The 69,481-nt window shown below is 43.6% G+C and overlaps 4 protein-coding genes across 6 annotated transcripts in view; all 4 read right to left on the reverse strand.

Moving 5' to 3' along the window:
• The window catches only part of usp21 (ubiquitin specific peptidase 21), a 4,737-nt gene extending 2,949 nt beyond the window's left edge, over positions 1–1,788 (reverse strand). Inside the window, exons 1-4 of the mRNA XM_080854659.1 lie at positions 1,693–1,788; positions 1,059–1,321; positions 525–578; positions 154–274 (exon numbers count right to left, since the gene is read on the reverse strand). Of these exons, the coding sequence (XP_080710785.1) occupies positions 154–274; positions 525–578; positions 1,059–1,193 (310 nt within the window). The 5' untranslated portion in view covers positions 1,194–1,321; positions 1,693–1,788. The remainder of the gene's footprint in view (positions 1–153; positions 275–524; positions 579–1,058; positions 1,322–1,692) is intronic.
• A 1,079-nt stretch (positions 1,789–2,867) lies between these two features.
• Positions 2,868–10,275, reverse strand: arhgef3l (Rho guanine nucleotide exchange factor (GEF) 3, like; the record flags this gene model as incomplete). The annotated part of the gene is made up of 13 exons (XM_080853484.1): positions 2,868–3,143; positions 3,387–3,579; positions 5,005–5,175; positions 5,886–6,143; positions 6,535–6,611; positions 6,700–6,796; positions 6,948–7,010; positions 7,502–7,663; positions 8,031–8,138; positions 8,249–8,296; positions 9,166–9,228; positions 9,968–10,025; positions 10,214–10,275. 13 exons carry the CDS (start codon positions 10,273–10,275, stop codon positions 2,908–2,910), a joined length of 1,596 nt encoding a protein of 531 aa, XP_080709610.1. The 3' UTR covers positions 2,868–2,907.
• A 2,597-nt stretch (positions 10,276–12,872) lies between these two features.
• On the reverse strand, positions 12,873–35,977 carry uba1 (ubiquitin-like modifier activating enzyme 1). Of its 3 annotated transcripts, none has more exons than XM_080853298.1 (26): positions 35,763–35,977; positions 29,912–30,028; positions 29,601–29,659; positions 28,518–28,686; positions 26,712–26,846; positions 26,321–26,427; positions 25,866–25,956; positions 25,323–25,455; positions 24,886–24,983; positions 24,547–24,693; positions 23,931–24,107; positions 23,615–23,722; positions 20,937–21,017; positions 20,473–20,625; positions 19,684–19,849; positions 19,297–19,493; positions 18,990–19,054; positions 17,554–17,749; positions 17,144–17,218; positions 16,686–16,876; positions 16,200–16,296; positions 15,877–15,969; positions 14,442–14,633; positions 13,535–13,636; positions 13,186–13,286; positions 12,873–13,027 (listed from the first exon to the last, which is right to left on the reverse strand). In XM_080853298.1, the coding sequence occupies exons 2-26, from the start codon at positions 30,026–30,028 to the stop codon at positions 12,892–12,894; spliced, it is 3,186 nt and encodes a 1,061-aa protein (XP_080709424.1). In that variant the 5' UTR covers positions 35,763–35,977; the 3' UTR covers positions 12,873–12,891. The 3 variants fall into 3 exon arrangements, with proteins under 3 accessions (XP_080709424.1, XP_080709425.1, XP_080709423.1); XM_080853299.1 differs by lacking the exon at positions 35,763–35,977 and adding an exon at positions 33,234–33,467 and having other exon boundaries at positions 16,200–16,288; positions 16,687–16,876; XM_080853297.1 differs by lacking the exon at positions 35,763–35,977 and adding an exon at positions 33,234–33,467.
• Positions 35,978–38,277: 2,300 nt separating this feature from the next.
• Positions 38,278–47,643, reverse strand: camkvl (CaM kinase-like vesicle-associated, like; the record flags this gene model as incomplete). Its single annotated transcript, XM_080853760.1, has 10 exons — positions 47,540–47,643; positions 46,977–47,108; positions 46,683–46,757; positions 45,619–45,757; positions 42,294–42,414; positions 41,843–41,918; positions 41,441–41,577; positions 41,210–41,288; positions 40,942–41,029; positions 38,278–39,693 (listed from the first exon to the last, which is right to left on the reverse strand). Exons 1-10 carry the CDS (start codon positions 47,632–47,634, stop codon positions 38,278–38,280), a joined length of 2,358 nt encoding a protein of 785 aa, XP_080709886.1. The 5' UTR covers positions 47,635–47,643.
• Positions 47,644–69,481: the final 21,838 nt, after the last annotated feature.

Genomic DNA, 69,481 nt, shown 5'->3' on the forward strand with positions numbered 1-69,481 from the left:
GCACTAAACTCACTCTGTATTGTCAAAAGCGTAAATTAGTTGTGTTTAAAACAGATCTGTTTCAGTGCAATGAAGTTGGAACTTTCGGACAATTTGCAACGAGTGGAGCACTTTCTCTGTAGTCGCTGATCTACAGAGAGAGTGGGGACATACCATTCATGAGGACAGGCTCTTGCTTGCTTGAGTGCCTGTCCTGGAGATAGGACTTGGTGAGGCAGTAGTCTCGGAGACCGTGTGTGTGAGACAGACACTGAACCACTGCATTTAGAAAACACTTGACAAAAATGACAAAGAGAGAGAGAGAAAACTGATTTTAGGCAAAACATTTAGTGTCATGGACAAGCACAATAATAATTTGAATGACACTGATAGGTTGATTAATTTCAATTACGTCTTCAATTAACATATTTAATTTATTGATTCAAAGCACCAACAGATGAACATGATCTATCTGTTAAGAATTGGTGTCACATACTTTACATATAGTTTATAAACAAGACTTATTGTAAAAAGAAGAGACATACTGTGTTTCCCACGTTGCGCAACCCAACTTGCCCACTTCCCAGTGGGATTTCTGTCTACATGGAATGATTTAGAAACAGGAGGACAGAATTAGGGTTTTGGACAGTACATCTAACAAGTCTCCTTTCCCTTTTAATTCCCTATGTTCTGTCTTTGAACCTGTGAGTCCTCTGATCTATCCCTGAGTGCAGAGTTGTAGGTCCATTTTTAGCCCTCTGATCCCATTAAAGCAGACGCAGAGGACACTCAACACAGGTCAAGACAGACACACCTTTATCCAGCTGGGGGAGGGGTCTGAAGAGATTACAGGTGTCAACACACGTGTATGTGCAGATTGCGTGTATGTCCGTACGTATATGTGTATGTATGTTTATATGTGCAATGTACAATTTTCTGTTTTACACATGCACATTAGCTTCACTTCTGGATTAATTTGAGTTTCTCCCCATGTATCTAGCTTAAGTCATGAAAACCATGCAGTCAGACTACAGGGTATCTTAAGCGTTATGTCGCTAGCCCGCCCTCTGAGCACTCACCTTCTTGTCGGCCACCAGCAGCAGGCCCATGAGCGAGGTGTAGAGGACCGACTGCGAGATGTCCGTGCTTTCAGACTGGAGCCCGTTGTTGGCCACCAGCGAGCGGCGCAGGGCCTCGCACGAGTTCTCCGTCATGCCTCTGACATCGGTCCCTCGCCCAGCAGATACTCTCAAACTCGCACACACACCCGTCCCTGGCTAAGAGCTGTCAACGAATGTTAAATGCAGGGATTTTGCTCCTGTGGCCCGGGGTCGCTCAGGGGCTGAACATAATGAAACAGGCCATACAGTAAGAAGGCATCAAGATGACTTACACTGAGACGTCTACATTTAGATAATGTGTTACATTCTCATTTGAGTAAAATGTCTGTCTAGTCACGTTTTTTTTTAATCGTACTTCAGATTCAGACACTTAAAATGTGTGGACTAAATGAGACCTAAAATATCATTTCTATATCATTTCAGAATATGTTTCAATCCTTAATCACAATTCCACAGAATTAAGTCTGAAAATTGACAATTGGACTGCATGTCAAATTGTTCTCCAATATAATCATGTCGACATTCCTTATTTCAAATTGGAGTTCTTTATCCAACCAACCCATTTTTCTGCACTGCACCAACACAGACTTACCTTCAAGTTTCCTAGTGAAATATTCCAATTATATCCCATCCGACGTGGACTAGTCCATCCGAGCAGGCCACCACACAAGCCACCTTTCACTTCCCCACTGCTCTCCTCTCTCCTGTCACTCTACCTGCTGCTCAGTGTATCGTCCCTTCGCCTGCGAGAGTTCTGACAAATGTGAGACCTAAATAGCCTCTAATCTTTTCTCCCTCTAAACTTAGACCACACAGTTCCCACTCCTGTCATGGTTTCACTACCTATTATGTAATTTACAACATGGAGTGTGTTTGTTAGGTTTTCTTTGCAACTTTAATTGAATTTCTATATCAAATGCAACTTCACAAAACATTTTTGACCAATTAATATCTACCTTACTATAATTAGAAATGTATCGAGCCAAGCTAGCCACAGATCCATTTGAATTCCAAGTCTTTTTTTGGCTACAGACAACTTGGCAACAGTCATCACCGTTTACCGATAGGAGAAAAACTATGTATGGTCACTTAGAGTGACTTCTGCCTTGGTCTGGGTCTGCGTCTGTGTCTGCGTCTCTGTCTGTCTGTCTGTCTGTCTGTCTGTCTGTCTGTCTGCCTGTCTGCCTGTCTGCCTGCCTGTCTGCCTGTCTGCCTGTCTGCCTGTCTGCCTGTCTGCCTGCCTGTCTGCCTGTCTGGGTACAGCTGTAAACTGCATCCGTAAAAAATCTAAACAGATTTATTCATTAGTGATAATTAATAAGGGATTATAAAATAATTTCTCAATTGTGGATTTATTCATACTGTTACATAGATAGTCATACTAAGTATGTTGTATGACAGATGTGGAACTGAAGACAGCAATTATGTCAGTTTATTTATTTTATAAAATGTTGTAAAGAGTATTTAGATTGTATGCATTTAATATGTAAGCAATTTAGATACCATTTTCAAATATTACAATGCTCCGGTGGGTAAAATATCACACAACCTCTACACAACCATTCACATACAATTACATTCATCATCTGATGTATCATAGGGTTCTGAAAACTACCTCTTATCTCAACTCCTCCAGTACGCTACATCCAGCATGATTCATTCTTCTGCTGAGGGACATCCGGGGAAAGTTCATACAGTTTTTGAAAAGTGGCCCAGGTTTCTGGTGGGGTAAAATGATCACTGCATGTACAAGAAAATGTTCCGTGTGAATCACTTTATGTTCAGTAACAAGCTTGCATATATGGATCTATTGACCAATCATCTCCACGTCTGAGTTCAGGTTCAGTTCAGCTATGTGACACAGGTCAGGGTTCGGGGAGAAGCGAGGCGATTGGCTGGTGTGAGCCACGCTGTCCCGTGATCGGACCATTGCCTGGCGGAGACATGAGGTCCACTGCTGCTTGTTGAAAGAGTCGTTGGCCTGGAGGCTGTGGGACTGTGCCTTAGAGCGCCCTCTGCTGCTCACTCTGAAACAGTTCTTCACTGAGGGATGGCAACAAGAGAAAGGAGGAGAGTGAAGTTTCTGCAAACTGTTTTAATACGACATTTCATGTCATTCAGAGCTTATATGTTGTTATTCAGATATTTTTATTAGAAATGTTGTTGGCTTCGACCAGAATGTTGTTGGCTTCAATCAGAGTATTACTCCATTACCGGTAGTTTAGTTTTAAGATGCCAAGTTATATTATGGTTTTCTTTGCCCTACCATGCCAATTCTATCTTTACCTTTGTCATTCCCAGTGAAGGCCCCACGGAATGATCCGGAACTCCCAGCATCTCCGTCCGGGATGTCTTCAAACACGAGATGCTCTGCGGGGAGGGGTTGGCGGTAGACCTGAAACTGGGCCATGCCCTCTCTGTCTGACACCACAGGTCTGGTCAGCACCAGCACCAGCTCAAACAGGAAAACATACAGCTTCTGGAAACATGAATTATGAATTATTACATACGCAATATTTAAAAAAATTTGAACATCATAATATGATCAGTGCTCTTGGAACTACATTTGCTTCTGTGTATATGAATAGAGGTTGTTCTTTTCAGCATAGTAAAGTACACTCACTGGCCACTTGTTTTGTTAGGTACACCTTGCTCCTACCTCCTTTGGCCTAAGAGCTTTGGCACAGATTCAACAAGGTTCTAGAAGCACTTCTCAGACACTTTGGGCCATACAGAGATGATAGCACCACACAGTTGTTGCAGATTTGTGGGCAGCAACTTCATGATGCAAATGTCCCGTCCCACCCCATCCCAAGGGTGCTATATTTGATTGACAGCTGGTGACTTGAGGAGGCCATTTGAGTACAATGAACTTTGAGCTTTGTGACATGGCACGTTATGCTGCTGAAAGTAGCCATTAGAAGATGGGTACACTGTGGTCATAAAGGGATGGGCATGGTAGCCAACAACTCAATACTTAAATAATACTCAATTAGTACGCTCAAATTGTGCCAATAAAATATACCATAACACATCCACCAGCAGCCTGAATTGTTGATACAGGCAGGATGGATCCATGCTTTTGCGTTGTTTACGCCAAATTCTGATCCTACCATCTGAATGCCGCAGCAGAAATCGAGATTTATCAGACTAGGCAATGTTTTTTCCAATCTTCTATTGTCTAATTTTGGGTGAGCCCGTGCCCACTGTAGCCTCAGTTTCCGGTTCTCCACTGACAGGAGTGGCACCTGGTGTGGTTTTCGGCTGCTGTAGCCCATCTACTTCAAGGTCCAATGTGCTGTGCGTTTAGAGATACTTTTATGCATACCTTGGCTGTAACAAGTGGTTGTTTGAGTTACTGTTATCCCTTTACCAGCTCCAACCAGGCTGACTATTGTTCTCTGGCCTCTGCCATCAACAAGGTAATTTTCGGTCCAGAGAACCGCTACTCACTGCATGTTTTTTTCTCTTTGGGACGATGCTCTGTAAACCCTAGAGACAGTTGTGCATGAAAATCCCAGGAGATCAGCAGTTTGTGAAATACTCATACTAGCCGTCTGGCACCAACAAACATGCCACGTTTAGTCACTTAAAGCACCTCTCTGAAGTTTGGTTTGAACTTGACTGTGTCAACATGTCTAAATGCATTGAGTTTCTGTTATGTGATTGTCTGATTAGATATTTGCCTTAAAGAGTAGTTGAACAGGTGTACCAAATGAAGTGGCCGGTAAGCATATGCTGGATAACAAGAGCTTCCCACGGATGTAACCGTGTCCCATTGTTTACCATGTCAGGGTTCTTTTCAGTGCCCAAACTTGTGTTCTCTATCTACTGATTAACTGCATAGGGAACTCAGTTCCGAACTGAGATTCGTCTGCAGTGTAAGTGGAGTAGCGGGAGTCACCTGTCCCTTCGTGCTCTTGAGCTCGCCGTGGCAGTAGATGAAATTGGAGCGCATGATCTCCGGCACTCTCTGGATGTCCTCCGGGTAATTCAGGCTCATCCTGTAGAACTGGCACTCGGCCTGGCCAGTCTTGCGGTCCACTTGGGACAAAATGGTCTGAATCAAGTCAATCTGAGAGCGGAGGTGGAGGAAGGAAGACAGAGGAGGTGAGAGATGAGTAGGTGTTGAGGTGAGATGGAGACATGACCCGCAATAGTTCCGCGCTCAGCCCAAGTGATGCGTGCTGCAGCGGAAATAGTGGCTCAGTCAGGCACACAAACAGGCACACGCACACGCACACACACACGCACACGCACACGCACACGCACACGCACACGCACGCACCATGGATAGTGAAAAGGACTGCATTTACAAATGCTCTTGTGTTCTGTTATTTTGCTGTTTCTTGTGTTTGATGTTTCTTGTGTTTGCCATTTCTATAGCTAACTTCATGTGATAAGGCCATTTTAGAACTGGACTGGACTGTGCAACAATTACACAATTACAGCATGCATTGTTTTGTATGAAAGGGGCTATACAAATAAAGTTAATTATTATTATTATTATTAATAATAATAATAATAGTATTAATATTAATATTATGCTGTTATTTGCCTGTGTTTGTGCAGGTCAACTAATTGTTAACAATGTCATTGGTTCAATACCCTGAGAGCACATGTACCAATGAATTTTTTTTTCTATACTAGAAGTCACTTTGGACTTAGTCCTCAGGGTCTGCTAAATGCATTCAGAGTTCACTGCTTGTTAGTTAACGTAGATCTCTGGTACAACACAACGGTTTGTCTTTGTGACAGCCATAATGGTAGTTGGTCAGCACTCACAGCGTCAGGCAGGGCGTCCTCGTCGGGGTGGTCTTTGGGCGTGCATTTCTTGATCTCCTTGAGGAGCAGTGGGTACTTGACCAGGCGACTGCGTGGCAGGTCCAGGAAGTTCCAGAGGTCCAGCTTCCTGCTGAAAGTGGACTCCTGACACAGCTGCAGAAACTGGTCCACACGCCGGTCCTGCTTCTTCTGGTCCAGCAACGACTTTGCCGCCACCTGGTTGCAGCAGTAGGTGATGTAGGCCTCCAGGCAAGGGAACTGAAGAGAGGAACAGACCAAGATGGCGTCAAGATCACAGGCACTTACTATTCATCTGGCTCACAGGATGGTGAGAAACTGTTGCAAAAAATTGTCCTAATGACACTTTTTGAACGGTATAAAAATACTCAAAAAATCCATGATTTTGGTACCTGTCTACCCTTAAACAGGCCACTTCATTACACTTGAGATAGCTTATTGGAAGTGCAAGTAAAAATAACCTGTAACACTGACTCATATATGTTTGCTGTGAAGTAGGTACAAGAAAAATGACTGTCTTGGCAGCATGCTCTGGTACACACACACACACACACACACACACACACACACACACACACACACACACACACACACACACACAATTCCACTTCTCCACCTCGTTAACACTCACCCACTGCAGCAGGGTGGGCCCCACCGCCTCCACCGTCTTCTCCGCTCCCCTCAGCCGCTCCAGGCGAGTCAGGCAATCTGCAAATGAAATGAACCCACAGGCTGACTGTCACTGCTGCCCACTAGAGGGAGCCCTGGAGTATGCTGCTCTGCAGTGACTCGGTACCTTCATGAAGAGGTATGAGGGAGTCGAGCGTCCCAAATATCTGGCCCAACTCGCTCTCTGTCAGGATGTCCAGCTTCAGCATGGGCTCGTAATAAACCTGTAGTCGGTGAGGGCAAGGTTACTGTTATCTTTATCCCTCAGGGATGGAGATAGAATAGTAATATCATGGCATAGCTAGCAGTTAAGCATTGATGCTTTGCTGAATACATTTGTGTTTATGTAATTTTAGTAGGTAGATGATCACATACCTTTTTGACCAACTTCAGGTCCTCTATGAGCTGTCTCTCCCCCTGTGTGAGTTCATGGATGATCTGCAAATTGAACCACGACGCTTAGAACTGAGGGACATCACCACACCCAATTGTGGTGAAAATAAACAGGAATAAATTACTACAACTGCTCTATAGTTATGCTGAAGTAATGGCTGTTCACAGAGAAGGCTGTAGCTATGGGGAAACCCGAAATAGAGAACAAGGCCAGCTCACTTCCTGTTTCATAACCATGGCAGCAGAGCTCAACAGCTGTTCTACGGAGAAGCCAGTCCAAAGAGGCATTCAGAAGTCTGACCACCTTTAACCAACGCCCCAGTTTTAGACCACTGCATCTATTCGTAGCTATGGGTCTCCAGCCAATAGAACAATGTTCCTGTGTACAGCTCCTCCGGGGCTCCCTCCGTATGGCTCTAGCAAGTTCCGTTGCAGCATTCTGAGCTTCCTCCACCAGTTATCACATCTGAGCCCTACAGTGGCCCCTCTCACCTGGCCCGTGGCTGAAACCATGGGGCCCCTCACTGTGCTTTTACCTCCTGTCTCTTGATCTCTCTGTCACTCAGGCCCCCAGTCATGCAGTCCACAGTGTCACTCCACAGCTGGCTGTTCCGACGCCGTGGAAACGAAGACGCCTTCTGGCGCGTCCGGATGGCGGGTGGCAGCGGCCGTGCCTCTGTCCGGAAACTGATGGACCTCTGTGACGTGGTTTCAAGGTTGGTGGTGTATACCAATAGGTGAGACAAAGCATCAATACACACACAGACATACACACACAGACACACACACACACACACACACACACACACACACACACACACACACACACACACACACACACACACACACACACACACACACACACACACACACACACACACACACACACACACACACACACACACACACAATTCCACTACTCCATCTATTTATCCAACTGAAGATGCATGCATGGTGCTTGCAGTGTGTTGAAAACCCATCTAAAGTGAGGGCTCGCATACATATTCTTTTGACGGTTTCAACAGTGTGAGTTAATGATGCATGTGTGTCCATTCAGTAGGCTACCTGTATAGACTGTCCCAGGCGTTTCAGTGCTGGAGTTTTCACTTGTGGTATGATGCCTGTGTGTCCCGCGCCCTTTCCAATTGGTTTGACCTTTTTATTACAGGGTTCCTTCAGAATTATATAAAAAAAAGATGAAACAAAAATAAATGACAAATAAATATCTCGCCACATGACAGGGAGAGTTAAATGATTATGTTCAACGGCACTGTATACTTCACCTCATAATCGTGCAGTGAGTCTGTACTGGTATCAACGTCCTCTTCATCCTACCACAGAGGCCAGAACATGATGAGTAAATGCTCGTTTTTTCCAGATTTACGGGAAGATTAGTTAAGCAGTAGCAAGGTCAGCTTGAAAAAAGTGGTGTTGATTGCAATTTCAGAAAAAGAAAAACAGTCACCAGAAAACAACTGCCATTTACAATATATGTGTCAACTGCTTTACTGAGAAAGGCAGATCTGACACACACTCGCTGTGTCAGCACTGTGGCAATGCTCAAGTGTAAGAGAGCTACAAGGAATATGAGGTGAGAGAATAAGCAGCCAGGAAGAGGTTTATGAGAAAAAGAAAAAAAAAAAAAAAAGAGAGAGAGAGAGAGAGAGAGAGAGAGAGAGAATCACTAAGCCTGTAAGTGAAAGAGCAAAATACCAAAGACATTTTCTGCATGGGTTGAGTTTCCGTCTTGAAACAGGAAACTGAATTGTATAATTTTTGCTCTACCATAACTGCCATATCAATCTTTATGTTGCCTTGATGTACACGATCAGAGGGCATTGCTCATGAATAAGTCTTTGGTCTATATTGCCTGGATGAGGTTATTTTTTTAAGAAGAGTCTCTGACATGTAGTCATGGGATCACCTGATTCATCTGATTCACCTGATTCATAGCAGTCTGTGGCCTCACACAGCTTCCGTTACAAAGACATCGACAGATAAGCAAGAGGAGAAGCAAGAGACCAACATAGAGTGGAAGTCACTATGCTCAGTTGTCAGTCAATCAGGGGGTTAACATGCACAGTTGTCATTAGGACAGACAGCACCACTGCACTGAAAAGCATTTCCTCTCAATCATTTGTGGTCACGTAATTAGTATTTGAGGTTCACAAGACAGTGAGGCGTGAGGAAATCGGCTCACATTGTACTCTGCAGCTCTTGCTAAACTCCCTGCATCACTGTGTGGGTCCTGTTTCCTTTTCTTCTGCAATGAAACCCACAAGATAGACATTGATGGACACTAGGCCTTTTAACAGGGACAGACCAGAGTCAGGCTAGTGTTTTTCATACAAGGGGGCGTTAAGGACTGCTCCAAATGTTCTGTAGTGATGGACAGAGGCTGCAATTAGCATCCATACATTGTTACACTTTTACAAATACTATTACATTTTTCTTTTAGCTATATTTTGGGTAACTGAAAATGTAGCTATTGCTGGGTACCATGTCTGGGCGATGTTACCATTGACTGTTCATGTACAGATAATCATGTAGTTTTAAATTACCTTTACATTGTCTTAATCAGCTTTATCAAGTCCCATTAACCTATCAAAATGTCAGTCAGTTATTATTAACTGGAAGTGTGATGCCACATAAGTACAGTGGTGTAGTGGTCCCTGGAGAAGTGGGTATACTCTTAATTTTTTTAAGCAGCCCAAACAGCACAGGATAAACGCCCTGCTTTGAGAAGTGGGTATACGCAATGCTGACTGAAGAATAAGTGGGTATACTCCGTATACCTGCATATACCCTGGACTACACCACTGCATAAGTGTTAACTATGCATTAGGGTTAGGTCCCAAATTTGTACAGCACATGTGCTAGTCAAATGACTCGAAATGGATCTTGCATAAGTCTCAAGGTGCCCACAAATCTACCAAACTGAACACAATACCTGTGACCAAGACAAGATACTTGGTAACGGAAAAAGAAAGTTTATTTCTTACTCCTGCATAGTCTGAAGACCTGGCCCAAGCTGATAGCCGGTCCCTTGGGTGAGGTGACCTGGAAATTTTCAAAGGAAAATGAGCAGGAGGATAATCCACTTACTGAAGGAGTTATCAACATTATCTTATCTTTTTTTGAAATTCAGAATTCTACAAAAGCTATGGTGCATGTACCAGCATAACCAGACCACTTTGAATAGCAGTGAAAACCTTGTGAAACAGTAGTAACAGTCTAGGAGGTCTCACCAGGAAGGTGCTTCATCTGTCTCAGAGTCTTCAGGATCCATCTTCTCTTCTTCGAAGTCCATTATTCACTTCTCTCTCTCAAGGCCTCTCCAACTCCATGATACAATTTACGACATCCCAAACAAAAACCATTCAAGAGCCATGTCTACAAATAAAAAAGACATTGAGAAAAAAAATCCTGACTAAAACTAAAGTAAAAGCACCTGTCACACCTCATGAAAAAGGGTCAGACGGCTGAGAGCTACAGCGAGCTCTCCCCTCCTCCCCCTGCTCTCTTCCTCTTAGCACTCGCAACCTCTACTACCCACATCCTGTGTGTGAGCAGGTTCTTCAGTTTCCTGTTGTTTCCTTTGACACGAGCGGGGCGCAAGCCCTACTGGGTTGATTCAAGTGATGCCTCAATAAGCCAGGATTGAATGGGGTTGAGGCGACATCAATCTTTTTGAGGTTGTAACATGTTCCCCGTGACCCGTATACTGACAGAAGGCAGAACATATGACTTTTCGACTGAGCTGCACACAGGAAGTGAAGGCAGTGACTGATGACCCACTTCCCTGTTTGGACAGAACTAACATGATCAACTACACTCAAAGTTTAAATGGGCAGTCAGTCGTCCTTTACAGACAAGATCTAATTTTTAAACTAAGGAGACGTTAGGTAACAGCCTGAAACATTATGTGGATTACTCGTCTCAGGTGATACAAATTTATGAAACAGTCACACTTATTTCAGAGATATGGTTAGGTTTTTTTTTTCTCTCGCAAAATGAATGTGATGGTGAGGTTATGAGTCATAATATTGAGAAGTCCCCATTGACCTGCAGGGTGGAACTTAACTTTAACAGGAAATTGCTGAGCTGATCCATCCAGATATATGATCTTTCTGTGAAGAACTTTGATGCATTAGTTTGGTTAGGCCATGTAGTTGGGTAGTGGTTGAACTGCATATGGAAAATGTTTTGAGGAGTCATATCTTGTGCTATGCCTGATTGACTAGGCTTTTAAAATACTAGGCTTTTTAAATACTAGGTAGACTACCCGTAATCAAAGGGTAGGATCAAGCTATTATCTGCTTTTTACCAGTAGAGGCTCAAAGGCTGCATCAAACATTTTACCTGAAAAAGTTAACCTTGACATCCCTGTGTGTATATTTATTAAACTGTTCCGAGAAACACCTACAAATAAATAAATGATGAAATCAACATACCTAAATAAAAACTCCAAGCCTTTGTTCTTTTAACAACTTTATTTCACTATCACACTAAGTGCTCCCATTACAGAGTAAAGTCACCACCTTCATTTTTGCACTGTACTGTTTTGAGTTTTAACAAAGTAGAAAGAATACAGAGTTTATGTTCTACAAGGTGTGTGTGTGTGTGTGTGTGTGTATGTGAGTGCGCCATAACTCCGCACTCCCCTCCCTCCCCCACCCCAAAAAACAAGAAATCAAATAGAAAGCAAACATAAAATAACAAAAATTCAAGATACGTAAAGTGGAAGAAATAAAGAAACAAACTAACAAAACACAAAACTCAAGTCATGTGCAAGTTCCCGTTCTGTTCTGAGCCCAAGTGAAGCCAGAGGCAGAGGGAAATTCAGACTGGGTCAAGGGGAGAGGGCAGAAGAACAGGCTAGATGAACAGACAGAGTCGCTCTGCACCGCCCCAGGACGCTGCACCTCTGAATTACCCTCAGGAGGGGCAGCAGGGGGCTACACCTGACCAGAGGGGTAGAGGAGCTGTGTGTGTTGGGGCGGGGGTGGGGATACTTTCAAGGTTCCCAATCTGGTCCAGATAAGACAAAATCAAGGCAGGGATATGGGCAAAAAGGTATTTATTTTTCTTCAATAAATCCTTACATTTAAATTTTGAATCTTTTCTTTTCCAGTGCATCAGGTTTTCTTTTTTTTGGCATCAGTTGATGGCTAACTGCACTTCGCTATGCACTTGAGGGGCTCAGTTTAGAATGAGAGGAAAGAGGGTGCCTGAAGAATTTCATCAGATGAGATGGAGAGGGAGCGCTTAGAGAGAGGCGTGAGGGAGAACAGAAACCTTTTGTTTTCGTTTTTTTTTTTTTTAAACATTTATTTATTTATTTTTAAACAAGACAGGAGCCTTTTCAGAGGGAAACCGCCACTGCGCAGAACAGGAGTGCTGACAAGCCAACCAGGAGAGTCGTACATATAAAGCATTGCATTAATATGACCAGAGTTTAAACAACAGCTACTGTCAAGGATTCAAAAAAAATGACATGCTCCCCCTCCCCGATCGCCCAAACCCTGGATTCATTGGAACCCTGCACTCCCTTACCAGTCAACCAGCTGATGCACAGTAAGAAAAACAACCTCTGTGCCCCCACCCCCCACCCCCACCCCATTTCATGGGTAGAAGAGGGAGGGGAGTGGTGCTCTTGGAGGAGGGGAAGATAAGGGGATATCGGTCATTACAACAATAACCGTCATTTTTTTTCTCAGGGAAAAAAGGGAGACTAACCCTTGAACTTTGATGGCACCCCCTCCCATCCCCCCTGTTATATTTGATGGGCTCCCCAAGCTATATCCATGCTCTCTGATTGGTCTTTCGTCTAGTCTCTTTGTATCGTGAATTCCCCCTGAGCTCCACTGTCACCCCCCGCCCCGAAACCCACCCCCCCACCCAGTCCCGTCTTCGTCAGGGCTTCTCAGCGAATGGTGTATCTGACATAGGGCACCTCCACGTCCTCGTCTGTCTCGTCGTTGCAGCAGAGCTCGAACACCAGCGCCTTGACGTGCTTGCCCAGCTTCTTCTTGGACACCTTGGTCACAATCTCAGTCATCCTGCAGCAAACACACGAGGAAAGAGACAGAAAGAGTCAGCGCAGTCAGACGGGGATGGACTTGGACTTCAAAGAGTGCAATTGTCTTATTTTACACAGGCTTTGTCTCGTTGGACGAGGGGTTTTAGGCTGTGGGATGTGGTTCGGTCTGGTACTTACGGAAGGTCCAGCCTCTCTTTGAGTTTGGCAGCAGGCATGAAGAATGAGTAGAGCATGGAGACGCCCTGGGACAGCATGGTGATCTCCAGCTTGTGCACATTCTGTAGGTGGGACACCGCACAAGAAACGCTCAGAAATGCCAATAGCGCTTACAAAGGCTTCGAACCACAATATAGTACAACTGTCTGACCGCGAACGATCCAAATTCTACCACCATCAAAACACAGCAATTTAAAATACATTAATCCTTAAACTATTTCATAAACAGCCACAATTCTGAGGCGAAGGGCAGTGCTCGTTAAGGTAAATAACTCAGAGCAAAACAGTCAATTCAAAAAAGCTTGCATACCTTAAAGTAGTCAAGGAACTCTCTGAGGGTCATCTCCTCCCCCCTGGGCTGCATGCCTTTAACCTCAAAGCGGTCCCACAGCGTCCAGTCAATTTCATAGTACTGTCAGGGGGAAAGCACAGGTGTTAATCTTTCTTGTGGTTAGTCATACCACAATGAGTTCAAGATATGTTAGTCATGCTATGAAGACTAGGTTTTAATCCCAATCATCGCTGCATCTTCCTGTTATCATTAACCCCCTGCCAAGGAGGTTTGTTGGTTTGTCTGTTTGTAGGACTACACAAAAATGACCAGGCCAATTCCCATGACACTTGGTGGAAGGGTGTAGTGTGGGCCAAGGCAGGCAGAGGTCTGTGCTCTCTAGGGCCCTTCTAGTATTGAATGCGCACTACTGAGCTTTCAGAGGTGCGTGCTTCTGGCACAGCTTCAAAGACTCGGTGGGGAAGGGTTGCTCTCAAAGCTAACAATCACAGCTGACGGTCTGTCTTTAGTCAGGGGTCTTGCTATAGCATCTCATGTGACCTTACTCGCATGTTCAGATGAAAGGTGGATCTAGTTGCAGACATCATGTGCCTGCCTGGCAGCTATAGGGTCCGGTGTTATGTAGCCGGTGTTCTGCTGACAAGCCAAATTCATCTCATCTAAATCGATTACATTTGGCCAGGCAGCTCATACACTCAATGCTTGAGGTATAAAACCCCCCTCTTGAAATACATGCCATGGCTAACAATGTAGACTAGGAATAAACCTGCAGGTCTGAGTATTCGTAACGCACCCGATGTCGCTATGACCACAATGAATCATTCATGGGGTATTTTTAACTCAAGCGAACGTCAAACCAGAGAGATCAGAGAGGAGGCTCTGAGAAAGGAAGAGGGCCGGGCAAGGACAGGTGCTGGGGGTGTACCTTGTGGCTGGGTGCGGCGATGGGCTCGGAGTAGGCGAAGAAGGGCAGGGCGAGGTTCATGAAGCCGTTCTTGAAAGATTCCAACTTCTTGTGTTGCTGCACCACCTTCAGCAGTTCCAGACACACCAGGCCCACCACTGAGGCTGTTGTCGTGGCAATGGCCGGAATGATCTTTCCAGCGATGAGCTTGCTCTGTAGTCACAGGAAAAATGAGAGACGGGGAAGATTAGTGATCAGACACAATGTGTTCAGAAGACACCTTCATCAACTTTATTATTCTCATTGACATAATACATTAGTTATGCATCATTATAATGCAATACATTAATACTGCATTTGTGTTCCACTGCGGCAAGTAAAACTGCAGTACAATAATGCCACACACTTCCATGTCTGTTTCGATTGGCTTTAGCTCAGCAGCTGAATAAGAGCGACACTAATCTACAGCCGATGTTAGATATTTATGCATATCAAGTCAAGTCATTTTATTGTGTCTCCCAGGGGAGAAATTTGTTTGGATCTGGGTAATAGCTGCATCACATCAGTACGAAATAACATACAACATACAACCAGTTCATCACATGGGCAAGACAAATCACAGATACGAAAACGATCATATTCATTTTTTTGCAAAGCCCATGTAACCCTGAAATGTTCATGAATTGCAATGTACTGAGGGCATTTCATGCACTGAAGGTGTTTTTTAATATTTGTCCACATTTCTCCGCCTAAGTGAGGCACCAGGGCATGGGTGTGTGAGACAGACTTGAGACAGACTTTTATTCACAATGTCAAAATGCTTGTTCTTGCAGAAAGTCTTTTGGTGTGTAATTGTGTCTATTGGAAAAGTAATAATCACATGTAATTTTGAAATGATAGGCTACATTTGTTTCCCAATTTTACCCTCAGTGCCATAAAGTAACAAAAACTCCCTGATCCCCTCAGCTTGAATGAATTATATCTATGTGAAGGTATGACATTTATAGAATTGGCTTATTTTAATTACTAATTGAATATAAATGTCTACATCAAAATGTTAAGGACTGTATCATCGTATCATGCCAAATCGCTCTGTATTAAAGTATACCGTTCCTAAACCTTATTATAGCCCATGTATCTAGAGAAGTATCGGATTGTCTTATAAGGAAGAGATGTACACCCCTAATAAAAGCCATTGAAATGCTGCTGGGCTTATCTTGCACACTAGTTATTTCACCCATTTTTTATGCTGTACTTCAGCTTAAGGAGGAAAAATGGGAACAATTTTTTTTTAGCCACCAAATTTGCTCTGACAATAACCCCCCCACCTAGAAAGAATCCACCTGTGACATTTCGCCGAGGGGTGGTGTTTTGCTATAAATCTCTACAATTTGGAGGCAATAATTTCAAAGCTGTTCCAATTTCAATCCATCTGAGGCTGCATCTGGTGCCCTACCTTGTGTCTGTCTGCAGGAGCGATGTCATAGTTCTCTGCCCTCGAGTTGGACGCTGCTACGATAAAGTCCATGTGGAAGTTGGTGTCATCATCCTAAAAACAGAATAGAGAATATGTTGGAAATTGTGTTCCAGAAGCTCAACTGGTAGAGTAAGATGTTAACAACACGTCCATAGGTTAAATAACGAGAGCACACAAACACACCTGTACTGTATTGCTAATGAAAGTGTCTGCTAAATGCATAAATGTAAACGTTAAAGTCTGATTCCAGAAACATTTAATCCATCACTTGGGTCTCCTAACAGCAGGGGGTCCACACATACCTTCTCAAATTCGATGGCACAGAGTTTGAACTTAGCCGCCGATTCAGCCGCAGGCAGCAGTGTCTTCAGCTCCTCCAGCCTGCAGTCGTCTGAGTTGCCCACACATACAAACACATTGCGCTTTAATATACATGTAAGTGGGCCTCTGGAAGTGACCTACTCACTTAAGAGAAACACCTCTTGAAATATACTGCAATTGTTGTCTTAGTCTAAGTGTTACAGCTGCAGTTTGTGGCACACATAGTTATAATTTCTATTTCAATAGATGATGTGGATGTGTGATCTATACACATATAAATGACAGATATAAAAATCAAACCAATTCTGAATCATAAATCAAATAAGTTTTAAATCATGAATCATACATCAAATAAGTTCTAAATCATGGATATAAATCAAAGTAAATGTTTTGACATTGAGACGGTTAAAGTCATCCATTCTGTCTCCCCCATCCTCTTTAGCAACCCCTCTTCAGCCTCTCACTCACCCACTGAGGCGTTGGAGTTCTGGAGCTCCTGGTCGGACACGTGAATTTTGACCCCTGACTTGGGCGTGAATGTGGGCACTTTGAGTTCCTGCAGTATCCGGACCACGTCGGCGCGGTCTCTGGAGGTGGGCATGCCGTAGGACGTAGCTAACAGGTTGGCTCCAGCCATGACGTAGTCCATGTGCAGCTCCTGCAAGAGACAGCAGCAGCAGGCAGGCAAAGCCAAGCAATTAGTTCATGACTTCTATAAGCACACACATTGGTGGTTGTCATGGCCTTAACTCTGTGGTTGGAGTGAATACAGTTTTACCTCATTTATGTGTAAAAAAGTGTCAGTTTATATTATTCTGTGTGTGTTTATATATAAATATATGACTATTATATTTATATATACACACACACAAGTTATGAGATATAATCCAGGTCTTCTAATATGAGATGCATGCTTAATACTTACGTTGTTTGTGTCGAACTCCAGTGGATGAGGACACCTCTTTGGACCAGACCAGAATGGAGCACCTGAGCTGGTGAGCTGCCAGGATATTGAGGGGGTGGAAATTAGTGACAGGAAACATATAATATGAACAGAAGATTCTCACAGCATGTACAGCTATAACAGGTATCTAGTCAGCAAGGAGTTTGGTAGAGATCGGCAAGAAAAACCAAACCACCTGCCAAAAATATATAAATTTGTTTGTTTTACTCGGGTTATACTATGATGCCAGGCTTAGAGGTGACATTTGGGGGAAATAAATATAGATCTCATTCCAACACGTCAACCAGGCTGTTTTAGATATCAGCATCTACTGAATGAGGATGCAGAATGCAAATGTTCTTTCAGCCCTGGCATGTCTGCCACTCTCTTACCTGGTCTTGTGGGAAGTTGTGCAGCAGCTGGCGGATGTTGTTACTGTACTGGCACTGCCAGTGGTGGCGTGCCCAGGCGACGCAGTCTTCAAAGTTGCGAGGGCAGTCTGTCACCAGGCTCTTGTAGACGGCCTCCAAGACCTCCAGGGGCTGGGCGCCAGGCAACTTCAGAGTACGCTCCATGAACTTGGGGTCTCTGTGGGCAAGGAGAAGTCTTACAGCTTAGATATACTTCCCTCTGCTGCCAATAAGGCTAAAAACAGTACAGGCAATTTGGACAAAGCGTGGGATTGGAGATTGCTGGCTGATGTTGAAAGGCAACTTGATGTTCCACAGTGTACTGTTATGACTGCTATGAGACCAGACAAAGTGTTGTATTCTGAGAGCGAGCGCACCGGTTTTTTAATGAAACGTTGGTTCATAGGCTGTGTAGGCTAAGAACAGGAACAATGCACAATTATGAGCCTCTTTTTGCCACATGCCAACGTATAATTTGAGTGATACAATTAAAGAAAGGATTAAATTACTGGTGGGCTGGCTATCCAGACATTGTTTGATAACAGAGGTGTCCCTATGGTGACCTCACCGCAGCGATAGCTCGCTTAACCGACTCTGAACAGTTTGTAGTCTTTTAGATGAGAGGCAGGGCGAGAGAGAGAGAGATAGAGAGCGGGGGATTCTTTCCATTTGAAAGCACCTGTATAGCCTGTGGCATACCATAGTATAATGAGATTGATGTTCATATAATTAGGCAGAGCATCGTTCAGACACTGAGTTATGCATGTTAATTCTTTGAGGTGTATCTATTGTTGTCCCTGGTATTGACATGTGTCCTTACCCATCATGAGTATGGAAGGGGTGGGCTAGGGGCATTAGACACCACTGTTGAGCCTTCTGGAGGCGTTGTGGGCCTAATTTAGTAAAATGCTGCCTCACAAAGGCTCACTCTCTTGTTGATGCATTTAAAAATTAGAATGATGGTTGTAGTATGATACTTAGGCTAGGTTGTTGTTGGAGTTGTTGCAAATGTTTAAACCCAAGGCTAATACTTGGTGTTTATAAACGGCATCAATACTCTAAGAAGAGTGTAGAATAACTTGACTTTTGGGTGAATTGAAGGCATGTTGAATTCCTATTGGTTAGAAGAAAAGTGTTCTGATGTAGTGTCAATTCGAGAGACTTTTTCAGTTAAGGCAGTCACACAGGCGCCGATGCTTCTGTGTGTCATTACTGTCCGCAAGCGTGATTCAGTGGATGACAAACTTTGTGATTTGGACTTAGAGAGGATCTGCCTCGCCTGTTCCGTTTAAGGGGAATTCCCACAATGAATGTATACAAATATTCAGATGTTTTTGACACAGCAGAAATTGCAGTGTTTTGCATTGCAAATGCTTGCATTTCAGTTATCCAATCAAGTATAAAAGAGCATCACTCACGTCAGATACTGCATGGCGTTCTCTGCTGGCTGTTTGAAGAGTCCCTCAAACTCATCACGGGCCCACTAAAGACAGAGGACATTGCTGATGAATACACTGGCAAACCGAGTTTATGCTGACAAAAAATGTATACGCATCAAAATGTACAGAAGGTGTACTTGGCACCCAACACAGTATTCGGGAACAATGGGCATTTAGGTAAAATTATTCTCAATCTGGTTCTGAATTATTCATTGTATTTCATCATTTACATCATTCCAGTGCACTGTTGGAAACCTGTGTGTGACACTGTGCATGTTACTGTCACCTGCAGCGTGTGTTCGATGGCGTTGGGGAAGTTCTTGAGTGTGCAGATGGGGATGGACTTCTCTGGCGGGTCCTGGCTGGAGCTGTAGGACTCTGTGACGAAGGGGATGACCACCTGTACGTTCCCTTTGGTGCCCAGAGTGCCTGACTCCAGCAGCGGCTTACGGTAGTACACACACCTGCGGTCCATGTACATACCTGAGGGAGAGAGAGCATGATAAGGAATGGAAACAAAGGAGATACTGAGTGCAAGAAAAAAAAAAGGTTGAGTTCAATACCATCAGCAAAAACACAACCATATGGCCTTAGAACAAACACCAATTACAAACAGTGACATCACCGTTACACCAGTTGCATTCATCTCATTCCCTCCCCTCCATCTACTTACGGGCATCAACATTGTCCAAGGCGTTGGCCACACCATTGAGGCTCTCAAAGAAGTCATCGTCGTAGACCCTCTCTGTTTCAGGTCCGACCCGGTTCTGGTGGCCAGTGATTCGGACCGACGGATTCATCTGCTTGACGGCGGCTGCGGCGGTATCACTCTTCATCTTCTGCTCAGAAAACAGACATGTGGTGTCAACAGACTGGCAATTATAAGGTTGTTGTAACTCCAAATTCATGTGGACTGGCAGGTACACTGTGATTCTGGTCACTCAAGTCAACTCAAAAAACCTTCCTTTAAAAAAAAGAAGACCTATGCGCTTATATTACAGTGTGTAATATAGCTTTTGCAAATGGCCTGCAAAGTACACACCAGATAGAGTAACTCTCTCCCACAGGAATCACTTGCTGGAATTCCAGACCTCTTCTTTTGTTACAAGATGACGCAATATCGTAACACAAATAATGTGATCCTTGTGAGCACAAGAAAGGCAAGAGAGAAAAACTCAAAAATAGACCCCCCTCTCGGGCAAAGGCCAGTGAGTGTCTTGTAAAGTGAAAGTGCTGGTGAGAAACACTACTGAGGAGAAGCAGGCCGTGTGCATCTCCAATGCAGTTACTGGCAGGCTGCTTACAGACGTATAGTGGGGAGAAAAAAAAACGACCACACCGTTTGGTGACTTCGTGGACTGAAATCACTTGTGGAGTTTCAAAAGCTCAATTGGTAACAAAAGGTTAAGTAATGCAGACACGGATTCCGCCAAGAGGTCAAATGGTTGTCACTGGATCTTACCGTGACGTCCCAGGGTCTGAAGAGGAACTGCCTGTTGAGGTTGGACTTCTCGATGGTGTCCATGTCTGTGACAATGATCTCTCCCTCACCGCCGGCCAGGCCCATCATGGCAAAGTTCTTCAGGAGCTCACAGCCGATGGCTCCAGCACCAACCTGGTAATGGAGGAAAAAGGCCACTTTACACAGATGCTTAACTCCTAGAGCATTTACAGGCAAATTGAAATTAACACTACAAATAAACTCAAGCTTCTTTAAAAAAAATACAAATAATGCATTAGGATTAACTCTGCAAGATCTTCCTAAACTACCTAAACATAGGCTCTGAACACATGTCAAACTAAATCTGACTCAAAGTTAATGTTTCCCCCCCCACACCTGATACATCTACAGATGAACTACCCATTAGTGGCCACACCGTCCGGTGTGTTTGACTCATGCACTATTCAGCATGGAAATTTACTTACCAGGAAGTAGCGTTGCTTGAAGAGCAACTCCTGAAGTGCGGTCCCAAATACAGCACACTGTCCATCATACCGACAATTCCTCTGAAAAAAAAAAAAAGACAGAACAAGTTTATTTGTGTGTATATTTCATTCAGAAAAAGCTATCCAATATGATTCAGAGGAATACTACTGTTTCAGAATAATTTGCTGGTTTTAAGAGTGGTCATTCTACTGAAACTGCTCTTTTATCCGAAGCATTGACAGTAGCAAAATCTTCTGGTCCGTCAGTCAATCATCAGTTCTGATTTTACTAGACTGATCAGCAGCCTTAAACACAGTGAATAATGACATCCTTCTCTCTTTGCTATGTGAACTTGGAATTTCAGGGAAAGCACACAGTTGGTTTGAATCGTGCTTCAGTGGATGTTTATTCCGTGTGTCTTGAAAGGGAAAAACGCCAGTCTCACCACCTCTCGACTGGTGCACCTCAGGGTCTGGTACTTGGACCCCTCAAATTTTCTATCTACATCACTTTCTTATGTGAGATCATTCTTTCCCATGGGTTCTCCCATCACTGTTATGCAAATGATACTCAACTATACTTGTCCTTCTCCCTGAATGACTTCACAATTAGTATTAGACTACTTATACATTTTTTACTGTGAATGTTTTTGCTTAATGTTTTCTAAATCACTTTCTACAAAAGTCTCTGCTAAATACTGTAACTTAAACTCGGGCATGAAAACGGGTAAGGGGTGAAAAAGGTGAGGAGGATATTACCCCTCTGGGGGGGTCCGGGGGCGTGCCCCCCCGTAAGTAAAATTTTAATATTCCATATTTTAAAGCGTCAATCTGATGCAGTTTGAGATGCTTTTTTTTCCAACCTGAGGAGAGCTGGAGAAACTTAGCTTCAGCCATGAGTCAAAAAATATTTTGGCCTCCTTACTTAGTATTATGCAAGCCATTTCATGCCAGCCTGTCACTGGGTCTATCATTTACAGTATATGAGGCACAATGTGGTAAGGGCACCACAAATGGCTTAATGCATAGCCCCCACGAGAGATGCCGTAACTTAACTTGTCTACTCTTCCATCATGATTGACAGCCAATACAATGTTATGTAATTCAGATTTCAATACATTTTATTGGCGAGGCCCTTCGCGTTAATATTTCCATGCACTCGCATCATCCAGTTATTCAACATAATAAATCAACGGCGAAAAAAACAATACAATCATATATTCTTTAGAAGTACTAAATGATGCAAAATGTAAGGATCTCTTTTCATTTATGGAATTCTTGTCAAGAAAATATGATTCTATTGTTTTTTTCGCCGCTATTTATTATGTTGAATAACTGGATATATATATTTTAAAATATGTTAAGCTCCTATTAAAGTATCCATCTATCTACTTCCAGTGGCACTTGCTCTTGACTGCTTTGCCTCATAGCTTGGCGACTTGGCCTTTTTGAGCAGAGCATCACTGAAGCCTTCCATGTGAGTCCCCTTTGCAGCCATGCTCACCTTTCTTGTCACCAAAGTGCTTATCATGTCAGTGCTCAGGGTTGCACTGTATTGGGTCTTGTTTATGGTAACGAGACTGAAAATGGTCATCTGACGTCATGATTTGTTTTATACCTGCAAGGCTTGTAAGTTGACTGGCTGAAATAGTAGGAATTATTTGCTACGTTAACAGTCTGTAGTCAAACACCTTTGCAATGGTCACTTTGCCCCAACAGAGCGATTCAAAGTTAGAACAGGGAGTCTCCGTGGCGTTTGAGTTAATGTAGCTAAATTATCTTACTCCATCAGTTATTCACACCGTAGCCGTCTCGTAACCAGGCTAATCACATCATTGCTAACTTTTTCATACTTTTATCTGAAGGTTATGCCCCTTGAAATGAATCATCCCGTTAAGTTACCGAACACATGTTTTAACGTTTTATATGCTAACATTACGGTCACACAAAAAAAATGCGTCCAGCAGGGATTCCAAAATTGTCCGGGATTTTGCCTCGTCGGATATTATTGTTTCTCTGGGTCTTTCACAAATTAGTTATTACGTCTTTACACGTTTTGGAAAGGGTATCACTTACGTTCCACCTTCTTGCGCGAGCTCTGTCATTGGTCAAACTTTCCCAGTGTTGACAGATATAATTCATTATCCTCCAAATACGATCATTTTGAGCCTTTGATATGATACGCAATTTACAATCTGGCAACATTGAGCACCTTGCCGCCGCCAGCACTAGTTCAGTACAAATGAACATGTCATCTGAATATGAAAAATATGTCCAACCCCCCCCCCCCCCCCCCCCCCCCCCCCCTGCCATGAGGAGTTAGTATGCAGTGCTTAGTAATCACAGGAGCAATAGGGCACTGCTTGGTGCGGACACCTCCGGGGGCTCGGCACAGGACCCAGTGGCCCCCTATCGGCGTGCCTCCTTAACGCGGCTTGGTCGGTATAGGCAGTATGTTTACTCAGTAACTTTGTGACCTCATAAAATCACCCAAGGTCAACCATTGTAAGACCAATACACTTGAACACCAGGGGGTGGAGGACTATTTTTTGGGGATCCGTAGCAACAGTGGCCATCACCATGGAATCCATACCAATAGCCATTTCAAGAGGGAAAAAAATTGCATATCATAGGATGGTTTTCCAGTTTAGAGAGGTTAAAGAGAGAGAAAGACTTACAGGTGCACTCTCCTCCTCTGTGGGCATGAGCTCCTCAGTTTCAGGCAGGCACTCCAGTGCATCAAAATACAGCCACTGCATGATGGGCATGAACTTCCCTGTGCAGGCCTACAGGAGACGCAGAGCACAGAGCATGTAAGACACTTTATCCAGCCAACACTCAACAGAATATACAGCATGGAAACGTCAGTTATCTGAATGAGACTCATTTCTACCAATAAGGAGGGTAAAAATGACAGGTATTTCTCGCACACACTGACCGTGTCTTTCCCACACTCACACACACACACAGTAGAGGGGAGAAGTTCGCACTCACCTTCATGACCTCTTGGGCAGCCAGCCCACCGATGAAAGCGTTAACAGGTGCCAGGTCTCCAGCAGAAACAGAGGCCAGCTTTTTCAGGAGCGCCTCGTCAAGCTGCTCCTGCTTGGCAGAGCCAGTCTGGCTGCTATTCACCTCTCCGGCCAGAGCCACCAGCTCCTCTGCGTCCGCCTGCGCACACACACAGTTACCAGGTTTACAGTTGAAGCTTGAATCAGACTAGTAGCAAGTGTTTTTGAAGGCAAATTGTTTCAAACTGTGTCAGTAAACTTACAAAGACAAAAACACAACAGTGACCAAGTTTTAGACAAACGCTGTACTGTCTCTTCATGCGACACCTGAACAACTTAGTGACACTTGCTATTCAGACTCCGGTCAGGGGATATCTCTTTATGACCCACAGACCACTGAAAATGATACGGAAAATTAGACAGTTCATCTCTAATTTAAGAGTGCTTATGCATGTTCTGCCAAGTAAAGGACAGAACTGGATTAAGTAGTCAAAAATCAATGTTCACCATCTTGATCGTAAACACTCAACATGTTTCAGATCTGCCTTTAAAACATCTAAACAGAGAATTATTTGACTTAAAGGCAGGAGGAGACTTGCCTTGTTCCAGGGCTTGGGGGGCCGACTGTGTTTCTTCTCGAAGGCGTGCAGAGCCTGGAAGCCCACGTGCAGCTGGCCTGGACGGTCAAACTTGGCGAAGTCGGTCAGTATGAACTCCGGCTCGGTCAAGGAGGACGACAGCGATTTCTGCAAAGAAGAGAAAAAGATGAGCCACTTTCCACCGGGACCTAAATGGAGGTATCTGTGTCAGGAGCTCATCATTCGTTCAGAGGCTGCCTGATCACTCCAAATTACTGAGAAATGAGGAGAAACCAACCTAGCTTTTGAAATGGAACAGAATAATGAGATCTGGAGTGAGAAGGAGAGGCTGTGACTCACAAAGGAAATCTTCTTGGGCACTTTGACCTGGGTAACGATGCCACCCCTTGCGTAGTCAGAGAAGGACGTCGTGTCACAAATGCTGAATGTGTAGGGACCTGGAAGAGAAGTGCATTATTAATATAAGTGGGTTTCTGAAATGCAGATCAGGCAGTGAACCTCAGAATGACTGTATCTTCAGTGATGTTTTCAGACAACATATGCAGAACCATAGCACGCTAACTAAACGGTCTTCAGTATGCGTGAGAAAAGAGATGTCCAGAAGATAGAGGCCAAATGTGTCTAGGGAATCCGTCAAGATACTGAGAAGTACAGCTGTGTTCAGTTTTCAAATGACTGCTTTGTTGTGCCAGATGTTTATCCTTTGTGGTTAAAAACACCAACAAAAAACCCACAGTACTCACAAGCGAGACTGAGTATGCCTGCTTCAGACTTACCAAGGGCTTTGATTTCGACTGGCTGGCAACCGTTGAGTTCGGTCATGCCCTGAACCTCTGTGAAGGTAACACTGTCGCCACTCTCGAATCCATGACGAGCCTCATCGAGACATGTCACCACGCCAGCGGAGTCCTATAAAACAAGAGATAATTCTTTATGGCAAGGCGACCTCAAAATACTTTGATGTCTACAATTACTTCATACAATTACACTGGATCCAAGCCTAGCCGTACATTTGGTTCACATAACTCCTGCATTATGTCCCTAAGTACAGATCACTGTCTGTTTTCTGACAGAAACGGCATTGCTTACAGAAATCTATATTTGTAAAATGTCTTATAAGGAAACCTATTGCCAACCTTAATCTCTTCACTATATACTGAGTGAAGTATTCAAATGTCAGAAAAAGGGTGGAAGTAAATGCAGTAGGAGACACCGGCAATGACACCGGCTCAACAACGATGCATTAGTAACACTGAGAGGAATACATCAATCCTGCCCTTCGCTGCTCTACACTAAGGCTTTAGTGGGGAGTTGCAGACCTTGGTGATCATGGAGATCATGGCGCTGAGGGGCTCCTCGCCATTGGGGTCAAACACCACCATATCCTCCCCAAAGTCACAGAACAGCTGCCTGTAAGACGAGACAGAGAGAGAGAGAAAGAGAGAACAGCATCACAACCTAGGGTTCTACAGGGAGGACTACAAACTGTTACCAGCCTACAATGTCAAATATTCATGAATGCAGGTGCGGCCAGCCAAAACAAAGGAAATGCTTTAATGCTCGAGCTGTGAATCCTCCTCAAGAGGTTGAGATGGGGGTGAGAACTTAACCAAACGATTTAAAAATGTTAGTTGTCATTAAACTTAAATGAGGTTACACAACTGATGGAGTATAGGTCAAAACATGCATAGCTTTTAGTCCCAGGCCTGAGTGCTATGTTGTGGCCTAGCTGCTTAATGGACTGAGAATGTACTGAAGCGGCCAGCCGTCTTACCCAAACAGTCCACGCGTGTCTGCGATTATCAGCTTGATGCTCTTGCTGTGGCAGTACTCTCCAACACGCATCTGCTCCTCCAGACTGGAGTTGGTCAGCACAACCGCCTGCACCCAAAAAACAGCCATCAAACATCAATCTTCACTGAGAACAAAGTTAAAAACACGGAAGCTGCACAGAAGGGCAAACCTCATTCCAAAGACATAAAAGACAAGGCCTTGTTTCCTTCGTTTGCAAAAAACACAGATGTCAAGTTGAACACTGCACTTTTCCATATGAGCAGTAATATCTTATTTTCTAATGTTACTCAAAATGGCATTTTTTTTAGTTTTTTAGAATATTTTAGTTTGATCCATGATGCTGGTAAGTAAGCATTAGTTCTATGTTGTACCTGAAACTGGTTGAGATACTCGTTGGTGAGTGTTCCGGTGTAGGACACCACAGGCACATAGCTGTTGAGCTCGGCCAGCCGGGTCTGGCTGACGTCAGCGCGGTTCTTCCCCAGGTCTGCCTCACGCAGATAGAACTGCAGCCATGAAAGAGAGAACATACATGTCAAAGGCTTGAACCAGCACAACAGCCCAGTTCATTTCCAACACCGGTGCACAGCTCTCCAGGGGGCTCATTATATCTGGGTTTAATAGGACAGCACTGCGGAGAGAGCATGTACCGTAGTCATGCATATCCCTAGTGGGAAAAGTAGGTCAAATGCAGACGTGGTCCCATATCGAGTCATTGATGCTGTACAATGACAGACCCCATATTACATTTCCTGGATTCATTAGGCCATTAAATTTAGCCTTAAGCAACAGCTTGCTTTTGGGTCCTCCCGCTCTACTGTACAGATTGCTTTATGGAGGCCTCTTCTCAAATAATTTCTACATCTTACAACAGAGTCTTCCTGAAGGCGTCTCGTAACTAGGGTTGGGTACCGAGAACCGGTACCAATACGGCACCGGTTCCATACAACCGATACCTACCCGGACCGAAATGCAACGCAGATTTCGGTGCTTCCTTTCGGTGCCTGATCAGATTTTTTATTTTTTTTTTTTTTATTTTTTATAATTTAACAAAACTAGCGATAGCTAACGAGATGTAACGTTAGTGGCGTAGATCTTTCTGAGTACGATCTGTATACTTTTTTGTGTTGCTAACAGATTTCGTGGGGCACATATAAAACTGCTCCATCTCCCAATGTAGACTCTCGCCTGTGTCGCTCACGCTGCATTCCGTATGGGACTAGTGGAAACGAGATTTGTGTTGAGTAGTTGCCATGGTAATGGGTTGACTTGCGTGTGGTTTCGGTTTCAAGATAAGTGTGGTTGTTCTAAGCAGCAGTTGGATACGCTTTATTAAACGGAGAGCTACCGTCTCATCCAAAGATATTCCTTCTCAATGTGAGTTCTTAAGAGAGCACTCGGACGCTACAATAACATTGCAACAGTCTGACAGCGAAGAGCAGGCAGCCTTGCACAGAGCAAGCACAAACAGAGCTAGCCATCAATATAACGGAGAAAATGTCAAAAGGTAAACGATCAAAAGTGTGGCTGTATTTCGCACAAAAAGATTCAAACAACGCGACGTGCAGCATATGCAACAACAAAATTGCGTGTTTGGGGGAGAGAACTCAAGACGCTCTGAAGCTAAACTCTTAAAGGGGCAGTACACATTCACGAAACCAGTGGGTTTAAATAAATGCAAACTAATTAATATTTTTTTTACTCTGAAGGCAAACATGCTCATATTTCTGCAAAAGTATTACTGAAGTGTGAAGTGTGTGTACAGAGTGTGTTATGTATTTATTTATATTTATTTAAGTATACTGTAAACAGTTGTTATAAGTTAAAATATTGTTCATAGTTGAAGTTAAAAGGTTTGAAGCCAAGTGTTTTGTATTTTTATTTATAGTATACCTTAAACAGTTAATATATTGTTAAATTTGAAGAAAACTATTTGCCTTGGCAATAAATAAGCCTAATGTCTTTAATTAAAAAAAAAAAAAAAAAAGTATCGGTTCTGGCACCGTTTAGGCACCGGTATCGTTTTAAAAGTATCGGTTATGTACCGGTATCGGAAAAAACCCAAACGATACCCATCCCTACTCGTAACCTTTACACACAGCAATGTATCTTGGTGCAACACAAGATCGAGAAAACAACAAGCAAAGTTCCCAGAGCTGTTGCCCTTTGACCCTGACCTGTGAGGAAAGGTCCCGCCACTCGGCGATGCCCTGGTCGTGCAGGGTGACACTCTTGACTCCAGCCAGGATGACATTCTTGGCGATCTCGACGCCGAGGCCACGCAGTCCTGAGACGAGGACGTTGGAGGTCTGCATGCGCTTCATGGCCTCATGGCCCAGCACATAACTGAGAGGCAGACAGAGGCGTGTCACAAACACACAAAACATCCAAAGCATGTAGACAAGGAGGGTATTATCTGCTTCTCTCTTTCAGGCACACACACTCAATCACAAATAAAGCAGGGGGGAGTGTGTCAATCAAACACAACCACACACACACACATAGAAAGAAAGAGAATGAGATACCAATCCACTCATCCAAATGCGGTCTAGGCAGGGACAATCTACTACACATGAACACGCACACAGAAGGAGGTTTTTTTTGTATCTCACAAGAGCATTCACAATGCTTGTTACTTCAATGATATTTGCTTGTTATTGGCTTTACAGTTCAAGTCAACTCGTGCCTGGCAGGCAGAGTAAAACACTAACATTAATTTGGCCATAGACTAGAGGTGAAAAGACTTTATTATCAGAAGGGGACATTTTGTTCTTGCAATATTTCTCCAATTGTTGCATCATATGATAGATCTATATTTCATCATGTTTTCATGCATCTAGCTTGGATGCTACAGAGATGAAAAATCAATTGATCTTGTCAGCTATAAGCCACTGGGCAATTTCTTCGGACAGATACAGAGAAAACATTTCTATTGTTCGCTCCCTCAAAAATACATAATTGGCTGTTTTAAACATTGATAACAAATCTGAACAAATTTTATTGAAATATGGAGACCACCAAAAATCTTTAAGCATAAAAAAAAAATGTCAGCCAAAGCCTAAAAATTGAGCAACTCCAATCAATCTCTAGCAGAAAATGAATTTGATCACTTCACCAGCTATCCTCTGAGCAGTTTCAATGTCTGCATAAAGTACCCAGACTGATCTCGTCAATAAGCAGACCAGAGAGCTGAGGAGAGCATCTGCACTCCAAGGAAACAAGCACGCTGCTTTATCACAGGAAAAAAAATGAGAACTTACAGCTGTCTGGAGTACAGGCCTTCATCAATCTCAGCCTCACTGCCATTCTTAGCCATGCCCTGGGGAATTCAAAGACAGTGAGCACCACGTACACGACTCAACTCAGGCACTGAACCACAACAGAACTCAATGGACAGAATAACCTACATATTAAAAAACACATGGCTACTCAAACCAACATGTCACACTTTCACCACACGTTTGTGAGGTTTCACACTGGTAAATTGTTTTGAGAATTATTTTAGCAATGGTATATATGGGTAGGGCACACACACATATATAATATGTTGGCTTGAACTACAGCTCCTTACGTTAGAGGGTGTGTAGGGCAGTTCAGTTCTGACGGAGTTTGAGGAGGAGCACTGGGATCCCGTCTTCGTCTCTGATCCTGACAAGCGACGCTTCTTGGACAGCGGCGAGCTGGACATCTGCAAAAACAGGTAGTGTTTGACACAACTTTCCAGCTTCCAAAAACAAAAGGCTACTGGACATCCACAATGGAGTGAAGAGGGTTCTAAAGGGTTCTTAAAAAGGGTTCTAAAGGCAACTACAGCTCTATCAGAAGCAGCAGTGAAATCCAACTGGTGCCAGCTGGACAAACAGCTTTAACTGCTAAATTCTGCCAGCCCATACTGCACAGCAGGTGCCTCAGCATAGCAACTAGCCGTAACACCCGTAACTATCACTGTAACACCAACTATACCAGATGGTTTAGTTTTAAGAGGTTGCTTATCAAATGGTCCATTATACTGTGGGCAAATGAACAAGAATATGAACACAGCAGGATCAAAACCATTAACCCAGCAACTAATAGAATTTGATAGTTTAGACGATGTAATGACATAAAGATGAGGTTCAAGTAGCTCCCTTTGTTAGGTCGCCCACAATCTCAATCATGCCACTGCTAGAACAGTGATCTCTGCATCTCAGATTTATCCAATTAACCACTCCATGTTTTACTGAACAATGTGCAATTTCCTCTGCTGCATGCAAGCCTAAATGGCACTGCAGTGTTTGGCGACTTATCAAACTCTCTGCTTTGCCAAATCCACAGACTATGTGCCCTCTGCGGCTCTCTTTTAAAATGGGCAGATTTTTTAAGAAGTGTAGCCACACTCATCACCCAGGACAAGGGAAGAAGATTACCCCAGAAGAGGCTGACAGGCGCACAGAACAACAGGCAAAGTGAACCCCCCACCCCCACCCCAGGGGCTAAATTAACTTGTGTATGACACGGGCTCTGGGCTAACTGTGTTACCAACAGCTATTTCCAGACAAAACAGATATATAGCTAATCATTGACAGTAAGCCACGATGAGCACATCTCTGGGCAACTAACAAAAAACGACTAGGATTACCCGGCTCCTGAAGCTCATTTTCGCGAGTAATAAGGTTAAACTGAGCCCTTAATCTTCATTTTAAGGCTGGCAATGATGCCTGCTCATGTGCCTTGTGAAAGGAGCCAGTGCATTTGCTGGAAGGTTCCAGCTGTTCTGTTCGAACACTGCAGGTGCCACAGCAGCTGAAGGTGCAGTTTTAGTCGGCCCTCAGCATAAATAGAGGGCTGGGAAGGGCACGCGCAATTCTGTGAGAGTATTGATCATAACAAAATAATAATGTGCTGAATTTTAAATGAGCTGTAGTTCTAGATGCATATGTATGTTTTGATGGTAGGGTGTTACAGAGTTAAGATGGCTTCATCTGAAATAGGCGTATTTTTTTTTTAAAGAGGAAATTCCAGTCCAACACCTAGCTCAAGAGCATTCAAGTGACAGTTAATGGTTTGACAATATAGCTTCTTCCTCATACCGTTTTCTAAACTCTCTTCAAATATCATGTAGAAAGCACACGCAATTTATTCTCAAAGCACGAATACCTGTCATTCGGAATCTTAATAAGGTCCCTGCTTTTCAAGTCTAAGCAAGTTGGACTGGTCTAATATCAAGAAATTACAAGTCTTCCCTGCCCTCAACCACATTAATGTTCCTAATTTGTTACACATTAACTTGTGGTGACCAGGTCACGAATCATTCAGGTATGAAAGCTCACCAAAAAGACTTATTCTGCACTGGACAATTCCTATAATTGTTTAAAAAGATCCACACTCTTAATAAAAAGTGATAAACAGCCTTAAACAGAACACGTTTGCAAGGTATATAAGGTTATAGGTTAATTGCTGGACGTCAAGGTCACACTTTATGGTACAGTTGTTTCGTTTAGATTTCACACCATTTATGTAACCTGAAACGAAAATGAAAGCACCTGACCAAAACCATTACATCGGTCAGGGCATTGCAGTCACCGTCCAGTATTTTTTCTTTTTAAATAAACAATTAAAAAAAAAATCGGTAACCTCCGTCAGCATCCACAGATAGCACTCGGACAGGTATTGTTTATTGAAATGACCGCGTGGTTTACGAGGCTGGGCTCGCCCATTGTCGTAGAACAAAAACGCTGATTCATTAAAACCAAACTGCAGCGAGTGAGGTGCGACACTTCTCCGTGTTCTCTCGATGGAACAGTCTGTTACACAAAACATGAAGACAACAACTAAACTGTATAACAACAAATTGTCTGGCTTTTTTCCCCAAAACATTTTCTTTCCGTCATCCGAACAGAACATAATTAATTTACGCCGCTCATCAGTGAGACGAACTGAAAATGCGGTGACCCAAGTCCAACTAGATAAGAAACCTAATTGTAAGACTGTACAGTGGTCATTGTAGACCACAAACGGGCTAAAGAGACTTTACACTGAATTTGGTCATAGCGGTTTACTTCCACCAGGACATAACTACCATGTCAATGGACAGAGGCCGCGGCACATTCTAGAACGTCTACTGGCTCTCGATAAGGAAGAATCGAATTATTTACATACAAACTAAAAAAAGATCTGCAACCAATTTGTTTATGGTACTGCATTGGTCTTGGTGAACACGCGTTTACAGTTCCATTGACCATTCAACAAACGCCCTAGACGGGGTAAAACGAGGTTTTTCCTGACTGCATCCGTGTCCATTGTATGAAAGGATGACACTTCATATCCCAGGTACAGCATACAAGAAAACACCCATCATAAATGAGTCGTCACCAACATACAGTGAGGCTCTTTGGTTGCTTACCATACTATCAAGTCGGTGAAGTAAGGATGTTAAGCTAATTGTCTTTGATGGACAACATGCTTTAAGGGAAACATACAAGATAAACTGCCATTGCAAAGGCCCATTCATACAAAGCGAGTCGCTTCTCGTACCCGCTATAAAACTACGAAACTACATAGCTACGACGATTTATTAAGTGAACAACTCACACATGTACTATGCGAATGACTTCTGAGTGTGGTGCAGTAAGCTACTCTTAAACGCTTTAAACATTCATCTAGCCCGTAAATGAGGCCTGTCGAGCGAAGGTTAGCAAGCTAGCTTTGAGGTTAGCTTGCTACACATCAGTCTTGCGGTCTAAACTATTCACAGAAAAGTGATGGTTTACTTTTAACAACGGCCTTTTAACCATCATCTATTTCAATAAGTGAGCTGATTAGGCTACATTGTATTTTGGATAGGTTAGCCTGTTTTGTATTTTGCTAGCAATCTATGGGCTACACAGCTTCGGCAGTTCAATGGTTTCTCTTACCAATAATCCTTCTCTGTCCACCCTCAGTGTCAGCAAACCGCTCCTCGTGTGTATCAAACTTCGTCGATAACAACGAGGACTGTTTTTCTAGTGATTTTGAAAACTGAAGCTCTAAACCACAAATAACACCGCCTATGGACCGATGCTGTGCCAAAGTCTTGAAGCTATACTGTTGAGTCACGGTATCAACAGCCCTATGTCCTGTCTAATTCGCGTTTCAGGGTTTGCTTGCTATAGCAGACGGAACAAAACCAAAATGGCAGCTAAGGCACAGGAGGCGGGGACGATGCTGAAATATTCAACAGGAAAGGGTTGTCCACAGTATACTTGCAACAACCGACCTCGCTGATTGGCTTTTGAACATAACATCAAGGAAACACCCGCCTCCCATAGGGTAATTGTAACATGAGCGTGTTAGCCGGGATCTTTGTTATTCATTTCTCATCTTGCTACGGAACTTTTCGTAAAGACACACACTTTCATTAACTGATTGTTGCAATTCTCCACACGCAAAATCAGAGTAATACCGTACACTATGCATATGAAAACTGTATAATCCTCAGCATACGTCTCAATCACAGAATGAAATCGTTTTTTTCCATTCATCACTTAGGAAGGTGCACATTGTAAAATGTGGGACATCAACCCATACATTTTATTTAAACAAATTGCTAAAACTACACTGGGGAACAGTCTTGGTTTAGGACTGAGGTATGGACTAGGTAAAGGCAAGCCCTACACAATTAACGCACAAAAAAGTAACAGGTCAAGTATTACAGCATTATTGAAGCCCAGCAGTGATCTCCGTATATAAGAGGCTGTTTCCTCAATTGAGCATCATCCATGCAACGCCAATAACTGAAGAATGCACGTTGCACAATACCATGCATTGCTGAACGTCATGGTGGGATAAACGTTTCAAACCAATAACATCTGGTTTGAAATAACTAGTAGGCATATAATGTAAGGTCAGCTCATCAAAATATGCTTCCAGATGAAGGGGACATATCATTTGTTTATATATACCTACTTTATCAAATTCTGGGTTCTAGGTTGATAATGAGTTACCCAAATACTTGAGAGACTGAGTTGCCTGGGTCTGGTAAGCCCGACAGTGATGGAGAAGAATGGCACACCATGTCATGCCCTGGGACCAACACTGTTTTACTCTGAGTGCTGTTAACATAAAGTAACACAAAACTTTATCAAAAGGTAAAATAACCTCAATTGAAACTTCATATTACAGTATTTATTGTCACCCTAAACCCACCTGAGCCAACTATGCTGGGGGGGGGGGAACTTTTAATATGAAATGAGTATCTAAATTAATTGGGCCACAAGTTAGTCAACATCAGAGGTCAGCTTACTTGAAGGTCTTGCAATGGAGCCAAGATGGTTGGGGGAGGGGGTGCTGGGTAATGACAAAGGCCCAAGTGGGCCTTTCATTCTAGGGTGCAGAAGCAGGGAGGCCGGTTTGAGGGTTCGAGCTTCCTTAGTCGCTCAAATAACCAGGTTCCAGTACAAAAACAACATTTACAAAGGCCTTTGTGTCCATCAACCACAGGCAATCTGTGTACTCTGCGAACTGTCCAGCTACCTGCACTTTCTTAAGTGAACCACTCAGACACTGACCACTGAGTGGCCATCTCCAATGAGCGGGCTAGTCTCAACCACAATAACGTCAAGCTAACTAGTCAGCAAGCTTGCTAGCAACTATACGATGTCTGCTAGCAGACACTGAAAATAGCCCCGCCAGCCAATTTGCGTTCTGAAGAAAGAACTGACATTGGTAGCTAACAGAATGTATGTGGCTTACTCTAGCTACAAAGCTGTAACTAAACAAAAGTTAGAAAATCTAACAATGTAACCTGGTCCCAAGTTAAATCATCAGCTAGCTAACTAATCACCGCCTCTTCTCTAACTGATGAGGCATGCTTGACGAGATGGTCAGCTAGCAGAGGTTAATTGACCAAGCTGTGAGGCAAATGCGAAAGGGTAGCAATGAAGCTAGCATGCTATAAAACTGTGGCGTTCGTGTAGCTAGCCAGATAGACTCCTGGCATCAACTCTCCCTGCCATCATGAGTTAGGTGAAAAGAATACTAGCTAGTTAGGTAGCTAGCTAACGTTTATTGAAGGTTGGTGAAAGACGTATTGCTTAGAAAGCTAACGGTAGGTATCAAAACTACCGTCTTCCAATTCTTTAACACACTATTCTGCAGCTAGCGACCAATCTGACAGGCTAAACATTGGACCGTTGTCGTTAACATTTACGTTACACCGTCTTAGGCTTTAACGTTATCTGCGTAAGTTACTGTCTGGTCTTGTGAACACATGGTCCGTTGTCTTGCCGTTACCATAAACCAGTCAGTTGGGTTTGGGTTAATCAAACCATAACATCGCTAGTTGGCTAACCCAACTACTGCGAATTTTATTAAGAGAAACAGATAAAACATCATGTCCGTGTCGACTCGATTCGGATACACATCGGCTAGCAGCAGCTAGCTTGGCATAAGTATGCATAACTCACCACATCCGATATTACTCGGGCCTTTTCTTCGATAATGAAAACAAATTAACCTCGTCGGCAGAAACAAAACCAAAAACACTGACTTATTAAGTCTTGTGATTAACTTTATCTGTGAAAGTGGCGGGAGCTCAGTGACTTTCCACTCAGAAGGGAAGAACTGGACGGTTGCCTGACCGGCTATCCCGCACCGTTAACAGTAACGTTACTTCTTCAGCAAATTCTCTCTCCGCTTGGAGATAGCAGCAGCAGCAACATGTGCAGAGTTTTGAGTAGAGAACGAATGAACACTTTAGAAATGTGGGAAGACTGCAAGATAAGTTTTTCTTGTTTTTGGAGAAAATACACCAAACTGCAAGATTAGGACAAACAAGACGATATTTTAATTATATTTGGGGGTACCAATACAATCTGACCCTCATTTACAAATCTGTCGATCAAAATTTAGTTTAGAAACCTTGAAGCACCCCCGCATGATTTCCAGTGAGCTAGTCCAGAGTTTGTATTTACCTTGTGCCATTTGGGAATTGTAGGCAATAAGTAGACATTCTGGTTAACGTTTGGTTACGCTATACTAAACGTACATTTCAGGGTGAAGCATTGTTTACTATAGACTGCATTTATACTTTAATGTCTGCCAAGAAATTAAATTAACACAATATTTAATTTTAAGGTTCTTCCATGTTAGGTCTGCATTTGTCATGGAAAGCTGAGTTCGTCCTCTGAACTTTCTTGAGGGAAGGGATGCTTCATTACGCCGTGGATCAAAACAAAAGACAGGGCTGCCTATCTCTTTAGGAGGGTCCTACTGGTTAACACAAATCAACTATGCATGATAATTTAGGGGGAACATGTGAGATTGAGAAGATGCCAGGACGAAATTACAGAGAAATGGCTAAGTCCAGCATAAGTAACAGAGTGCTCGTATTACTTTGATTTCATAGTGAAAGCACTCAGCAGCGTGATTTCATTGTCTTGATCAGGTCTGGTGTGATAGCAATGCATTGTTACATATGTTCACAAGCTTTTTTTTTTTTTTTTTTTTTTTAAAGATGACCAACTTTGATGAAGATATAACATGTTTTGGAATGGGTGATGCAAAAAAAATAAACTTTCACTGAAATTCCAATAACACACCAAAGTCCAATATCAGCTATAGGAATTCAATTTTTATTGAAAGTCTACCAGACAGTGCAGAAAGCTTAAATATTTCATGATAATGAAAGGAAACACGCTCAAAACAAGTGCTTAGTGAAACGGCCACATAGACTGGGGCAAAGTTTTCACCAATGGGTGATATTGAACAAATTACAATACATATTTTAAATCTGTTAAATTAATTAAGAATGAAGAAATAAACACATTTTTAAATAGTAGCAGAATTTGTAGGTGAGTGGATCAAAATGGTAGACAACACAGCAAAGTCTCTGACTGAACAGAAAGGTAGGCTAATACACAGGAATGAATATTCTTTTACCAAAGGGGCATGGCAGTTTTAATCCTTGCACATTTTTATTGGGGACATGCAACACAGTTATAATAAGATATACAAGATACATTATGCCAGTAGTCATATATGTATGAAGCATGGGTTTATTATTCACAAAATATATACAAGTATACTATTTACTCAGATTACTACACATAGTTCATGTTTTTATTTCTTAGGCAATAATGTATGGTGAAAGCATATATAACTCAAATATACAGCAACTTAAACTGTTGTAATATGACATATGCAATGCATTGAACATGTACATCCCTTCAATATAAGTTTAAACGCACAAAAAAAAAAATCAAAGACCAATTAAGTGCCTGGCACAGTTAACACTTTTTGTTTAAAAATCTGACACGATTCTGGTGGATGAATTACACCAAGAAATAACTAGAAGGGCAGTCGGAGAGTGCTGACATACGCAAAGATCAAGATGCCCTATCCCAATGTCAAAGAAAGAGAGAAAAAAAACTGGCTCCACAGCTTGAAGCGGGGTCCGTTCCAAATTGTATTGGGTTCTTCCTTGACCCATGCTCCACCCCTCCACCAAGTTTAAAAATCGTTTTAGCATTTTCCTGCTGACAGACAAACAAACAAACCGAAGCTAAAAGATAACCTCCTTGGCGGAGGTAACAACATAATGCTCCGAAAATATTCATCACACTGACAACAAACTCGATCTGTGTCCCTGAGACTGACGTGCCCTAGTCAGGGTTGATTGATGTGCAGCGTAGCCTTTCTACATCATGAACTTTCAGTCTGAAAAACTAAATGTGTACGTAATCCTTCCTGAAAAACTGATCTCATCTGCCAACATCGCTGATTCTTTGGACCTATAATACATGTTACAACTTACATTGTCAGCAAAAACTCACTGAAAAAGAGTTCAAATAGAATGCTATGTCTGTGAATCCTCAGAAGCAGTGATCTACTGTAAAACTCCCTTAGTTATAACAGCTTTATACCACAATAAATGGGTCATGAACAGTGTGTTTCAACTTGTGATTAAAATGATAGACTGCCTCACAAGCCTCTCCCGGATGACCCTCCATGTGGTGACTGGCCAGACCTCATGGTGCCTCTCTGTCCATCTTTGTCATCCTGCTCTGTGACTGGCTGTGTGTGTGCCTGGCCGTGAGCGGGTGGGACAGGAGGTGGGTATGCGGGCGGGGGAATGGTCAGGTGCGGCAGGTTGGGCAGTGGCGGGCGTGGGGTGGTGGGGAGGGGCGGTGGGGTCGAGTGGTGGTACGAACGGGGGTGCACAGAGGGGGAAGACTGGGCACTCTTTGCCCTGGAGAGAGTCTCAGGGCAGTCGCTGATCTGCTCCAGGAGGGAGGGCATGTCTCCCTCAATCTTCTCCAAAACGGCAGCCATTTGTTTTTCGATCTGCTCAATCACACTGTCCATCTGCCAGTCAGCCCCCGCACCGACACGGTGATCCAAAGTGTGGTACAGACCCCCTCTACCGACGGAGTAAGGGGAGCCATATGGACTCGCATAACCTGAAGCTCCAATCCCAAGCTCCTGACTATACACTGGCTTGTGCCGTCCCAAACTGGATGTACCCATACCTTTGTAGGGGCTCTGAACCTGTGTTCCCTGCACTAAGGCATCATCAGATCTACCTACCCCCTGATCTCTTGTCTTGGGTCCTACTTCTGCCAGTTGCCCTGCCACTACTGATTTTTCTGCCACCACCTCTGGAACCTGGGTTTGGCACCAGCTACCTGGGGACATCTCTAGCTTTTTCGCTTTATCTGCCTTTTCCTCCTTTCGTGGTGCCTGTTCTTTGTTGTTGGCTGTTGCTGTTGTCTTGACGGCTGGCTCGGGACCATGGTCCATGGTGAGATTAGCTGCCATTTTACGACGGTTCGGGGTCTCAGGAGAGGATGTCGGTTTCTTCTCTTTGTTACTCGACAATGGAACCTCTTGCTGGAGTGAAACCTTTGCCCCAGTGGATTCTGGGATCTTGGTGGGTTCAGGTGTAGGAGGTGTCTTGTTTACCTCTGCAGGTACTCCGTCTTGCCCTAAACTTGCAGCTGTCTTACAAGTGCCCTCACCTACTCCTTTCCTGGACTCTTTGTCTAGGTCCTCACTTGGTGTTGTTGTGGAAGGGGTTTCCTGGGCGACTGGCTCTGCTGTGGCTGAGGGTGAAATACCAACTGAAGGTGTACCTGGTATTAGCCCTATTCTCCTTGTCTGCCCATCTGGATCTTTCTCCCCTTCGTTTCCAGTTTTGTCCTCCTCCTCTGGATCATCCGCAGGCCTGTTCTCCACCGTAACGTTCACAGTCGGGACGCTTCCCAGATCCGTCTGGGGGCTCTCGCCCTCCGGACTGCTGTCCAACACCCCGTCGGTCAGGTCATCTGTCGTTGCGTCACTGGCCATCATTTCAGAGTTACGCAGCCGCTGCATAAACGTGGTCACGCGGATCGCTTTCTGAAAGACACAAACGTCCATGCAGAGAGACAGAGGTGTAGACAGACAGTGAAGTGAATGGGTAGAGACATGGAGGAAAGTGTGTTACTAATCTTTTCAGAATAGTGTTGCTATCAACTGACACTGTAAAATTTGACCTTACAAGGCAATTGAATGCATATTTTCAAAAGCAAACTGCTTACCCAAGAGAGATGGTACTTGTGTTCACAACTAAATTAAACCCACAAATATCTTTTCATCTATGTAACCATTTTTTACCTAAAAGATCATTAGCTGCATAAATCAAATAAACAAATATCAATGGTCATATTGTGATGGAGTCATGAAGTGAATGCATGAACAGGTTTCTATGCTTGTGCTTTATACTGTCTGAGCTTAACTTCAGGAGTACCCCAGCAGAACAAGAAAAATAAACACTATTCATCAAACCTAAAATGACATGAGTCACTTTTATGATTCTGTGATAAGGGCTCAAATCACAATGAATCTCTCTCTGCCTCTCTCTCCACACACACACTCACGCATTCACACACATACACACACATACACACACGCACACGCACGCACACGCACACACACACACACACACACACACACACACACACACACACACACACACACACACACACACACACACACACTAACAAGGGTCACAAAAACAGGTTAGATTTAAGGATAGCATGGATGCGTATGGATGAGCAGTTATGACTAGTTAGGGCTGTGACTGTTGGGGCTGACTGGGGCTGCTTAGCGGTGGGCTTTTGTGAAGACAGCAGGAGGCTAGAATAAAGAGACACTCTTTTCCACAACATGACTTGACCAGATGCGTTTTATGCTACCATCTTAACGTTATCACATTTTATTCAGTGTATTCAAGAAGGGGTTTTTGTGGTCAAGTCTGATGTAGTTTTTGTGAGAAAAGTCATGTCTGGCTCCATACTGTCTCACAGAGAACCACTGTACCTTAAGATCCTGGATGACACATGCAAGGGGAAAGGAGAGCATCACAATATCATCATCATCATCATCATCATCATCATCATCATCATCATGAACATCAACATCGTCATCATCACCATCATAATTGGACTGAAAAATAAATGATGACACACTGGACACAGTCACCATTAGTGCCACCATGAGCCTCAGTTGTGTCACATAAATAGGAAAGTTAACATGTAGACATGTGTTTATGTATGTATAAGTACATAAAATCTATTTCTTTCTAATCACTATGATTTCTCTTACCCGCCACTTGGCTTTGGCAAAGTTCTTCTCAAACTGGGCACATACTCCGTCTTTGAGATTTTTCTCTGAAGCTCCGTTGCCAGCAATCCTTTTATAAAAAAAGAAAAGAACAGGTCAAGCAAAGCCAGAGCTGTGTGTAAGAGTGAGAGAGTGTACATAAGTGAATATACATTAATATCTTCGTGTGTGTGTCTGTGTGTGTGTGTGTGTGTGTGTCTGTGTGTGCGTGTGTGTGTGTGTATGCGCACACAAATGTATGTATCCTCACCACTCATGCCATAAGGCATCTTGAGCGGTTATCCTCAACATCTGGTCAATATCCATTAGTCTGCACACCAACTCCTTAGCTAAGGCACCATAGAACCATAGAAAACAAAACATAAATGATTAGTGAAAGTGTCATTGAAAATCAATGACTAAAACCCTCTACTGCCTGCAAACTGAATCCAGCGTATAATGTACAGACATCAGAGCTCCCCCTTGTGGTAATTTAGTGTACCTGCAGGAGAGATGTCATCCCAGTATGGCGAATCAAACTCAAACTCTCCTGCCACGATCCGGCAGAAGATGATGCGGTTATGCAGGTCTGTGTTATCCTCCTCAGTTTCATCAAAGAAGGGTGGGTTTCCAGATAACCTGGTCATTTTACAAGCACGGGAAAATCAATGGAGAAGGTGTGAGGAGAAAGAGGAAATTGTCAGAGAAATGACAATTGTTTTCATGGGTCATGTTGTTCCAGTAAAAAACAACCTACTATAAACAAAGTTTAAACCAGACAACTAATTAGAGTACATAATACACACACAGAATATTTTTTTAAACAAATTAATAACAAAAATGATGAATTTCAATGTTTTTTTAAATGAGGCGAAAAGGTATAAAGGTTCCTTGTGACACTCACAGTATGTACATGATAACTCCCACGGCCCAGCAGTCCACTGGCTTCCCATACCTATGACGTGCCACTACTTCAGGGGCTGAGAACAGAGAACAGGACAGATCATGTTGAACACAATATTAAAGAGGAACATGAGGACTGGACATGACTGGATATGAATGTTGGAAATCCCTGAAGGATCAGGAAACCAGGCCTCACTAGAGGGAGGACGTTTCAGCAAAGGTGGACAGCCAAGGCCTACCACTATCATGTGAGTCAGTCATATAGCAGATATACAGGGAATTTATGCTGATCCAGAACTACACTTACAGAATATGTGCAGTTTTTTTTTGTCAGAAAATAAGCTATGCTTATAGACCTAGAATAAACAAAAAAATCCAAATGACATCTTTAATTCTATCCATGAAAACTCTCACTCTCATTCTTATTAAAAAATATCAAGTATTTGAATTACCAAGGTACTCTGGAGTTCCACAGGGCTCAGTGATGGAGCCGTTCTCAAACTTGGACAGATAGAAATCCCGCAGGACTACTTTGCTGTGGTTGTTCTCTGTGTAGTACATCAGGTTCTCCAGCTGGTAAGAAAGAGCACAGAAAAGCACACATACATCACAATGGAAAACTCAGGAGAACTGTATCTGCCAGTCATCATTATTCACTGCGACACCTGTTACTGTAACCTTGAACGTACTGATGTAGCATACGCGCAACATGCTGAAAGATGCTATTTTGGTGCTGAGCCACGCTTCAACACTTCAGAATAATGTTGCTGAGTGAGTTCCCACATTATATGTACTGTAACTCCTCAGAGTAGGCTAGTGCATCAGACACTGACATTTCCAACTCTATTGAAAGTGAATCATTTTTGTTTAATCCAAAAATGCCAAGACCCAACCCTCCAATTGACTTCCAATATCATTGTTTAACTTTCAGCTGGAGAATATTACCATCGGTGTCTAATCATAGTCTTCAGGGTACCTGAGTCATGACTCAAAGAGGGAAGTGTGAAGAGATTAGCACTCAATATTCATATCCCTCTTTATCCAGGATTTTATAACCGTGGCACATAGCTTGCTCCAGTCGGCACTTTCTCTAGGTGCTAAAACACAATACGTTAAGTATAAAACCTCACATTAGGCCGGGCCGTACTGGGGCCAGACATTCTTTTCATATACAGCAGGGGTCTCAAACTCACGCCTGGTGCCCATGAGTGTCTAGTCTGGTCAGTGGGGGGCCAGATTATTTTATCTGTTGGCTTGCTTATCACAATACTGTAGAAACAGTATTGAATAACAAGTGGTTTTCAATTCCTGGGCAATGCAAGATACTCTTTGGATAAAGGCGTTTGTTATAGTAGCATTTTTGGATCACTTTGTCTCATTGATAGCCCATGACTTACATATACAGCAGTAATAGTGGGATAATGTCTTCATCGACAACTACATCTATATATTTCTTGCATACTTTCACATTTAGAAGCAAATGCCGTACTCCATCCCTTTTGTATAGTTGGTAACGAGGTTACAAACAAACAAAACATAATAAAGTTTCACACAAAGTAATTCCTCTGTCACTTCAAACTGGTTTTTAATACCACGGACGAAAATCGCGAGCTGAGCATTATCATTCATGTCAGTGCTCTCGTCCAGAGCCACAGAATACGCACTGAAACTCCTGCCTTTGACACACAGCTAGATTTATTTTCCGAAAGGACCACTGGACACTGGTTACTTGTCAAAAAGATGGAAGACATTACTACCAAATTTTGTTATGATTTTGTAGCCATTTTGTGACTTTGTGACTTAAGAAAAAAATTGTTCTTTACGCAAATAGAACTTTAAAGTCTCTGGTGTTGCGTAGCAAGCCATTACTTACCAACTTCCGTTATGTTAAATGACCGGACTACTTGTGGAATAATGTGAAAGATGTGGTAAAGAAGCACAAAACCTGTTGCCAATGGCAGCGGTAAACGTTGGGGGGCCCATTCAAATCAACAGAACTTTTTGCAACATTCTGAGGAGCCGTATAATAAAACTTGTTATTATATGGCAACGACAGTTTGAGCGCTCTGATTGGCTAATGGGTAGTCATTCCAGCCGCGTACTGACATCCTCGCCGGTCTGCCGGTCTGATACGGATCCTTATTGCCCTCTGACGATATTGATAGACATCAACAGCCATGAGGAAATTCAGAAGCAGCGAAAATGTGTTATTGAAAGTGATGATGAAGACTATACACTATAGTTTGAATCACTTGTCTTGCTACTTTACTGTAAATTAAAGCAATTTTAGCTGAGCCATGTTGTCCGTTTTCTATTGATCATTATAACTTGAAGTTAGCAAGTAATTGGTTGCTCTGCAACACCTGAAACACATTGTGTCGTGAGAAGACTTGAGAGCTGAACAAAACTATTAACAATTACCATTTATTTTCATTTACAAAATCCCATTTAATAAACAATTACTACCCTCGACCGTTCGGTCATTCGCTTTTGCTTGGCCGATACGTTAAAGCCTCAATTTGATATTTACCTGCATGACCTCACTCTCGGTTAGTAAGTAGTTATTATCAAGTGGCGGGCTGCATAAAATCAATTGGCAGGCCGAATCTAGGCCACGGGCCGGGAGTTTGAGACCCCTGATAAATGTCTGACATGAAAAACGTCCATGTTCACTTCTTCTCCCTCTTTCTTTATTTTATTAGCAAACACTATAGGTGCATATTTGAGAGACTGCCAGGACGAGCATGGCGAGGTGTCGATTGCTGACTCGAGACTCTGAGAGACCCTCCAGCAGAGAAGGTGAGAGGGAACAGCGGAAGTGTCATATGTTCCCTCAGGGTGGAATGGGAATCAGTTTCAGCACAGAGCTTCCACCTCAAGCTAGCTCATCTGAATGAGTCACACATTAGGAATAACAAGCACCATGATAACTTGATTAAACTACTTAGGATTTTATTTTCTCGTTTCAGAGATGCGGGCGTAGCCTTTTGCAATTACTCCAACTCACCCCAAAGAAATTATTTGAGTCCAACTGCCTGCTGGGGAGATGTACTGCAGATCTATGTGCGTCATTATCACCCTGATACATTTTTGGTGCTCTCAGGAACCAATAAAGAAGAAGGTAGCCTTCAAAAGGACTACGACCACACTCCCTCTCCCTTTATAACACACACACACACACACCCACACACAGACACACACACACACACACACACACACACACTCAAATACACACACACACACAAAGATGAAGCGAAAGGGGAACATTGAGGGAGCAAACGGATTAACTTGCACACTAGAGGGCACTACAAACCCATAGCACAGGGCACACACTAAAAGCTCAGCTTAATGGCATTAATGATTACAAAAGAAAGAAATAAGGTCACAGGGGACTCCATTACTGTTTATTCCTTTCTTATTGCCTGTGCTCATGAGCCTCCGCAGCATTTAGAACTCGTGAATAATATCACAGTGAGAGGGGAATTAGCAATCAGCGAATGATACAGATTACTTTTTCGCTGCTTCAGAGCTGCAACAAGGGGGAGGAACCATTTTCACTCTTTTATGTGCACACACAACAGTTTAAGCAGGGAGGGAAATCTCCCACTCAACCATAAAACACAGCGTTCACTTGCTTAGTCTTCCTGTGAACGTGCCATGGCTTATTGCTGAAGGGAGGAAGGATGAGAAGCCGCAAGTTGTGCTAGCTGGGAACACAACAAGACCACTTAATTGAAGAAGCAAGATGGCTGTCGGGGCACATTGCCATGAACTCACTTTAAGGTTCCTGTGGACAATGTTGAGGGAGTGAAGGTAGGCCACGGCCTCCAGGACCTGGCGGATGACATTGGATGCGTCGCGTTCTGTGTAATTTCCTTGGTCCAGGATCCAGTCGAATACATCCTCACCTGTGGCTCTGTGGTACACAGACAGACATAGGCACAGAAACACACACACACACACACACACACATACATACACAAACTCACACACACAAACACCACACACACACACACACACTTGCCATCAGGGACTGTCTGTGTCTGTTTTTCAGAGGCATCTGTCATACAGGGCACATGGAGGGCAAACCTTCTCTCAGACACACGCACACACACACACACACACACACACACACACACACACACACACACACACACACACACACACACACACACACACACACACACACACAGATGTGCACATTCACACAATCTGATGGAATGGATATACACGTACTAATGAATGTTTTCAATCACAATAATAATAATGACAACACAACCCCTACCATCCTAACTTAACTCCACAGGCAAGTAAGCTATATCAAAGTAATCTTCCTTTAATGAAGACACATGAGAATGGTAATATCAGCAATGTAATGAAGCTAATGAACTTTTCCTTTTGTTAATAGCCATCACTCTGGTCTTTACAGTCAGAGCACTTTATCATGCCTGTTCGCCTGTGGTTACTTTTGATGTGCTAGGAGTCAGTAATGAGGAATACTTCATCTCAAATCCACTCTAATAAAGAGTGAGCTCTCCCTGGCACATTCAGACTTGTTATAGAGCCAACCGCTGAACGTGTAAATTACAGAAGGAGAATAGGGAGATGGGGAGAGTGAGAGAGGGAGGGAGAGTAAGATGTGTGTGTGCGTGTTTGTTTTTTTGGGGGGGGGTTAGGGAACGGCGGTTAGGGAACGGTGGTTAGGGAAGTGGGAGAGTGTTATGGAATGAGACATTGGAGGGGGCATCTTAGTAGACGTGCCAGACAGAGGCACAGACAAGGACGGCACAGACGGCACAGACAAGGACGGCCACTAATCACGCCACTGGGGTCAGACTCACAGCTCCTGGATGATGTAGTACTCTCTCTTGGTCTCAAACGCATCGATCAACTGCAGGATGTTTGGATGATTGACCCTGAAGAGGAGAGGAAGCACAGTGTTGACATGAAGGTGAATGAAGGCAACTGTGGTTCAAAGTTCAAAGCCACCCCATGGAAACACACAGTTAAAAATACACACACGCACACACACACACACACACACACACACACACACACACACACACACACACACAAACACAACTCATATGCACATACAGTTGTAGTATTTGCTGCCATCTATAATCATCACATACATCTTCAGGATCATGATCTCGTTCTTGGCGGCCTTTCGCACTTTCTTGCCATCCTTCTTGCAGAACTTCTTGCACACGTAGACCTTGGCTGTCTGTCGGTCCTTCGCCAGGCACAATTCACAAAACTCTTTCCTGAAGGACAAGCAGAAACACAGTGAATGAGAATTTCTGAGAATTATTATTATGAGAACTAGTTTAAACCCTCCATAGTCTTCCTAGTCTTCAAATAATTGTGCATAATGGTAAAATAACATGACATGCAAGTCTACCTAGTTTTTCAATGAACTAGAAGATTGCTGTTCTTGGTTTTTTGTATTCAAGATATCAAGCACAGAAACAAAGAATCCAGACACCACTTTGAATTATTTATGCTTCTCCCGTTAGAGGAGAAGCAAAACTCTCCTCAGCAGTTTGCAGAATATCAACCAAAATATATTTTCTTTTCTAAATCTTCACTATTGCTTCGTTTACACACTTTAATCACACCGGACACACAGGTAATTGCATGACACTGTGGAGCTGTAATACTTCCCCTGAGAGGGGAGGGCGAAGGGAAGACTCACGCTTTGAGGACCTGCCCAATGTCGTATTTATCAGTGATGTCCGTGGGGCTGTGGTATGACCGCCCGTCCCGCAGGGCAAGGCACCCAAATGGCATGGCAGCATCCACCTGTCAAAAGCAAACAAGACAAGCCAAGAATAAACTTGTGTCAGTCTTCATACAGAGGGCAGCTCTCATCTTTCTTATTCGTGACATGAGAGCCGAATCACATGAGATAGAAAGTACCTTCACCGTGTACCACGTGAAATGAATGTGCCCTAAAAAAAAGTTTCAAAGAGTCTAACTTAAATGAAAAAAAAAATCTTTAATTGGAAAAAAAAACAACCTACTCTAATTCTTATCATTATACCCTAATTAGCAAAAGAGCAAGTCTGGCAGAGTGATTTCACAGTGCTCGTATCCATTAGTGACCAGCATATTGCTGCCTCCATCTGGCTATAATAGCTCTGAGATACTACTGCTTCAGCCGATGCTAACAAACACAGAAACATTATCCAAATGTCAGTATGATGCACTATGGCGGGGGAGAGCCTAATGACCTCTACATCATTCCCGTCGTTCACACGCTGCACGGCCTCACTAATACGGGCGATGAACCCTGGGAGGGGGAGGTGAGGAGTGAAACTAACTACAACAACCCAAAGACTGATCTGACTCCACAGATGAGGAAGGCAGCAAGAGTGAAAACAGAATCAACATGATCTCCAGGGAGAGGGTGGGTGTGGTGGGGGAGTTAGCCCGCCTGCTGTGAACCCTGTGCTGCCGCTGGCGGGGTAATCCTGCTCCTGGCCCTAATCCCTAATCTCTTACAGATCCCAAAGAGAGGAGAGGAATGGAGAGGAGAGGAGAGGAGAGGAGAGGAGGGTGGGGTGGGGTTGAAGCTGGGGCTGGGTTGGGTTGGATGGTGTCAGGCTCAGAGGATGGCTGGGCTGGTGGGGGGTGGGGTGGGGGTGTGTGTGTGGGGGTGTGTGTGTGGGGGTGTGTGTGTGTGGGTGTGGGTAAAATGGTGATGGGACGGGCAAGAGAGAGACAAATGTTATGTAACCATTTTTTCACAGAGCTGGGAGAATAAAGGATTAGTCCTGTGCCGAGGTTTGTAGAAGTTTAGACAAGGGGCCATCAGTGGGGATGTACTTTTTGAGACATGAAAGCCTTGTTTCTGTGTGTCTGAAACCCATCAAACGGTCCGCTCCTCGCTCACGTCGCCAGTGTCTGAGACTGAAGAGCATGGCTTGAGAGCGTGGCTTGACAGCTTTGTTGCCATGGAGTGCCAGGCTGACCCGTGCAACAAACCCAGACTACGTGGGTGGGGATGACAACTCGAAAAGAACAAAAATAACAAATATCTCAAACATGACCAGACATGTTTGAACATCATTCCTTCAACCCCGGCCACCGCTGCGCCACGAGGGGAAGTGAGGCGAGCGAGCGAGCGTGGTGGGCGAGCGAGCCTCTGACAGCAGCCACACACAGCATGGAACAGTGGAACCATCCACGACAGGCAGCGGCCCTTTGCTTCCTCTGCCTGCGCCGTGGGCTTCACGCATTACAGTGAGCAGCTGAGCCGTGTTGACACAGAGCTTATTCACACACATGTAGATGCCAGATGCTGGGAATACACTCTCTCAAGGTATGAGAATTCCCTCCGGATGCAAACATGCATGCCAGCGACGTGTGTGCCAGCACACAGTGGACACAGACACACACAGACACACACAGACACACACACATACACACACACACACAGACACACACACACAGACACACACACACACACACACACACACACACACACACACACACACGCACACAACAACAGGCCTGCCTTGCAGTGGCCCCGCTGTGTGGCATGCATGTGACAGCATGCTCGCGGATGACATGATGGCTGATTGGAGGTGGCAGCATACACTCATTAGTGTCAGATCCATGCGTGCACTGCACTGGGGGCACTGTGTGCACGGCCCTGTGCAGCAGACGCAGGTGCAAACACCACCGATGTATGGACTCCTTCCCTTGCACACGCCCTGTCTCATCATCATCATCATCATCATCATCATCACTACCACCATCGCCATCGTCGTCACACACCACAGCTCCACTAATGGCATTTTTCGAAGAGCTAGAAACAGGCTTGTGAGAAACTCTGAACGGAAAACAATAGAGAAGGGCTTATGGAGAATTCCTGGATTCCATAATGGTTTGAGGCAAGTTTCTTCAATGAAGGCGCATACACACGGGATAAATATTATAGAAGCACTCCACTAAGTGCAGATAATGCAGCAGCATGCATGCATTTGTACGGAGCACCAACAGTTGTGCACTCAGTCACCCTGTCTCTGTCTTTTCTCCTCTCTTATCTCTTCCCTAACCTCCTCATCCATTTACATTAGCATTAATGTTATAGTGTGCCGAGCACAGGAGAGGTCCACCATGGGGAGATGGAGGGAAGAAGCAGGGATGCAAGCACCATTCGTCCTTCCTCAGAGACGAATAAGTAAAGAGATGACCCCTGAATATGAAATACTTCTTTGTCATCATATCCCCTTCTCCTATCCCCTTCCCACTATTCTGCCCTTTCTCTCTCTCTCTCTCTCTCTCTCTCTCTCTCTCTCTCTCTCGCTCTCTCTCTCTCTCTCTTTTTCTCTTTGCCTCTTACTCTCTATAATTCCTCTGTTGTCGGAGGCTCTACTCTTATTAAAGCAATGAATCTTCTCTTTCTAGGACAATAAACACAAGCGCATGCGGTGGATGTGAAGCGCCACTCGTAGATCACATTTGAACTCGGACACACGTTTACCGCCCCCCCCCCTCCTGTTCCCTCCACCCTCGTACACGCTCACCTCGACCAGAGCTCACCCGTTCTGCTGCTCGTAACTACATTTGGGCTCAGCTGGAGCAAGGTCCCCAATCAAACCTAAACCCTTTTTGGGCACAATGCAGTTAGAGCCAGGGTTCGTACAGACCCATGGGCGTTCTTGGGTCCCAACTCCTCAATAAGACCAGGAACAGGATCATTATCTCCTGCCACTCAGTGGCAGTGGCAATAATGGTATGACTCCGGTGCCTGCTGGACTTCTGCTAGTTGGCAGGGCAGGCTCCAGACTTTAACCCAGGCTGTGGCTGTGGCTGTGGCTGTGGCCGTGGTGACGGGCACCTCCAGGGGTATCTGGCTTTGCTATGACTGGCAGAATGAGCTGCTAAAGCTCGGCTCTTTGGAGCTCCGTCACAGCTGGGACAGAGAGAGAGAGGGAGAGGGAGAGGGAGAGGGGGAGAGGGAGAGAGAGGGAGAGGGAGAGGGAGAGAGAGTCAGAGAGAGAGAGAGAGAAAGAGAGAGTGGGAACGAGAGAGAGAGAGAGAGAGAGAGAGAGAGTGGGAACGAGAGAGAGAGAGAAACAGAGATAATGGGAAAGAGAGAGCGGAGAAGAAGGAAAAAGAGAAAATGGGGCACAAAGAGAGAAAGAAGAAGAAAGAGAGAGAGCGAGAGAGAGAGAGAGAGAGAGAGGGGAAAAGAGAGCATGAAAGAGAGACAAAAGATAGTTACAGAATGAGAGAGAAGGAGAGAGAGCATGAGACAGAGAGAAAAGAGGGAAAGATACATAGATACAGGGTGAGGGCGAGCAGCTGGACGCCAGGAAGATCACGGGGGTTGAGGCGAAGAGCTGCGCTGCTCTTTCAGGCTCCTGGCGCCCAGGGAAGAGGATGACAAACCTGGCGCTGATGTGAAGGGACAGCTTCCAGGCAGGAGGGGTCACGGGAGGCCAGGGCTCAATCAATGCCTCCCGCTCTCCTTCCCTCTCGCTCCCCCCCTCTCTCTCTCCCTCTCTCTCCCTCTTTCTCCCTCTCTCTCTCTCTCCATCTCTCCCTCTTCTTCAGCCTCCCTTTCTCTCTCCCTCTCCCTCTCTCTCCCTCTCTCCCCTTCTCTCTATCTTTCTCCCTCTCTCCATCTCTCCCTCTTCTTCCGTCTCACTCTCTCTCTCCCTCTCCCTCTTCATCACCCTCTCCATCTCCCTCTCTGACGCCATAGTAGACCAAAGGCACGGGCAAACACAAACTCTTTCAGACGCCGTTTGGAGGCTTGGCTCTGTCACACCGCTCGATCGATTCAAGCCAAAGTTGCTCTGTTCCACATGCACGCACACGGGCCCAAAGGGGAAGAGCCACAGCTGAGTAGGCGGGCAGCACGCAGGGTACAGCAGAGCCCCCCTGGGGGTGTGTCAAGACAGAAGAAACTTTACGGCTACTTTTAAATTCACTTTTGCGTTAAGTTTTGTGGACGAAAAAAAAAAAACAGACGAGCAAGAGGGAGCCAGTGCTTAAAAACCATGAAGATGAATAAAATATAAGTGTTTTGGCTTTGTTTTAATGACCGTCTGCTTTTCTCTACCACAGACTAAGAGAGACAGCCGTTTCTCTCCAATGGCAATAAGTGATACTTTCTATGCATCACATACCGATAGAGTGGGTTTGTTAGCACAGATGGGACATGGTAATTAACATGGACTAGAAAATAGAGCTGCGCTGGGGTGATCTGTGTCCACACAGAATACAGATGCCCCTGAAAATGAGGGATTTCATTCTGCCATTAGACTAGGGTCATGCTCCTGTCATATTCACTCTAATTGTAAGTAATGCTTGTAATAAACATTTCAGAGGAAAATTCAAACTGGGTTGCTATCAGCCAGATGCTGAGACACACCCAAGAACATGTACGCACATCACACACACACTACCACACACACAAACAAACACACACACACACACACACACACACACACACACACACACACACACACACACACACACACACACATACACACACACACACACACACAGGAGGTCACTAAAAACACTCTGTTTTCCTTTGTAGTCTTTCTGTCAGCTCACTGCATGTGTAAAAGCTTCACCCAATTATAATCAGTAATCTCCTCATAGCTCAGAAGACCGCATCCTTCATCACTGCTATGACTGCGGGCAATTATGGGCTTGAAATCATAGACGCGCTCTCTTTTAATAGGGACATTTTTCTTGTTGCTGAAATGAAAATTCATCACATTTGGAGAGCCTGCGTAGCTTCCAGAATTATGGGAACATTTCCCAACTGTGTTGTCCAGAGGCAAGCAGCAGATACTAGACGGAAATTAAATAAAAACATATTGGAGATTTGCTACAAGTTAGAAAGCCCGCCAAAACATGATGGACACAGGATGGAAATGGTGTCCCTGTGAAAAAGGCTTGCGTCTGAAAGGGAATAGAGGCTGGTCCCAACACAGTAACTGGGGGAAAGAAATCAAAAATTCCCCGGCGCACAACAGACACGCGATAGAAATGATGTCCCTGTTAATACATGAACAAGTTTGAAAAAGACTACTGCACATTCCCAGCACATTTGGTAGAGAGAGAGATAAAAAAATATCTCACACATTAAAAATAATCACACCTCGGCTATGAGTCATGATCCGGAGCCATCTTCCTCTGTGCCTTTGAGCCTGTGCAGCCATCAGGGGCCTCTCAAGGGCCTCGCCTCCATCTCGCTGTGTATTTTCACTGGGGCTCCACTGGGGCTCCTGTGGGGCCCTGTGTAAATCCCTGACCCTTTAGTGTGATTGCTGATGTCCCAGTTTGAGTGTGTGGCTCGGCCTAAATTAACACTCTAGGGGGGGCTGTGCAGCCCTGACCACATACAGAAACGCAGCATCATTTCATTCTACTGTCTCTGCAGACAGACAATCACTTTGATATATATATATATAGACAACACACACACACACACACACACACACAGACACACACACACACAAACGCTCACACACACACACACACACCCACACACACACACACACACACACACACACACACACACACACACACACACACACACACACACACACACACACACACACACACACACACACACACACACACAAACCAATGCTCGCACACACACACACACACGCACACACACACACACACACACACACAAATGTCAACACACACACCTTCATACGCACTCATATCCCTCCATGTGAAACAACAAGACAACAGGAGCTTCAGCAGACCTTTGTGTTTGGCTGTCCAGTGTGCAGCAGAGCTCGGGCCGGGCCAGGAGAGGCACAGAACACAAATCAATCTTACTCATGAGTCTCAGACACACGGCGAGATGTAGGGACACACAAGAGTCATTACATAAAGCTGCTGCATAAATAAACCGGGGAGAGATGCTCCATACAGTACCATACGAACATGAGATCTCCAGCTACTGCGCCTCAGCGTGCTGCACTGTTGCAACATGAGATCTCCAGCTACTGCGCCTCAGCGTGCTGCACTGTTGCAACATGAGATCTTCAGCTACTGCGCCTCAGTGTGCTGCACTGTTGCAACATGAGATCTTCAGCTACTGCGCCTCAGCGTGCTGCACTGTTGCAACATGAGATCTTCAGCTACTGCGCCTCAACGTGCTGCACTGTTGCAACATGAGATCTTCAGCTACTGCGCCTCAGCGTGCTGCACTGTTGCAACATGAGATCTTCAGCTACTGCGCCTCAGCGTGCTGCACTGTTGCATGGCAAGACCTGACTATGCCTGTGAGCAACTGGGTTGAATAAGGAAGTCCATGTGCAGTACATCTGGAAGCAGACACAGGGCTACACTTGTCCAGTACATTTGTAAAGAACAAACATACATCAGACATGCATACATACAGTACATACCAGTGGTGGAAGAAGTACTGAAGTTTAGTACTTAAGTAAAAGTGCAAGTACCCAGGAAAATGAAAGTAAAAGTAAAAGTACTACATCAACAATCCTACTTAAGTAAAAAGTAAAAAGTACTCAGTTTTAAATTTACTTTAAAAGTAAAAGTAAAAGTACTCACGCAATAGGTTGTCTTTCAATGTCTAGGCTGTGCCATTTTGATAAAGAAATAGCGACTGGTAATAAATGCCTCTACAGATGTCACTACTAGTAATAATAATTATAAGCAACAACATTTGTTAATTGGAAAGGTTGGTGTACTTATTGGGCCTATTGTCTGTAAAACTGTTCACACTCTATTTTATAATTCTGCAGATGACAAGTTATCTACCAGGGATTATTTGTAAAGTTAATACCATTAAGCCAAACCAATAAAGACACAATTTTGTATCTTTTAATCTTTTATTTAATTGTAAACGTGTAAAAAATGGAAATATGAAAAGCAAATGGAGTTGTTAAACTGGTCAATGCAGAGTTTTATGCTCTATTGATTGCAGAAAAGGAAAAAAAAAAACATATTGAGTAACCCAAGACTAGGCATTAAGTTTGCATGCCAGGCAATAACCAGTCAATAAAAAAGGCAAATCTTCACGTTAGCTTGACATTGCTAAACTTCCAGCTTTATCTTACCACTACGTTAAAAAAATAATCAAGGTACAATCGTGTTATTTTGATGCTATTGCTGTTTGTCCACATGTATTTTGCTAGATAACAGTATAAAATCATGTCAGTAACCACATACGATATGCAAAAGTCATAGACATTAACTTAGCATAGCAAGAACTCCGCATAACTCGACCTGTTTCTCCAAATTTGAAGGCGAATTTTTGAAGGAACTCCTTTTTTGAGGTAGACAGGAAATGCACTGAAACCTCCACGAGTTGTTCTTGTGGCCTCTGAACTTGAACATGTCCTCAGATGAGGCTGACTCTCAATCCATGCTGAAAAGTTGTTTGTTAATCAGGCTGTTTGTCGAATGTTTAAGCAAAACAGGCAAGGCTACCGTAGTGCTGCCAGTGCCAAATACACACTCTGCTGTCATTGGAGCTGATAGAGCCACCTGATTGGCTGAAACGTCCTAAAGCAACGCAATCCATATTTTTGTGTAGGCAACATTTTGGGAAACTGTTCATAAAATGTAACGAATAACGACACATATTGTAGAAATGTAGCGGAGTAAAAGTATAGATAATAGCTGCAAAATGTAACGAAGTAAAAGTAAAAAGTATGCACTATTATTTTTACTTAAGTAAAGTACAGATACGTAAAAATGTAACGAAGTACAGTAACGAAGTAAAAATACTTCGTTACATTCCACCACTGGTACATACATACATCAGACATGTACCATGTCATGTATTCAATAGTCAAACATAAATGCTCGAGACACCCAACGATGTTGGTGTGGACTGAGATGGCACTGAAAAAAACATTGCCATGTTAAGACTTTAAGACACTGCATAACAGCAGAGCTAATCTGACCTTGAATGAACGGGAAGATAAAAAACCTTACTCAATAACGCACAGGTGAACAGCAAAAGAGTCACGCATCGAACACGACCGAGATCTGCAGAGATGCTATGACATTTAAGCACTGTTCAGAACAGCATTTGAGCGTGTTTGGAGCCAAAGTGTAGGCAAAGAAGAAAACAAAACCAAAGTTGAGGAGTTATCAAACACCTGAGTGGATTTACAATATAAATTCACAATTTTCATTGCATGACTGCATGTGAGACTGCTGCAGAAAAAAGGAACAAATCTAGCACGCAGCTCGTTGTTTTTCTGATGTTAGATACACACTCCCTCTCACACCTGATCACAGGTACACATGGGAATGCTGTGCACACACATCATTATGTAGACAGGCAATTCTCCATATTTAAGATAGATGTATATATTACACATGTTCCTGTCATCGATCCGACCACATAGTGTGTCTGTGTGCAGGGTCTCTGGAGGGTGTCAGGCAACCCAGAAATTAAACCCACCCACATACTCCAGTGGCATACATTAAGTCAGATTAAAGGATTATACTGTAAATGGTGTGTGTGTGTGTGTGTGTGTGTGTGTGTGTGTGTGTGTGTGTGGGGGGGGGGGGGGGGGGGGTTGTTTTCCAGCTCACAATTTCAATTGCTTCTTGTGCTGCTCTTTTCACCCCATAATGTTCCTTTGAAAGGTTTCCTTTTGATAGTCCACAAGGTGAATATCTGAGCTGATTCAGATTCAGAAAAGAAAAGTCCCTGAGTTAAGTATGTAGGGTATAAAGAGGAATGCATAGAGCTCAGGTGCTAAACTGGCCTAGAGCAGGCACTCCATGGCATGCTTGCCCACCTCTATGAGCCTTGGACCTTGAGGAGAGGAATCACGCACAGGAGAATGTTCAGGGGAGCTCGGATGGCATGCCGCCATTTGAGGTCCACACAAAGGAGCATGTCTGGCACACACGGGTTGCGTAATCTGCCCCGAGCGTACCTAGATCCTCCCTCTCACGGATGTGGGGACAAGAGTTAAAACAAATGGAGCTTTCGGTACTAAAACTCCATTCCTTTTCCGCTGGATCAAACAGACTCACCCTAAGCCTTCAACTCAACTGACATGGCAAAGGAGCTAACCATACCAGGATCATGGATTTAACTGCCAGGGAAAACAGATATGGGTGAAAAGAAATACTTGAACCTGAACCACAATTCTCACATGTGGAGACATTGAAGAAAAAACACTGTGAAATGCCTAACCGCTGAAGTCAACCTAAGTAGTTCAACTTGTAGAGCAGGATGTTGTCAGTTCTATGGTCATGAACTCACATCACACATCATGAACCCCCATCACACATTGACTACTGACGAACATACAGTATATACCGAGCTGTCCCTGTAAGATGCTTGACGCTGCTACTGTAAGATGTTACTAAAAGCTTCTGTGAATGGATAATGATAAATGCAAAAGCAGCTTCACCCACAAAATTGCGGCTGCGTTTTAACATTGTGTAGGTCCATCAGCAGCAGGTTATGCAAACACAATGGGTGTAGCGGGATTCAGTGCCGGTGCAAAATCAGTTATTCCCAGTAATCCCTCATTAAAGATAAACACCTTGCATAATCTATCTGTACATCCAAACAGCTTGCTTGACAAATCCCTTTTCATGGGGCATAAAATGAACATCGCCCAACTGTCCCTATTCAGAAAGGCAAGATTGCTATGACGATTGCTAATGATCATATCCTGTCCCTGTTCCTGACATTCTATACAAAAGTAGGGACAATTTGGTATTCCAACTACATACTTTAGATAATTATCTCCTGTGAATGAGGCATTCAAATAAAAAAAACAATTTACCACAAACTGTGAAAATGTGTCCTTAAACGGGCTTCTAATCCCCCGCTTAACATATGAATGTTGTGTTTTCACTGCTCTGTCTTTTAAAGTGGAATATAACCTCTCTTTTTTCCCTTCTCTGACATCAGGTGTGGCCGTTCACGTCATGTTGAACTTCCAGTGGCCTCCAGGTGCATTACCTCTAACGCAGGTGCAACAAACCACTCAACTGCATCTACTGTACTCTGTGATGTCATACAACCATACTTCACACGGGCCTCGCTCTTTTTGCATATCTAAGTTTGATGATGTGCAGTGTCCATTAACTTCTTTCAACAGCTAATTCCTATCATTGTAATGAGAATGAGAAAAATATAATGAGAATGAGACGATATGGATTCCCACTCATAGGAGCACATTCTTCTAATCCATCTTCTGAAAACTCCATTTACTCTCGAGACCATGAAAACATTGCCCACACAGTCTGAATAATCCATTCCACATACCAATGCATTCTGCTCCATATGCACCATGCTAACTCCCTTTTGGTTTCTCACACTTGTGTAACCTTATCACGGGGCATTGGGCAAATTGCCTTGACGTTTGATAGATATGGAGCGACAAACCAGATTCAAAAGTCCGTTGAACTCAAATAAGACAGACCGAACGAGGGGATCAAAAAGCACTGTTTCAGGCTCCCTACGGAGATGAGAACATTTGGATGTGGTGCGCGCACACACACACACACACACACACACACACACACACACACTCACACACACATACAGTGTGAGTGTGAGCATACACAAACACTGTACACATGTACACATTCATACCGTTTTATACACATAAGCACATGGTATAGAATGTGGTGTTGCATGGCCATCATCCTTTCAAGCATACACAGAACACACACACACACACACACAAACTCGTGCAGACACGTGTGCGTGCAAACACACAGCCAAATCCCTCTGGCTCGTTCACTTTTTCAGCAGCTGTGATGCCAAACTAACACTAACAGGCAGTCCAGACATCTGCACACAAAAGTCTCCTCTCCACCCATCTCTTCTCCCCTCCACCCGCTTTTCTCTTCTTTTCATTTAATATTAAAATGCCTCATTACTAAAGCAATGATTTTTTTAAGAGGCCCAACTCAATTTGGAAATCCCTCATCTAAAAGCATTTCCAAGTCATTTCAATCGCTCTTAGGAAATCGGTTTTGATCTTTTCTCTTTATATTGTTCAACCATCATGTGTGTATTTGCATGTGTGCAGACACACACACACTCTCTCTCTCTCTCTCTCTCTCTCTCTCTCTCTCTCACACACACACACACACACACACACACACACACACACACACACACACACACGCACTCACACCAAACCACACGCACACACATACAAACGCCCACACACAGGACATGATGACTCCTTTTATTCTTGGTGTAATCTGACAGAATGGGCTATAAATTCACCTGAGCCTGAATAACTAAGACAGGTCACTTTAAGTACATAAATGCAATTTCACACGTCTCAGTTTTTTTTTTCACCTGCACCAATGCCTTTGGGATAGTTATCTAACATCCACAATGATGGGTAAGCGAAACACCTCCCTTGCTGTAATGCAATTTCATGGGTTATACACAAATAACCACGTGCATGCATATTTCATATTGGCATATTCAGAAAAGTACACTTCACAACAACAAATAAACAACAATGTGTTTGATTCACTGCATCAGAATCGGAATATTCAGAGTTTGATACAGTTGGATATATGAAACAACTGCTGTGTGGTTTGCAATTACAATAATGTTACAATTCTGAAGGAGCTGGAAATGAATATTATTCTTTCAAACATTATTTACATGCTTGACATATGAGTCTTTTACATATGAGCCTTTGCTTAACGTTGTAATTTTGGTTTTATGCATTTGTTCATATTTTTCCCGGGCTTGACACATGTGTCATAGCCGCATAGACACAATCCCTTTTTCCATTTCATTACATGTTCATGTATGTGACAAATAAAGCACTTGAACTTGAACAACCATAGACATGGTTATCATGCCCTCAGAATGACAGAGTTGCAATACGTGTGGAACGTTTCTGAATCTACATACGATGAGATCCTACATCTTTGAAGCTTTAAGATACTAGGGCAACCAGCCGGTGTCTTGGGAAACAAGGCAAACGCCTAACAAGAACCCTTTTAAAGAGCCAAGCTGGAGTTCTCTGATCTGCAATAGCTCCACTTGCCCTGGCTGATTGCAAATTCAAATGTGAAGACAGGCTATATTGCATTGCCGTGTTCATATATGTAGGTCATATGTGCAATGCAGGAACTTCCAGTGCGCAATCTAAGTACTCCTGTGACTGTTGTAAGTGTCATCATTTGCTGTGGATAATGGGTTTACATCCATGAATGATTCACTTAAATAGAAATTGCATATGCCATATTGAGATGAATCTGCCATGACAGACAGAGAGAGCGTATATGTGTGTGTGTGTATGCGTATGATTGTTGGGAAAGTGTGTGAGTTTGTGTATGTGTGTGTGCGTGTGTGTGTGTGTGTGTGTGTGTGTGTGTGAGAGTGTGTGTGTGTGCTAATGAGAAATAGGTCAGTAAGACTCTAGGGAGTGAGATCGATGAGAGAAAGCGAGAGAAAGAGAGAGAGAGAGAGAGAGAGAGAGACAGAGAGAGAGAGAGAGAGAGAGAGAGAAAGGATAGAGAGGAACAGACTCCCCAAAAGCCAGTCAGACCAACAGACAAACGACTCCAGTGAATTGACAGCAGAGGTGAGAAAAACATGGAAAGCTCAGAGTGCTGGAAAGAAATGATGACAGATGGTGGTGGCTGGCTTGACTTTGACCCATCTCTAGGTGAGGATGACTTTCTGGGATTAACCATGGAAAAGGAATACCCATGATGATAACGAGGAAGAGTTCACTGAAGCATTCATTTTTGCTTCAAAACATACATTCCCAAATGGGAAATGTTCCAGTTGGTTATAAATAAGGCTGTTTAACCCCTTCATCATGATTAAGCTGTATAGAAACACGTACAGTATTGGCTCATTACACTGTGTCAGCCTTGGTATGGCTATTCTATTTGACATGCTGACTTGGATCCAGAGCTGAAGCTGTGAAATATTCAGGCCCAGCATATGGAAATTTGCTTCAAATAGAAATCTGTTGCAGAAATGTGACATGATGCCATATGTTGAAAATGGAATATCTGCAGTATTGCACTTCGTGCTTGAGAAAGATTCATGATATTTGTTTGGGATAGCAGATGTTAGTTGATCCTACACGCATAGCAGAATATGTTAACTCAAAAGCACACAAGGGTAAGGTATAATATTAAAATATCATATTATATAAATAACTGAAATGTCGTCATGTTGTCTTTCAGATGCTCCAAAGGCTTTATCTCAATTGAACAGAAGTAGCATCAAGAGCAGAAGCAACAGCCTGCATTCCTCCCTCTCTCTCTCTCTCTCTCTCTCTCTCCCTCTCTCTCTCTCCGTAATGAGGATGAGTGGGATAATGTGTGGTGTTTGGCAGCTGACGCCGTGACTGACACAGCATCCCCTCCAGGGGCCCCGAGATGAGCCGGAGAGGGCTCTAAAACACACAGCACCAGGCTGGCACCCCGGGCACTCCAGGCCCGCTTCTAATCAGACAGCCCCAAGGGTGGCTCTCTCTCCTCTCCTCTCCTCTCCTCTCCCTCCATCGTACACACACACACACACACACACACACACACACACACACACACACACACACACACACACACACACACACACACTCACACAAATGCACGCACACGCACACACACACACACACACACACACACACACACCCTTCAGTGGAGAAACACAACAAACTAATTATGAACTCAGCTCTAGTTAATAAATCTCTCTCCCACAATCATGAAGCTGTTGGACGCAGGGGCGAGAGATAGAAGACTCCTAAGAACCCAGGACAAAGATTAAATGGTGAAAGCCAGTGTGGTTGATGAGGCTTTTACAAGCCAAAAGGAGTGGACTGCTACAACTGAAGGCCTCTTCAGAACATCGACCTTCTCTAGAGGAAGACTGTAGGGATGGGGAGAGATAGAGAGATGAACACGACAAGCAAAGGGGAGTAAGTCATGAGGAGGAGGAACAGAGAGAAAGACAGAGTGAGAGAGAGAGAGAGAGAGAGAGTGACGTGACTATTCCAAGTATTTTTCAGCCGCGAGGTTGAGGCAGAGGGTTACCAACACACATTCTAGTTAAGTACTCACGGAGAGTGGAGTTTAGTTTGATAATTTATTCCAACAGTCGGGTACTTTCAAGAAGTGGAAATGAAGGATGTCAAGAAACAGTAAATAAACAGTATGCTAGTGTATTCTTAATGTGATACGTATGCGGTTGGAAAACTATTCCTTCTCCACCAGAGAGAGAGAGAGAGAGAGAGAGAGAGAGACAGAGAGACAGAGAGAGTGAGTAAGAGAGAGAGAGAGACTAGACGAGCACGAAGAGTGTGAAATATTCAGAAGTGAAATCCTCCCTCTGGAGAAGAAAAGGCTTGAGAGATTGAAGAGGATAAGGTTGGACAAGGTACAGACTGTCTCTGCTCCTCAGTTCCAGTCACAGACACAGTATTACCAGGAGCACTAGACATTGTGAAAATACGTACCGTACATTTTCTTCTCTTAAAAGAATTTGCCTGGATGATAAATTCAATAGAGTGTTCGAGGTCTCTGTGTATGACACAACACAACTGACATGAAACGAATGACCTTGGGTGAGCCTGATGAACCCGATGCTTCTTTATTTAGGGACTCACTCTCAGCCTGCAATCTCTGCCCTTGAAAAGGAACGGCAAGAAATCTGATGCTTGATTCCCCTGGCAATCGTGAACGTATCCAGCGGGCCTCTTAGTCTGTCATTTGGAAGACGTGTAATTTTACCAGCACATCCCCAAACTGTGCCAATTTCGAGTCAAGGCGTTCACACTTGCCCATGCCATGACCAAAGTGGCATTTTGGCATTGGCGAGGTGGAAGTTGACAGGAGGATGCCAATAATATGGCCCCACGGTTGGAGGGTGAAAACAGCTTTATCACCCCTGCTGGGTTTGAGCCAGGCATGCCAGTACATGCCGATGCTCCATGATTTCGCACCAGAAGTTAAAAGGCCTCAGCTGATTACAAACTCCCATTTCAGGGGCTCACATGTTTGGAAACTAATAGAGATGTGATCTACTAATTACCAACCAAGTGATCACTGTATTCAGAAAAAAAACGGACACCAATATTGGACAGGCGAGATTCAAAGGGACACGGCAAAATCAAGGATCCAGGATCAGGAGAGTGAACACACAGAACAGTGTGAAGGTCGGCTCGTGGTTTTGCTTCAGCTCATTTCGTCTGATGCACAATCACTTTTAAATTCTTACATGGAAATTACTCCTCTTAAACACACTGTGGCGTTAAAGCTGCAAACCGCAAAGGAAATGTATGAAACACGCACACTTGTACATTCAAGCCATGTTAGGAACTCTGTTCTTGGCAACTCTTCTTTTTTTCCGGCGGTGTGAGATATGTTTTTGGAGACAGAAATAGCCGGTAGTAATGAAATAGTGAGCTGCTCTGGGACACATACAGGTGATGCTGCAGACTGAAATTAATGATGGCCAAGGCATGGCTCCACCTGGCTCTGCCTGAGAGTGTGACAGGTGAAATGGAACAGCGGAAAATAGACCAGTTTCACACACACACACACACGCACGCACACACACACACACACACACACACACACACACGCGCACACGCACACGCACAAACACACACACACACACACACACACACACACACACACACACACACACACGCACACACACACACACACACACACACACACACACACACCACACACGCGCACACACATACACATATGGACTGGTTTCTGGCGGGATGATGCATCAGGATACACTGACGCTCGTCTTCAGAGCCCACAGACATGAGACACGAGAAACAATGCAGCTAAATATAGGAAATTTGAGGTGACGTTCCACCATCTTAAGTAGGTGGATTATCTAAAACCAGGTCATGGGAAGGCATGGCAGGCTCCATCTCTTTTCATTCCACTCTTCAGTATTCTGTTGTATAACCATGACTCCTGTTCTTTGCGGGTTATTCTTTTCTGGTTCTGAAACACTGTGGCATTGAAAGGCTTTAGTGCTCATACTGGCTGGAACAGTAAGTCTAGGAGTCTGTGCTCTCTTTTTTCCCCTCTGTTTCTATCTTGTCATCTTTCTCTTTTCTCTACACCTATTCTCACTCCCTCTCTCTCTCTCTCTCTCTCTCTCTCTCCATCCCAGTCTCCCTCTCTCTGTCTCCCTCTGTCTCCCTCTCTCTGTCTCTGTATCTGTGAGTGTGTTGGGTGCCTCACATGTCAGTATGCTTGATGAACATCCGCGGACGGGTTAATGCCCGTGTCCTCTTAATGCTCTCAGAGGAAGAGACTTGGTGATCTGGGGCGGATGGAGTAGAGCGGAGTGTGTGTGTGTGTGTGTGAGATTTGGTGATCTGGGGCGGATGGAGGAGAGCGGAGGACGGGAGGGGGAGAGAAAGACGTGATGAGAGTGAGAGGAGACGAAGAGGCCAGAGGCCAGGGAGTGAAAGAGAAACGGCAGGTGGGAGGATGAAAAGAAAAGAAAGAGAAACACATGAGTCAGATTCGGCAAACACTGCTATGGCAAACGAGCAGCATGTTCGACCAGACACCACTATATTAAAACCATCAATCATTTCCGCAGGGAGGAAAACATTAAAGTGGAATCCGTGGTTTGCACAGTCGGAACATCGCTGCCGTGCGCAACCAATACTCATCCAGGCTTTCTCTTGTGTAAATACACAGCAGATATTCTTTTTTTTTTTTTAAAGTTACTCTTCCGTATGAAACGGGCATAACATGACCTCCGCTGACTTATGCTTAATTAAACATGAAAGCCGTCTTCTATGTTGGGTTTCTTCCTCACAAATCCAACTGAGTTCTGGATCACACCTGCTTATGAAAAGGTGCGCACAGCAATAGTAATCACAGCCTGACAGTTGGGGTATAAGTTGGGGAAAAAGAAGGGAAACAGACACAGAAAGTAGGAAGAGAAATAAAGTGGGGGAGAGAAGAGGAAAGGCAGTAACCAAAGGATGGACTGAATTGTTAAAAGGGGTTCTGAGTGGGAGGATAAAAACACAATAGAAAAAAGGACTGAGAAATCTGAGGATATTCATGTTGATTATAAGGGCCTTTTAATCCAATATACTCCATCACATACGCCACCTCTCTCTCTTTGTGTCTGTCTCACTCTCTCTATCACACGCACACACACACACACACACACACACACACACACACACACACACACACACACACACACAAACACATAAACGCGCGCGCACTCAGCCGACACACAAACAAGGGCTGCAGGGAGAAGAGGCTTCATCACTAATTCATGTGGCTCTCTCTCTTCTCCTCTTGCACATGTATTTACTACGCCTTGCATCTCATGACGAGCCCCTCCACTGTTACAAAACGCACGCAACAGCGCAAGACCGCCATTGTGATGTTAACAGGCCTGGTTCACTCTCGCTCCCCCGCAAAGCCCATTTTGTGCATCTGCACCGTTTTGTTCTGCAAAGTGCCAGTGTCACCGTCTCTGCTATGGCATCAGTAGAAAAGCACAAGGGAGATGTTATGTCATTGAAATCCTATACGGGGTGTTTCACAATCAGGGGAAGCAGTTTGCTTCAGGAGGCTCAAAATTAAGCCTTAAAAAAAACTTTTAATTTTAAAATACATCTGTTGAAGGATAAAGAACTTGGTTCATGGCAAGTGGTCATGGATAACTTTGAAACAAAAAACATGCAACAAATGTTTATACTGGGGGAAATAACTGGAAACAAATAAGATTGTGAGATTGTCTACATTGGTAAATATCCCTAAACATTTGTAATCTGAAACAGTGATTAAACACCGTAGGTTGTGAAAGGAATAACAGTGATGTTACAGTATTTCTTGGACATAGTATGTGTAATGAAGGCAAAAGAAATTTGTTTTTGCTCTGAATATTCACGACACCTTTCAACAATGACTTTAATCTAATTTCAAAAGTTGTTGATATTGTTTTTGAATACATGTTGATCAAGTTATTTCTGATTCACTGTCAAACATGGGACGTTTAAGTGTTCGTATGTCTAAACAAAACAAGGATAAAGAAGGATACTTTAAATATGGCAAAATGTTCAAATGTTTTTTGACTCAAATACTTAATTCAGTACATTTTTTATGTCATTCAACTGCTTGCATAGTAAATGTGTCATGGGATTAGTCTATGACCACTGGAGGGATACTGGGATACTAATCAAACATAATCTTCTACCTAACCTTGATGTTTATATTTAAAACACATAACAACACACATATTTTGAATGTTGGAAATTCAATATATATTAACTAAATTAAATGTAATCTCAATACACTGTAGAAGATATGCATATCTTCATATATTGTAACTCTGTGTTGGAGTGGACATCTGGTACAAATGTAGTTTCAGTGGGGTTTATCAATCGGCCCATATACATGTGTCAATGTGATCCGATCAGTTTATCGTATCGTATTCTCGTGTAGGTGTGAACATTTTTAAGGGAATCGGCTCTTGTCGTTACGTGTCTACATGTGCAAAATGTGATCTGGTTACCTTGCCTCGGGCATGTGCAAAGACGACGGAGATGTGCTCCCACCTGGTTTGATTACTAACAACATCAATGTGGATATGCATGGTGCACAGGCAGTGTAGTGGCTTAAAGTTCCCTTCTTTCTATCAGCATATAGTTCTTAATATTTTATTTGAATAACCACTCTCAGACGGACAGAAAACGAGTCTATGCGTGGATGTGTTTCAACAACGGTAGAAAACTGTGTTTGCTCCGTCTTTTACTGAACTCATAATTATATGACAGTGGTATTAGTACAGTTGAGACATGGGTACAGTTGATACACCCGAAATAACTTGCATGCGCAGCAATCCTGAGACGTGATTTTTAGTTGGCACATGAATACTAACGTCTTCTTGGATCCCAGGAAATTTGAGCACATAACCCATCTCCCTTACGGAGATATTGGCGAAAGTTGTTTTACCTACTTCATTGCAAACGTCTAGTTTTGCAAACGTGTCTAGTTTTTGTGCAGTAGTGAATAGAGTCTCAGTCTACTACACCATACATAGCATATCATGTTTGTAGAAAATGATTCAGGTGCAACAAATGCCAATAAGCATATTTAAATTAAATGATTCACATTGCAAGTAAAATGGTGCGGCTGGAGCACATACAGGGAGGGACAACGGTGACGCATAGTTTGGATAGCGACAAACATTTATGTGCTGTAACAAACAGTGTTAACCAGTATGTGAGTAACGTGGGGTTTATTAAAACATAGCGTGTGTAATGTGTAGCTATTTCATTCCGTTTATTAACCTTTCCGGCTGTCTGTATTAAGCAGCAGCAGACGTAAAGGAAAGGGAATTAACCCGAAGTTAAAAACATGTAATCTACTTAGGCAGCGGAGCATTTTACTCCCCCGCAATCTCTCTACAAACTTCCATATAGACGCGGGATCAGCAGAGGAAAATCTACTTTCCTTTTGGGAGAAACAAGGCCAGTAGTTCCGACGACTACAGCACCTTGCAAAACGAATTCTATGCGTTCCAGCAACAAGTGCTGCGAGTGAGCGCTCCTTCAGTGCAGCAGGGCGCATTATAGAAGCCAGGCGCTCTCGCCTGAATCCTGACACTGTAGCCTACCACTCGTGGAATAAGGAATTTCAAAGAGATGATGGAGTGATTTGACTCAGAAGTGACATTGGGCATTGGCAGCGCGAGATGTTCAGAACAAGTTAAACTTCTAGCTTAGTAACATCAACAGCTAAGAAAGAAGGTAAGAAAAATAGCCAAAGACTTTGATTTGCAAGGGAAGCAGGCAAGTGTTTGGCTTGTTACAGTATATAGCCTACAATGTGGTGAAATTTCGGAATTAATAGGCTCCAGTCGGCGTTTCCTTAATATGCTTCCTTTCATTTAGCAAAAAACAGTAGGCTATATTACCATATTAAAATGGTGTACCAAATTGCGTTTTATTACAATGATAAAAAATTGTTGGCCTACTAGCCTATTGGATCAGTCTCCTTTCAAGAACAGGCAAGAACTTTCTAGTCTCTTACTTTCTAGCCTCCTGTCACCGCCTCCCCCATGGCACATCGGCCTGATTTGACACACCCTTTTCTGAGCTGAACGATCGGTGTAAACCACCTCTCTCGAAAGGCTCAGACATCGGCGGAAAAACGATCAGATCACATCTAGGCCAATGTTACATGAGGCAATTGTAACCGTATCGCGAGTTTCTATCGGAACAGATGCGATGTGATCGGATCACATTGACACATGTATAAGGGGCTACTGTTCCTTGTGTTAACATCATCTAAGTAGCATCATTTAAGTAAGTTGTATCATCATATTTGTGGAATTGTTATCTCATATTTTCCATGGAGAGGACATCCCTGGACGGAAAACTTAAGTGGTAAAGTTAACAATGATTTTCCAACTAAACCAGTTATTGTGATATTTATTATATATATCAGTTAATATAATCTATTCAAATTGTATCTTGAAATGCTGTTGGTGTTGCTACGTTGGATGTAATTCTGAGGTATTTCCTCTACAAATAAGTTCAACCAGTTAACCACTATTTCCGTTAAAATTGTTCTGCAACATCACAATTGTAAGATATTACAGAATGTTCTTGTGCTTTCCAGTTTTCTTTTAACAATAAAGTTTTGTTAATATGTTGTGTTGAAGCCTTTTCTAAATGAGACATACATTTAAGGATAAAAAAGTGTGAAAAATGTATTTTGTACCAACATATGGTATTTTTACTGAAACTTAATCAAATATTTGGAGGTACGCAGAGATCTATGTGATAATCTAAAATGTTCCCTGTTTATGAAAGCAGCCATATTTCACAATAGCCTACTAATCTGCATAATTGCTGAAAGGGAGTTTGCCTTGTGCGTTTGCTCAATGTGCATATTTGCATAAGTGTGTCTGTGTGTGTTGAAGGCCGAGGGAGTGTGTGAGTGTAATTCAGCACTTGTGTGCCTATTGTGTGTAAGCTGTGTGTGAGCAAGTCCATCTGTGTGTGTCTGCGTGACCATTAATAGCAAGCTGCAGCTTGCTAAGCCCCATAATAGGAGATGCTCTCATGTATTCTCAATTACACAATAATTACTACCCAGCTTTGGTCTCAGTTCCTGTTAAGGGTGGCTGTGTGTGTGTGGGGGGGGGGGGGGGGGGGGGGGGGGAGGCATCTCAACAATCGGTAACACTTTATTTGGATAGTCCGCCTACAGAGACTCTACAGATCAGTCTTTCCAATCGTTCACTTAACATCACTTCAACCAAATTCAACCTCTAACCCTTACCACACATTGATACATTGATACATGATACATTGTAGTTGGCAGAGTTTCAACAGATAGTTTGTTTATTATCTGAGCATCTTCCAAAGAGAGACCATGCAAATAAAGTGTGACCCAACAATACAACAATCGGACTGCATTGGCTTAATGTGGTATAGACAAAAACTATTCGTATTTGGTTTCAGGCATTTTGCCACTGTCAGACCACGGATTGAGGGCCCTTCCACACAGCAATGGTGGAAACAGCATTTTTGTGACCGTCTTGTTGTGTTTATGGCCTGGCCCCAACCTTTTCCAATAATTTTTCATTCTCAGCGAAGCTTCAGTTTTAGCTCCGTCCTCCAAAGCG

Source organism: Sprattus sprattus (assembly GCF_963457725.1).
Source record: "Sprattus sprattus genome assembly, chromosome: 16".
NCBI lineage: Eukaryota > Metazoa > Chordata > Actinopteri > Clupeiformes > Clupeidae > Sprattus > Sprattus sprattus.

Bases quoted from the DNA above. Each gene is read 5' to 3' on its own strand.
- uba1 (XM_080853298.1), bottom strand. From the start codon at position 30,028: ATGTCCAGCTCGCCGCTGTCCAAGAAGCGTCGCTTGTCAGGATCAGAG. The intron at 24,108-24,546 runs GCAAGTCTCCTC...GTGTGTGCGCAG, and splicing joins CCCCCAAGCCCTGGAACAAG to GCGGACGCAGAGGAGCTGGT. The intron at 20,626-20,936 runs GTAAGTAAATTT...CTCCATTACCAG, and splicing joins TCAAGCAACGCTACTTCCTG to GTTGGTGCTGGAGCCATCGG.